This window comes from Juglans microcarpa x Juglans regia, chromosome 6D (genome assembly GCF_004785595.1).
Source record: "Juglans microcarpa x Juglans regia isolate MS1-56 chromosome 6D, Jm3101_v1.0, whole genome shotgun sequence".
Classification (NCBI taxonomy): domain Eukaryota; kingdom Viridiplantae; phylum Streptophyta; class Magnoliopsida; order Fagales; family Juglandaceae; genus Juglans; species Juglans microcarpa x Juglans regia.
The window spans coordinates 23,435,365-23,507,453 of NC_054604.1; the positions used below are offsets into that span (position 1 = coordinate 23,435,365).

At 38.6% G+C, this 72,089-nt stretch overlaps 3 protein-coding genes and 1 long non-coding RNA gene across 4 annotated transcripts; 2 read left to right on the forward strand and 2 right to left on the reverse strand.

The window, feature by feature from the left end:
• Positions 1-468: 468 nt before the first annotated feature.
• Positions 469-1,756, reverse strand: LOC121235464 (cytochrome c oxidase subunit 6b-3-like). The gene is made up of 4 exons (XM_041131814.1): positions 1,618-1,756; positions 869-977; positions 680-752; positions 469-522 (listed from the first exon to the last, which is right to left on the reverse strand). The coding sequence occupies exons 1-4, from the start codon at positions 1,754-1,756 to the stop codon at positions 469-471; spliced, it is 375 nt and encodes a 124-aa protein (XP_040987748.1).
• Positions 1,757-12,738: 10,982 nt separating this feature from the next.
• On the reverse strand, positions 12,739-29,608 carry LOC121234176 (rust resistance kinase Lr10-like). Its single transcript, XM_041130011.1, has 4 exons — positions 28,860-29,608; positions 28,466-28,492; positions 28,127-28,383; positions 12,739-13,877 (listed from the first exon to the last, which is right to left on the reverse strand). The coding sequence occupies exons 1-4, from the start codon at positions 29,569-29,571 to the stop codon at positions 13,011-13,013; spliced, it is 1,863 nt and encodes a 620-aa protein (XP_040985945.1). The 5' UTR covers positions 29,572-29,608; the 3' UTR covers positions 12,739-13,010.
• LOC121234177 lies at positions 28,248-28,535 on the forward strand. The gene is made up of 2 exons (XR_005934337.1): positions 28,248-28,389; positions 28,472-28,535. It is a non-coding gene; the product is annotated as an uncharacterized LOC121234177 (long non-coding RNA).
• An 11,979-nt stretch (positions 29,609-41,587) lies between the features above and the next one.
• LOC121234175 (pentatricopeptide repeat-containing protein At3g49170, chloroplastic) lies at positions 41,588-44,666 on the forward strand. Its single transcript, XM_041130010.1, has one exon. The coding sequence runs from the start codon at positions 41,690-41,692 to the stop codon at positions 44,255-44,257; it is 2,568 nt and encodes an 855-aa protein (XP_040985944.1). The 5' UTR covers positions 41,588-41,689; the 3' UTR covers positions 44,258-44,666.
• Positions 44,667-72,089: the final 27,423 nt, after the last annotated feature.

The following is a 72,089-nucleotide window of genomic DNA, read 5'->3' on the forward strand; positions in this document are numbered from 1 at the left end:
GACTCTACTGAGATGCTGTAATATATCCCCATGTTTGCTCGGTTACTGATTTGTGAACTCCCCATTAACTTGAGGGGATGTTAATGTATTACATGATCAATTGAAGATCTCTAAGTCATCATCACAAATACATGAAGATAATGCTCTGCCATAAAAAAATTCAAATCTTCAACAACCTTGATTCATATCCATATTTTAACTACTTGTATATTTTAAATATTTGAATTCAAACTTCTAATTGTAATTTCTAAGGATCTTGATAGATCTCATACCATAACAACAATTGTAACAAACTTATCTATATTAACAAACTTATTCTAATTTATGGGTTTATTTTTGTGTAATTATTTCGTGGCTAAAATATTTATCTATTAATAATACTTGTCATATTATAAGGGGCATTTATTTAGTTCATAATTGCACATAACGTATGGAATACCGGGAGTCCAAAAGCCATTTTGCGTCTTTCTAGAATGGACCTGGAAATGTTCCATTTGCCCTCTGTTCATTCCACCTCTCAATCTGCACGCATGCATGAAAAATTCATTGAACCGTACATACCCTCGATAAAGTACTCAAACAAACCAGTTTCAACATACATCGTTAGTTCCATATAAGAATAAAAAAGTATATTATATATGACGTCATAAGTAACTTTGAAGATTTCTTACCCATTCACAGGGCACAACGACCGATAATACTCTGCGAAATTCTCACACTCGGGTACGTTGTCACCCTTCACCTGAATGCACCTAAATAAGCAGTCTTATATATTAATGCTGAATTTGTCCATGGATTGATTGCACAAATTTATTAGTATAACTACATCCATAGAGAATGTCGGGATCAGAAAGAGGTATATACTAACTTGTGATATTCAAGGTAGCATACGTAGCAATGGTGTGTTTGGTTCGTGAAGGGAAACTTTACGTCATTTGGTGATGTCTTCAACTCCACCACTTTATTCACATGATTATCTCCATATAAACACAACAATATTCGAGTATTTTGAGGTTCATATTTGTTTTGCTGCTCACACGTCATGATATTATGTCTAGGATTTATATACTTAATGATAAATGGTAGTTGCAGTCGTGAGTTTGTAAATGTCACTCAATCACTTTGAAAAAAGTGAATAAATGTGGGATCTACATGAAAAGTAAATTAATTTTTTAATAGTGGACAAATTAATTTTTTAATTGTGGACCCCACTTTTTTTCAAAACGACTGTACGGCGCTTGCACATTTTACGATTCTATGTAGCATTACTCATATAACCTTTGAAATAATTTCAAGGTTAAATGAAAAGAATATAAAACCATAATATGATTGGAATTTCTTACAACTTTTAATCCAAACAATTTCTACAATTCAAAAAGAGTGGCATAGAATGTAAATTATGCAATATTAAATTGTGCGTGAGTGGATATATAATATAAACTCTAATATTAAATAGGATGAGGTTCGCATATTGTTATATATATTTTTTCGAATTATAAAATGTGTTAAAAGTCGGAACATTATACTCTTAATTAATCCTAAGAGTGTACCACATGATGAGTAAAGAAGCAACCTCGTACTCATCGTCTTTGCTGTCCTAGTTTTCTCTGTTGTTGCTGGCGGGGTGGGAAGGGGCTCTAGAGACCGTACTGCCATATTCATAGGCAGGCGTAGGAGCTTGTTCTCCCCGTGCCACCTTGTTCACATCTCTGGCTCTCATCTTCTCGTGCGGATCCACGACAGCTTCCACCGACATGGCTAGCTTGATCTCTTTCTGATCTCCCTTGATTTCCTTAATTCCCTCGATCTACCGCTCTATTTGCGTATATATATTCTTGTGTCTGTGCTCTAAAATTATTTTTGGAACTGATATATATTAATGCATGCATGAACTTAAACGGTTTCTGGCTGTTGCAATAATAAATTGCACCGCGTTATTTTAACTATCTTTAATTTACTTGTTCATAGTGTGAAGCCACATTGAGGTGGACAACACACACTTGTCCTTTGGTTGGGGTTGTGATGTGTCTGTAGCTAGCACAACATGCATGCATGCACACACATCTGGAATTGCTATACCTTGATTCATGAATGTCATATAATTTAGTTTTAGATTTGTTTACTTCGTTTTCTAAATAACTAAATAACAAAATATTATACTAGCCGCTAAAAATTATTTTGTCATGTTTTAATTTGATAACGGCTAAAGATATAAAGAGATTATACAAAAATAAATTCACAAATTGATGTGGCTTTACGAGATTCGTTAGATCTACTTTACAATAAAAATAACTTTACAATCTAATGTACCACATCAAACTACGTCAGTTTGTGTATTTATTTTTGTGTAATTCTTGTGTGGTTAAAGTATTTTTCAAAAGTAATAGTGTTTTTGTTTTGACATTTTGCTTTCCAATTTATCCTTCTATGTTTCTCATTTTATAGCTTCGTCCCTCAGCTTTCTTTCACTGCTACAATGACTTTCTGGAAGTTCCGCCATAGTATTTGTCTATATATACCTTGGTTAAATAAGTGCGAATTGAGGATGGAGAGTGTTTTTTCGTCCACTAATTTTTTTTTTCCAATTTTGACCCTAGTTTTATCATGAATTTCCCTTCTGTTTTGTCTTCTTTCTTATGCTGATTGTGTTTGTTGTACTCTTTTTACATTATTTTTGTTTACCTTATGATCTCTTTCATAGGTTTTTCGTTCACTATTTTTTTCAATTTTATCCCTGATTTTATCACAAATTTCCCTTTTGCCTTTGTCTTTTTTCTTACTTCTGCCAATTGTGTTTGGTATCTTTAATTTTACATTACTTTTGTTTGAACTTATCTCTTTCACATGTTTATTTATTTATTCTATCTCAGCTTCCTACAAACATCTTCTTTCCTATTTGTCATTTTTTCATGTCTTCTATTCTCCACTTTCTCACAAAAACTCCATGGTGGCATTGGAATTCTTCTTCTTGTGACTCTTGGCATCACGTGGGTATGATTCATCTTGGTTTCTCTTGTCACTCAAAGGAAGATGTTTGAGTCTTTACAGATTGACTAAAAAATCATATGCATATGCATAAAATCAAACCAAACCCAAAAACAATCTATAAGATGTTTGAATTTCTATAAATTAAGTAAATAAATCATACACATACACATGAAATCAAACCAAACTAAAAAACATTATGTAATATATGTCTAGATCTAAAAAGGAAAAAAAAAAATGCTCAGAGGATTCCAGAAACATAGGGTGGGATGTTACACCCTGCTCCCCACGATTAAGAAATAAAGTTACTTTTAAAAAATCTTTGGAGCCGGAGTTCTACTATTGATTCTGACTTAAAAATATATATATTTTTTCTAAAAGAAGCGCCAAGTATAAAGATTCCTCATAATAAATAGAGTCATTTTGTATTAAAATACTTAAACCATAAATGAGAGTGCACGAAAGCATTTATTAAAATTTATCAGAGTTCGAGCCATGAAAATCATAACTTAAAATCTTTGTATATGATTTAGGTCACTGCCATGCCTCCCCGGACTACATCATGTGCTCTATCTTCATAAATATTTTAACCTAGGGTGATTTAAAAACATCGAAACAAACTAAAATGAGTCGATGACTCAGTAAGAAACTCGTCATAACGTAAACATACTTAACATAAGGTTTTTCATAGAATATTTCATGCTGAGAACTTAAAATCATGATTGTTCATACATATGCTATGACATGCATGACTTATATTGGCTTATTTTACTTATCTTACTTATCATACTGGCCCCACACACTTAACCATGTGTGTAAGGTTGTGTACCAGCCCCACACCCACGACCATAAGGGGAGCCGCCAATAGTATTCTAGCATACTATGGTGGACCACGCTTAGTTTCTTGGCTTGCACATCCACCCATAAATCGCATTAGTACTATGCACCTGAATGACCATCTGATTAACTGTTTTGAGCTTATCTTACACTTAATCTTTTGAAAGTTTACGTGTCTTATGCACTGTGAGATGCATAATACATACATAACTATAATATGCAGAATGAAACGTGATTAATGATGTGCTTGCAAATATTATGACATGCGTGGTACGTAAACATTGGCTTCCAAAGAACTAGCTTTAATTATATATATATATATATATATTTATAACTAGCTAATGTATGCTAATCCTAATTTATGATCAAGCTACTTACTTTGCAGCGTTAATCAAATATTTCTGGCATGAAATCAATCACATGAACTAGAAAGAGAGAGAAAATGTAAGAGATGTTGTGAGAGGAATGAGATAGTCGGCTACTGGTGTGGTGAACGTGGGATACGCATGGTGTTGGACTGGATATCTTAGATTTATCCGCTGCATTTACGGAGGTTCATGGTTTTTTCAAATAATACACGAAAGAAAAGATATTTATAAAGAGATTTGGGAGAGGGTGCCGAAGAGTTTGAGTTCAAGTTGGACTCGATCATAGTCATTCAAGAAGAGAGTTTGAATTTAAAAATATGATTTAGTAGTTCATTCAATGTAGGATTGACAGTGATTGAGACTGCGTATGAGACTTCAATCAATAATGATTAAAATTGAAATAAATTTTTAATAACCGATCTTTAAATTCTAAAATGAGTCTAACTCATTCAATAAATAATAAATGAGAATTAACCTCGTTATTGAATCTAATTAAAACTCATAATCAATTTCAATAATTTATCGCTGTTGGACTTATCCAATATGGCCATTAAATATAATCTAAACCCAATAAAAATTATCAATATTTCAATCTTAAAATTATTGGGACGAGTTGTTATATGGGGAGATTTGAGAGATCCTTAGACCCAGACCCCATGGGCCACGATTGCCGTTTTCGTTATTTCTCTTTAGACCACAAATTACTTTGTGTGATTTTGTGGAGGGCGGCGGTTGTAGATGGCGAGGAGAGAAGAGAAAGCATAACCCAGTAACAGAGAGAGAAATAGAGAGAGACATGGAAGAGACGGTGTTAGGAGAGAGAGACATTTTTTAGAAGAGTAAATCTACTCTTAGGCTCCCAGCTCTTGCTTTTTATTTTATTTTTTTAATATTTTTTTACTTATTAATTAAGTAATTATTTTTTAATGATGTTGTAATTTTTTTAAAAAATATTTAAAATTGTTAAAATATATATATATATATATATATATATATATATAAAACACAACATTACGCTAATGATAGTTCCCGGTGAGAGCTGGAGCCGTGGCTGTAGAGCCACCCTTTTGAGAAAATGGTGAGGCTATCAGCATAGAGAGAGAGAGAGAGAGAGAGAGAGAGAGAGAGAGAGAGAGAGAGAAGGGGGTGGGGGAATAAGAAGAAGGAAAAAGCTTTTAGGATTTGGTGGGGTTGGATGAGATGGTGTCATGTGAAATTGGGGCAGAAGGTTGGGCTTGCCTTTTGAGTTTTTGGGCTTTACATGTGAAAAATAGACAATGTTAGAAATCAACCCATCTAAAAGAAATGATCACAATTGGCCTGTAGTCATTTTTCTCCCAATTGATACCAACTCTTCATAAAATACTAATGAAAAAAAAAACTCTTGAAAAATTAAACGTTGGGCAGCATTTTATTTGAATTTGAATTTTGTCAATATTGAATTGAATTGTTACATTTTAGTATGAATCTCTGCTTATATAATTTTTCCCCATTTCTGAATGATTTCTACTTATTGATTTATTAAGATATATAATTTTGATAGTTAAATATCTTTTTCATTTCTGGATAAATTGAATAGTTTATTTATTAACCTCAAATTAATAATTCTATTTGAAGTAGATTTACAGTTTCAAATATACTACAGTTTCTACTTATTGATTTATTAAGATATATAATTTTGATAGTTAAATATATATTTTTTTTCATTTCTGGATAAATTGAATAGTTTATTTATTAACCTCAAATTAATAATTCTATTTGAAGTAGATTTACCGTTTCAAATATACTATAGTTTGTTAATTTTTTTTTTAATGTAAGAGTAATGTTATACACACAACATATTGTACAATAATGTTACAAAATGTGGGTATTTTTGTAAAATGATATTACTTTTATAAATTATTTAACAAAAATACCCTTCATTTAAAACATAGTTGTGTAAAGTGTTGTAAAAAATGTTGTATATAAATCATTTTTCTTTTAAAATTGACACATTATATGTTTATTTTGCATTCGACTATAACTGTTAAGAGTAATAATAATAGGTCGGTTAGTATAATTATAAATTTTCATAAGGAAATAAATTATAACTTCTTAAGAATTTAAAAATATGAAATGTCATTATTTCTATTTTACTTTATCTACAATACCTCGTGCTCGACCGATGAAGTTCCTAGCACTTTTGTTGTTACATCCCACGGTGGAAGCGCGTCATCCATTCCCGACATGGCCAACGCTAACCTATGTACCTTCCATTTTTCTTCCCGCAATATTTGCCTAATAGAAAAGTTTTAGAAATGATGTAGCGCCCCGCCTAATTAACTCTTGATTAACCCTTAAGTACTCTAGATTAGGTTCTTAATTATGAGTTAATTACTTACATTAAGGTTGACAGTGGGATTAACATTAATGTTGATACTTAGTGTTAATGTGCTAAGGATTAGAGAGGCAAACCCACTAGGGATTCTTGGTGAGGCTTTTTAAGACCCCAGTGCATTCATGAGCCTAGCCCAAGAAAACCTTGAATCAATGCCTTAGAAAATCAATGCTAGTTTTGACCCAAGTATAGGAAGGCATAAGATCTTTGGTGTAGATTGGACTCTTGGCCCTTTTCAAGCCCATATGGCCCAAAGCTATGTTTGGACTTATTTCACCATTTAAAGACCAAAGGCCCAATACATCATACCATTGGTTTTCTTAAGTCCAAATCACACTCAAATTACCCAAATTAAGTTTTGAAAATTGGTTAAGGCCATTAACCATCATACTTGAGGTTAATGCACTTTAAGCCATGCTTTGAAGCTTAATCATGCTTAATTTTTTCTTAAACTTTTTAATTCAAATTTTCTTGAATTAATAAATCATGATTAGACCATGTTAATACCCTAACTAAACCATCGCACATGTCATTAAGAAAAATGACATAATAAGCCCAAACCATCCTTCAATTGGTTTTGTGCATTGCCCTTTGTAATGCTTGGACTATTTTGCCCTTGGGCCCAACATTTTTGTGGTTTGTCCTCAAGGGTAATATGGTCTTTAAACACCTCATAAGACCCTCCCAAACTCAGTTTGAGCTTTGGGCGAAATTGGTTGCATCAACCAACTCAAAGAGCCAAACCGGGTCCACCTTGGTCAAGTTTGTGCAGGAACTGTTTAGATTGAATTTGAACCAACCTCCTGCCATGGTTTGCACCACTAACCCATGCCACCTCCTTCTCCACCCAATCACAAAGAAGTCCCATGACCATCATGAAGGATTTTGACTCATTTTTACTGCCCAAAAACATCCAAAACCGAACTGATATTCTTCCACCACAAAACCACCTTCATCCACCAGTTTTCAAGGGTGGTTTGAGAGATCTTCTGCCACACAAATGATGCCCCATGACCTGGAATCATCTCCAAGACCCTTTCAGGTATTGTGGGGAGTAAATGGTGGTGGTTTAGGGCACGATTTCATTATGCACATGTGGCCTAACTTCATGCAAGCAAATCTGGAAAATTTTCAGATTTGAGCACCTCCCACTTCATCCAATCACCAAGCACCAAGGCCAATGCCCCTCACCCCTTGGCCACCTATAAATTCTTCCCTCCCCTTCTCATTTCACCCACACTACAGCTCCATGCATCCTCTTGAGCCTTGAGAGCATTTCCTCCTCTTAGAGATCAAAAGAGTGAAAACCTAGTGAGTTTTGGTAAGTTTTTGAGTGTTCTTGTGTAAGGCAGTCTAGAGTACTTGGAAGACCACGAAATTTGTAAGTTTTCTTCCTTTTGATCTTAGCTAGCATGTCAAGCTTTTTTTCCAAGTGTTGGTATGACATTTAGTTGAGTTTTGAGAAGGTTATGATGCTTAATGCAAAACTGGGTCAATTAAAGGAAAGCTTGAATGATTGAATGTTTTTTAATTGGAAATTTAGCTATGGCATGTTCTAAGCATGATTTGATATGATCTATCATTGTCCTAACATGATTATGGAAGGTTAAATTTGTAGTTAGAAGTATGCCATGATAGATTTTAAATCTATCTTGTTTTGATTATCAAGCATGAATCGATTTTAAGCATATTGGTGATTAATGATTTCTTAGCTTTGATTAAGTGTTGGGATGAATTTGATTACTCAAGGATTAGACTTCATAATATCTCTAAAGATGTTAGTGATCATTAGTGATTAAAGAAAATTTCATATGCATGCATTTATAGGGATCAATAGTTGAAGATACATATAGGCATGAACTAAGATGCATGCCACGAGTTGAGAATAATTGGACAAGTTCTACTTTGAATTTTGAAAATACAAGGGCATAGATGATTTTATAATGCCAAAAATATAAAGTCTATGAAATTTGGTTAAATTTAGAGTTTGTTTGTAATTAGTGAAAATTTAGGGCCTAAATGACAATTTTTGAAAGTCTAGGAGTATTTTTGTAAATACCTAATTTTTGAAACATTTGATTTTGAGCCTATCCATAACAGTATTAACCCTAACTTAGTATACACATGATTTACGCAGCTACGACGCTAATTTCAAATTTTTTGAAAGTTTGTAAGTTGGCCTCTAATTTACATATTGATAAATTATTTATGAATTATTGATAAATGTTCATTCATATTTCAATTATCATGTTATATGATACATTGAGTGCGTACTTACAGAACATGTGATATTTTTACCATTTTTAATATATTGCATATAAATGTCGTTTTTCATTAAACTTGTTACAAATGCATATGTCATGAAAAATATTTTCAAAACATTGCATGAAAATCATTTTATTATGACCCCAAAGGCTAGGATGAGGAATTATCCTGGTGGAACTCCTCTGTCCACTCTGGAGTGTTTAATAATGGAGTGGTAACCTCGAGTTGACGAAGAATAGTCAACAGGCTTCAAATGGGTTTTTTCTAAAGAATGCCGGAGCGAAATCAACATTTTAGGACACCTAACGCTAGTGGGTGTAAACGTTATGATTTTTATGATGTTATGTTATTTACCAATGCATTGAGAATGAGTCTATAGACAAGGTAATTTCAACGTAAGTTATACTACGGTCACCGGCAGGTATTCACAGTGCATATGAGGAACTGTGACATTACCACACATTTGTTATTAATTAAGATAATGATGTAAGTCTATAATTATAAAAGTTTAGGATGAAATTTTTATGAAGAAGTTACGTCTTTTTCAAAAATGTTGATGAAATTATTTACTGAATAAAACCTGTATCCCCATATTTTTAAAAGATGTTGAGGAATCTGGATGAGAGACATGCATACTGATTTTCTGTATCTCATGCATTGCATATTTATCATTTTTCATTATTGACTTATCTTTGTGTCAGTTAGTTGTTTAACTTACTGAGATTTCGAGTAAATCTCACCCTTTTATGAGACCACTATCATTTCACTCGGAATGATATAAGTTGTGTTAGGGATCGACTAGGACGAGATTGATGGAGCACTAGATCCGCATGATTGAGGAGGAGCCGGATCTGGAGGGAAAGCTGGACTTAATTTTGATGTTCATAACCCAAGTCCTTTATGCTTTAGATCGCATGAAGAGAATGATATGACTTTGTATATAAATCTATACTACTTTAGTATTTTGAACATGATGATTATCTAATGAAGTTTAGATATTTTAGTTATTCTGGCATATTTTTCACCTTAGCCTTTTATCTCTGCTGCGATTATTGTATATTGCTAGTTGCATACTAGGTTGCATTGCATTGCATATTAATTGTCATGAACGGGGGTATACAACCTTGTGTTGCATGTCTCGATGCTCTAAGTCTCCGCTCCACCTCAAGCGGATATTGAGGATGTCATAGCGGTGGTATCAGAGCAGTTCGTCTTTAGGTAAACCCACATGTCCTTAGGAACCTTATGCCAGAATATAGATTTGAATCATTAGTCTTGCATAGGCTTGAATCCTGCAGTTAGAGCTCGGTCTGATGTGCATATATCGTAGGAGTCGGAAGGATTAAGACGAGATGACACGGGGCAGACAAGAGAGGAATGCTGATGGATCTAACACCTACAGAGATTAGGATCGTTGCTTCGATGGAAGACGTGATTTGGCGGATGCGATTCATCAAATGACAGAGACCATGAAACAGTAGCAGGAAGTAATCCTAAGGTAGAACTAGCAACGCTCGCTGATTGAGAACCAGGAACTAGCAGTTCCTAAAATATAGATACCCCAATTTCATGGGAACTGAGGGACCCATGAAAGCTAACAAGTGGCTATTAGATTTCGACATAACCTTTGAGATCATCAGCTGTATTGAGGAACAGAAGATACAGCATGCGAGGCACCTGTTGCAGGGTGAAGCTGGAATTTGGTGGGACACCAAGAGGCAACTTCTGATTAGAGAATTGAGAAATATCACCATTTTGACATGTGAGAGGTTTAAGGAGGAATTTGACAATTGTTTCTTCCCAGAGTCAATGAAGATTCAGAAGGCCCATGAGTTTGCCACGTTTATGGAATTGGAAAGGTTTGCCCCACACTTGATTGCTACTGAGAAAATGCAAGCCTAGAAGTTTCAAGGAAGGCTGAATTCTAGACTTTGCAGTTATGTGGCTTGGGTCCGCATCCACAACTTCCAAGAATTGGTTAATGTGGCTGCAATAGCGGAGGCGGAACAACGAAGTGTGACAACTTAGATTAACCTCGAGAGAAAGAGGTTGGTGTAGTTTCTTTTCCTCTGGGTGGCCTAATAGCTCCCACCTTTGAGGAGGCATGTCGCAGCATTCAATGTGATAACCCTTCTGGATTTCTGGATTAGCATGGCTTGACACAAGCATGTTCCTTGAGATGGCAATTTACCACATTTAATGTGATAACCCCTCTGAGTTTGAGGTATGGTGGGCCATTTTGACATGACTATTATTGACCCAGCCAGCCAGATTATGTCAGCTAGTTTTGAAGGTGTCCCCTCCTCCTGCGGTGCCCAGCTAGGGCGCGATTGAATGACCATCTCTGTATGCTATTTCTTGATGGGCTGGTTCTCGCCTATGATAAAAGGGCCCTTTAGGTCTCGCCCCCCGCTCTCCCTTTTTGTGTATAGGGTATCTAATCTTACCGAGCCTCGTGCGAGTCAGTTGTCCTAATGGGGCTAGGCCCTTTCTTTGGGGGTAGGAATTGAGCCTAACAATATAGTTCGACATAAAAAGCTACGCCTATTGGTTATTTGAAGGAAAAATCCATTATATTTAATGATTGTACATTCTCTAATGGCTCCAATAGCTCTCAATACAATGGAGAAAATAAGATTAAATAGAGATTGAAGAATATGTTCTCCTTTTGGAAAGAGAGTCCCACGAGTTGTAGAGAAGTAGTAGAGAGCATTTTCTTGTAGAGTTGTTAGATCCTTGCAGATCTGTAGAGACTTCCTCTTTTTATAGAGGTTTCATTCCTTTTTTGCAGTAGCTAAGTCTTTTTTGGCTGATGTCATATTCACATTTTTATATGTCAATTAACTTCTTTGAATTTTACCTCTTCTTATCTTATACCATCTTTTTATTTTTGACAATAGATTGAACCCTAATTTATTTTGTATGCAACAATAGTCTTTGAGAAGAAATCATGGTTTATTTTACGACAAAGAAAAGGAGGTGTGGGCCGGGATTTGCGGATCCTTATCAGGTATTCGTATATTCTCATAGGTCCCATCCCTCTTTTTTAATTTTCTCGATAAGTTATCCTTATCGTTTTATAACGATTGAAAGTCATCAAATTAGAGCTTCACCTACCAAAAGAAAAATTCCAAGGCAACTGGATATTCGTTGAGCAACTTTATCAACGTGTGCATCAAACATTAATGCAGAAGCTCCCCTAATCCACCTCGAGAGATTTTATTCCTGAAAAGTACGACAGTTATAAAGCCATTCGATAAAATTGAAATTATAAATTGACATAATTTTATAAAATATATTAAATTTATTTTACAATAATAATAATTTTAAAATCTAATATGTCACATTAAATCGCATTCACATAAATTTATAGATTTATTTTTATAGAATTTTTTTATGACTAAAATATTTATTTTTAACCTTCTAAGCTTCTCACTTTCGCTTAGTTTATAGGTAACCATTTATAACGATTATATCAAAATTAAAACTTGGTCATTAAGATCAATATATTCAAAAGACAAATAAGAGTGGCTCATGACGTTAGCACAGTTAAGTATCTATTCAAGTTTTATATTTTTGTATATTAACTTTTATTTGGTTTCTTAAATGATTTTTAATTATTTTTAAACTATTTGTCATTTTAAGATCTTTTAGCAAATTTAACAAAGTTTATGGAAATGATTGATTGGGTCGAAATTGAAAGCACTTAAAATAAAAATTTCATATTTTATTACTTGAACCATTTTTCCCTTCGTATGATGGTATGAGTAGATAATTTTCGTCTGACTTGGTAGGTATGTTAATCTATTCCACAGTAACAAAGGTTGGTCCACACGGTTTGATCCATGTGAAACCATTTATTTACGTAGACCATTCATGTTCACCAATCATATCATTCTCCTTCGAAAAACAAAATACGACATGTTTTTATAAAATTCACGAAGAAAAAGTCCACACATGCAAGTCTTTACATTGACTGCTAGAGTAATGGTTCTAATAATTTCCACAATGACTTGACTTCTACTTATATCATGATGGTGCCAAACGCATGTGATTTGATTGGCATAACTCTACCTTTAAAATGGAGGTATAGAGTTTGAAATACCCTTCTTCCAAATAAAATTAAAAAAAAAAAAAAAAAAAAAACCTTATAGCATGATGGCAGTATACATATTTTTTTACTCCTCCAACTCTGGGATGGCTTCTAACTCTTGGTTTAGACGTCTTGGAGGCATAGCTGGATTCATCATTCTTGTAGAACCTGCAGAGGCAAAGGGATTAGGAGGCATGGTGAAGTTATTTCCTTCCCCTTCCACCAACATTTGAACAACGGTTTTCATAGAAGGGCGATCCGCTGGATGCCATTGAATACACCATAATCCCACAATTCCGAGTTTCTTTGCAATTTTAGCATCTTCATCATTTTCAATCAAGAGTCGTAGATCTTCTTTTTCCTCCAAAAGATTATAGATCCATTCTGGAAAGTAGATTTGGCCCGCGTTTTCCGGCGTGACATCAACATGTTTTCTCCCTCCAACTGCTTCAAGCAACAGCATTCCAAAACTATAAACATCTGCTTTATAGGAAACGTTCCCGAAATTCCTAGAGAACACTTCGGGTGCTATGTAACCCACTGTTCCCCTAGCTGTGGTCATAGATACTGCACTTTGATCCTTAGAACACAACTTTGCAAGACCAAAATCAGAAATTTTTGGATTGAAGTTCTCGTCTAGCAAAACATTATGAGGTTTGATGTCAAAATGGAGGATCCGTTGATCACACCCTTGGTGAAGATATTCAATTCCTCTCGCAATGCCCAGAGCAATATCTTGTAGTTTCTCCCAACCAAGGAAACGGTTCTTGGCATCTGCTGAAGATATAAACTTTTCTAGAGAATCATTTGGTAAGTACTCATAAACTAGAGCTCGTCTGAATCCATCAGCACAAAAGCCAACCATACGAACCACATTAACATGGTGGATTCTACCCATTGTCCCCACTTCGTTTATGAATTCTTCCCCATTTCCCTTCGAGCTATTCAGGATCTTCACAGCAACAAAGATTTCATTGGAAAGCTTTCCCTTGAACGCTGTTCCATAGGCTCCTTGACTCTAAAATATTTATTGACAAGTAATTCAAAGTTTTTATCAAGTGGTATGTTATAGTAGGTGTTAACGTCGTGTTTCGCATGTCCTTGGACCAGACTTCAACAACTCAGGTCTTCCACAATGAGCCTTGCACAGAAAAGAATGTAATGTGGCTTGGAGAGGGCGGCCTCAGGGCCGGGGAATCTCCGATACTGAAGTCAGTAAATGCACTTGGAATGTAGTAAATAAGTAAGAGAGTCTGAGGATCAGAGAGAGTTTTCTCGTACCTGGATCAAATATTTATACTACAGGTTTGAAGAGCTGATTATGCCTATTACTATGAGGTCCGGGTTCCTCATACTATTCATTTTGTCAGAACCTTTAAATGCGGCATGGCTCTGCGACAACCCCATTAATGTGGTGTGGCTCTCCACTAGCATTATTAAATGACGTGTTGTCTAGGTGGCAGAGCTATTAATGCAGCGTGGTTCTCCAACCTTCTCTTCTAGGTCAGCCTTTCTCCTGGTCCATTCATGCCTTCTCCGTTAGTAGATTGACGGTCCTTCGTATGTCACGTCTATTGTATGGACGAGCACTTGATGACTGGACACTATTTGATGGACCTCAAATCGACGAGTCTTATCCCTTGCTACACCATCCTTCCAACAAGTCACATACATGGGATTCTCCCAGTGGGCCGGATTTATGACTATTCATCCCAGGCCAGGCTTAGCTGGGCCTCCTGGGCTTTGAGGGGAAAATCCCCTCACAGTTATCCCGTTAATTCTTTCTGGACGAGTCCGGGAAGAATTCTTCTTACGAACTGCCAACTTCCCAACTTGTTCGGTAGCTTGATGGGTGATGGTTTGTATTTTACATACGTGGCGATACAGTGCCAGTTACATTTTCACATTAAATGACATCCATTCGATTTCTGTGTTATGGCTTCGTTCTTTACTAGCATTAACTCCACACGTTATATCAACATATATGTTCTACGGCAGTTGCGATAATCAAGAGATTCTAGCTCTCTGGGGAGGGGACATGTGGCGTCCGATGGTGATTCGTGGAGTTATGACGTTTAGGTAAGCCAAACGCTTATCTCGCCTATATAAGGACCCTTCTCCCAGTTAGAATTACCATCATACTCACTTCTACCTTTTTTTTTTTTTTGCTTTTGAAGTCCCTTTGTGTCATTTTTCTATCTTTCATAGTTCTGATGGGTTTTGCACATCCTAGTGGGCGATAGGTCCGCTGGTGGCGCTCAATCCACCGCTAGTTGTGGTGGTCTGTACGTTGGAGAGTGGAGCCATCCATCCTTTGTTGTTGGGGTCTCGTATCCTTTATTCTCATTCTTGCCATTTTGCTTATTATGCTTCCTCGTTCTCGCCATTTTGCTTACGGGGCTCAATTTCAAAAGCTTATCTGGATATTAGAATCTCTTCGGATGCCTGCACCTGAACTCGCTGCATGCTTGTTCACAGTGGAGAAGTGCTTTTGTTGCAGTGGCGAGTGGCTCGGTAGTCGTGGTGCTCTTATTCTCGGCACTATCTTCATCGCTGTCTAGAACACAGACGACTGCATTTTACCGTCTAATTTCCTTTCGTCCCAGAGCACCTTTCCACTAGATCACTTATCCTCCTTGTAGCCTGTGCGGTTGTATGCGCCCTTATGGTGTAACTTGTTCCTTGTGTTTCCTTTTGTCAAGTTTTCTTTTTGTTCCTTAGCGCTTTGCGGCCTTATGTTGTAGTAATTTCCTTCTGCGACTTCATGATATAATTTGTTCCTTGGCACTTTGTAGCCTTATGTTGTAATAATTTCCTTCTGGGACTTTATGATGTAATTTACCTTTGTATTCCGGCTTCATGATGTAATATGTCTTTTGTAATGCTGTGTGGTTAATAAAATGATTTTTTGTATCCGACTGTGTCCTTCCTGCATTTTCCATGTCGTATTGTTTCCGACTTTCCTTGTTGTATTGTTTTTGTGTTTTCCTTTCTACATTTCTTCTTGCACTTCTCGACCTCTTTTTTTTTTTTAATCCTGCATAAGTAATTTTGTGTATCCGGCTGTACCTTTTTCGTATTTTCCTTGCTTGCTGACGCTTTGTATGGTCTCTTTTTGTGGCAATATGCTTCTTTTCTGTAGAGTTTTCTTTCTTTGGGTAGTCGTAAGACTTAGACCTATACTCCATTGGGGAGGGTCAGGCTACCTCAAGTTAGCCTCCCCTTTTTTGTTTCCCCAAGGAGGTAACTTTTTCGGGCTGCCATTGGGGCAGTCCGCTTTTTCACCATGATAGGAGTCGGGGTAAGTTTTTCCGGTCATCTCGTAGGCGGCACCCGCTCACCTCTACAGGACAGGCATGGTCGCCCTTAGGCCGACCTTCCCCTTCTGGCCCCACAAGGAGGTCGGCTGTTCAGGCAATTTGTTACTGGATCTGCTCCCACTCGTTGACATTATAGGGAAAGGTAATGCTTTGAGCCAGGTTGGCGTTAGACTTACTCTTCATTCGCAGTGGAGGTTGGGATAAGTTTTCGAGTTGCTGCGAGGGCACAACTGGCTCTCCTCTGCGGGAAGGATAAGGTCACCCTTGGGCCGACCTTTCCCTATAGTATCCTGTAGTGAGGTAAGTTTTTAAGACAGTTTGTTACTAAATCTGCTCCCACCTATTGACACTCACGATGAAGGTAAATTTTTCTGATCTTGGGTAGCTGAGGACTAACCCGCACTCCGTTGTGAGAAGGACAAGGCAACCGCAACCTTAAGGCCTACCTTTCCCTATAGTATCTTGCGATGAGGCAAATTCAGACAACAATTGGCTGACCGCTTTTCACCGTGATAGGAGTAGGTGTAATTTATTCGGGAGGGCAATGTGCCGGTCCCACTCTCCTCCCACCCTTGGCCTGACCTTTCCTTATAGTATGTCGCAGGGAGATAAGATAAGTTTTCGGGCAGTTTGTTACTTGACTCGTTCCCGCTCGTTGATATCACAGGAAAGCTAAGTGTTGGGTCAAGCTGGTGCTAATCCCACTCTTTGTTGCGACAGAGGTCGGGATAATGCATTTGGGAGGGCCGTGGGCCGATCCCGCTCTCCTCTATGGGAGGGATAAGGCCATCCTTAGACCGATCTTTCCATATAGTGTCCCGTGAGGAGGTAAGTCTCCGGACAGTTTGTTATTAAACCTGCACTCACCTGTTGACGTCCATGAGGAAGGTAAGTTTTATCTTTGGGTTGCCATCGGCTGACCTGCTCTCCATCACGGGAGGGATTAGGCAACCCTTAAGCCTACCTTTCCCTATGGTGCCTGGCGAGGATGTAAGTTGTTGATGACCTTGTAGCCGTTTTTTTGTTGTTGTTGTTGGTGTCATACTGGTAATGAGAGCGTGTAACAGATGTTTTGTGTTGTCCTAAAAAGTTGCGTCTTATTAATTAAAAAGGAATGTACAAGCTTAGTGTAGAGACATTACAAAGTTCAAGGGGCCCATGTTCCCACTTTGGGGAGGTCGTCGCCCGTCCTCTTCTCCAGAGCTGCGCACCATCCCTTCCTTCCTAGAAACTTGGCAAGGCGAATCACAGATGGAAGCCTGCCGTTGTTTCTCTGGCGGTGTCCCGCCTATGCGTCCTCTTGGCATTGCCAAAGGCGGGTTCTTCATCTTTCTACCTCAGCTTCTACACGTAGCACTCCCTTGGGAATACCTGCTCCCCCGAACTTCCCCCACTCCTTGGGGAGTTGAGAATTTCATTTTGAGGAAGTAGGTCGATGTGACAGCCTTTAAGCAGTTGAGAGTGGGCCTCCTGATGATGGCGTTGTATGCCGACGAAGTTTTTACCACTATGAAGTCGACCATAGTTGGGGCTGTGTAAGGGCTACTTCCCACCTAGAGGTGGTCTCCACTGGCTAGACGATGCCTTCTGGAGAAGCCTTTTAAGGGCATGGGGGCGGGCAATAGCTGGGAGGTCTCAATACCCATCTTGATGAAAGCTTCACAGAACAGTATGTTCGCAGAGCTCTAGTTGTCAATGTGGATTCTGTAGGTGGTGAAGTTGGCAATGAGCATGGTAACCACTAAGGCGTCGTCGTGGGGGTACATAACCCCTTTTTCATCGGCCTCCGCAAATGAGATTACTAGAGTGGGGTTGCCCCTTTGTTGCTTGGCGAGGTGATACTCGATTGAGTACACCTCGTGGTATCGGGTCCACCTGACATGCGCTTTCTGTCCTGATGGGGTGATGCCCCCGCTTGTGAACCTTCCTACTATGGTTTGAATTTCCTCGAGAGGCGGTTGTTGCCTTGGTGGTGATTGGGGGGGATCCGACGATGGCCCCCTATTGCTAGCCTTTGAGGGTTGTTTTCTCATCGGTGCTAGTCACCCTGATCTTGGCTCCTTTCCCTCGATCTTCTCATTGGCTCTTGCACTTGTCTCCTAGCCAGGGAGTGGCGACGCCTCTGTTGTTCTGCATATTCCTTCCTTCCATCCGGGGAGCGACAATCCTCAGTGTTGTGTGAGGTGGACCGATGGTACGTGCAGTATCGGCGCATTGCTCCCTGTCGTCCTCCCCTTGAATGTTGAATATGGGCTGGTCATACCGCAGCCCGGGTCCCTTCGTCGGGGCTTCCTCTCATCATTTCTCCTGGGAGTCCATTTCCTCTTTCTTATGAGGTTTGGCCTTAGTTGGGGCCTTCCCCTTTCTTTCCGCGCACTCTATTTCCTTCCTTTGCGGCTCAGTCAACGCTCGAAAGGTGTCTTCCGCATTGATGAAGTTGTCGGCCTGGTCCATGAAATCTCGTAATGTCGCGGGAGTTTGCTTGGCCAATTCTGCCATAAACTAGGAGCGCGGCTAGAAGCCTCCTAAGAGTGCCGCCAAAGTGATCTTCTCATCTTGATCATCGGCGGTCATGCGCTCTTTATTGAATTGGACAAGGTAGGATTTCAGGCTCTCGTCCTCTGTTTATTTGATAGTGAAGAGGTACGTGGCCGGGCGCCGCCTCCTTTAACTAGACATGAATTGGGTTAGGAACAGCCTGGCTAGCTTGCTGAAGCTGTCCTCTGACTATTAACGTCATGTTTCACACTCCCTTGGGTTAGGCTCCAACAACTCAAGTCTTCCACAGTGAGCCTTGCACAAAGAAGAATGTAATGTGGCTTGGAGAGGGTGGCCTCTAGGCCGGGGAATCTCTGATGCCAAAGTCAGTAAATGCACTTGAAATATGGTAAATAAGTAAGGAAGTCTAGGGATCAGAGAGAGTTTTTTCGTACCTAAGATCGACTATTTATACTACAAGTTCAAAGAGCTGATTATGCTTGTTACTATGAGGTCTGGGTTCCTCGCACTATTCATTTTGTCAGAACTTTTAAATGCGGCGTGGCTTTGCGATGGCGTCCTTATTGTGGCGTGTTATCCGAGTGGCAGAGCCATTAATGCAGCGTGGTTCTCCAACCTTCTTCTTTGGGTCTGCCTTTCTCCTAGTGCGTTCCTGCTTTCTCTGTCAGTAGATCGACGGTCCTTCGTATGTCATGCCTGCTGTGTGGACGAGCACTTGATGATTGGACACTATTCGAGGGGCCTTAGATCGACGAGTCCCCTCCCCTGCTGCACCACCCCTCCAATAGGTCATGTACAGGGGATTCTTGGGCCTTGGGGTGAAAATCCCCTTACAGTAAGGTTGGGCAAAACCTCTGTCGGCTTCGACTCTGACCGACGCTTGCTCCAACTCCAATTCCAATGGAGTCGAAACATCGAAAATCGAAATTGAAGTTAAAATTTCTTCTAAAAATATTATTGGAGTTGGAGCGGAGATCGACTTCGACTTCGAACTCTAACTGCATCTCTGCTATTTGTTCACTGTCTACCTTCCTACTGCCTTAAACTTTACTGGTTCTTACAGCTTCTCTTGACAAAGACAGAAAATTCTATCTATTCTATTAGCCATTTATGGTAGGCTTGGGGCCTTAGATGAGATACAAAAGTCTCATCTGATATCATTTCATTTCATTTTATCTTATTTTCAAACACAGTTCAAAATACAAAATCTTCAAACTAATCATTACAATTTTTTCAAATTTTTAAATAAAAATAAAAAATAATTCTAACTTTTTTTAAATCCCCAAACAAAAATAATATTATAAAATTATATTATTACAATATTTTAACTTTATAATATTTTTTATTCAACTTTTTCTCTCTCCTTTCTCAAAACTCAAAAAATATCCATCGTAAACTATCTAATTATTATTCATAAACTTTCTTATTATTTTTCACAAGATTTTATCTCATCTCAGTTTTTAAACAAGCACTTAACATCTCATAAACAAGCACTTAACCTATCTTTCCTGATGGATTTACTTTCTCGAGCTTGGTAATTCCTGGCATAGGTTCAAAATTTCAAATCAAAAGTCTCAACTAACTTATTATTATTATGATTTTATCGCCAAAATTGTCTCTTTTTCTCAAGTAACCTTATTTTACGTGTTTTCACTCCCATGGGTTCAAATCAATAAGTCACTCTCCTAACTCGTTCATTTTCTCAATTTTCAAGTAACTTTGTTTTATAGCCCAGTGTTAGCTTCGACTTTCGAGTTACCAATCCCGCTAATTCCTTTTCATCCCTTTTCATCGACGGTTTAACTTTTTCCATTTTCGCTGATTGTTTGTTTTTGGGACCAAGTTTCTCACCATCCGAACTTGGAAGTCCTCTTCAATCATGACGGTTTATGAGAGGGTAATTCTGAATCTTCTTTTCCGTCTCAACCATTCCAACACCTTCCATTTTCTTTTCCTCTCATTTTCTTTTCTGCTTTTATCGGCTCGAGTTATCTTATAAGAATGACATACTCCTTCTCGAGACTCTATATCATCACGGTGGCTTTGCATCGTTGATGTCATCATAAACGAGGGCGACCGAGGCATCTCTCTCTCTCTTCGACGCTCCAACTTCGACAACTTTGATCGGAATTAGAGTCCGCTACTGATCGAAGTCGGAGTTGGAGTTGGAGTCCAACTTCGACTTCAACTTTGGTCGGAGTTTAGAGTTGGGCTTTCTAACTATGTTGGAGTCGTAGCCCAACCCTAGTTATGGGTAGCACTATAGCTATTGAGGATCCTCCAACAAGGCCATTTGAACTTTTTTTTCATACATTTTTTTATGTTCTTAAACATTTAAAAAATAAAATTCATAACATCATTAAAAAACACTTTCATAATCACTAAGTTAAAAGAAATTGAACCGGAAAAATGTCGAGGACCACCTCTAAGTGGTCCAAGCATCTATAAATAAATAATTTGTATAAGTTTCAAATGGATAATAGTCATACAAACCTTTGTAAAAAATGAGCACTCACCTAAAATAAAAGTAAAAATTTAAAACTTATACGTAATATTAATCTTTCCTATCTATGCGCAGTCTGCAGTATACACTTTACAAATTGCATATCATTTACCTTCAGTTTACGAGAGAGAGAAAAGAGGTACAAATCGTATCTTCAAACTTGGGGTGTTGGTTCTGTTTGAACTTTGAAGAAAATATGCTCGCCCTCTCTTTTCCTTCTCCCTCCAAACTCCCCTCAGCTTCTCCCAAGCCCTCGAACCCTTCTTCAGGCCATAACCTTCCATCGTCAAAACCATCATCCCCAACCCCAACCTTTGAAGTCCTTAACCACCGTCTGACCCATCACCACAATGTGGGCCACCTTCACGAAGCAATCTCCACCCTCGACATCATGGTCCGAAAGGGTGTCCATCCAGATCTCACCACGTTCGCCGTACTCCTCAATCATGCATCAGGTCCCGGAATTTCCAACTCGGAAAACTTGTCCACAATCGGTTCACGCAGTCCCAACTTGAACCCAACTCCGTCATTTTTAACTCTCTAATCAGCTTGTACTCAAAGTGTGGGGATTGGGCTAAAGCAAAAGCCATATTTGATAGCGTGGGAGATAAGAAAGACTTGGTTTCTTGGAGCGCAATGGTCTCATGTTTTGCAAATAATGATATGGAATTTGAAGCGATTGGGACATTTCTTGAAATGCTTGAAAATGGGTTTCATCCAAATGAGTATTGCTTCGCGGCAGCGATTCGGGCGTGTTCGACTGTGGATACTATCTTGACTGGTAAAATGATTTTTGGGTTTGTGATAAAAAGTGGATATTTTGAGTCCGATGTGTGTGTTGGGTGTGCATTGATTGATATGTTTGTGAAGGGCAGCGGTGATGTGGCATTAGCATATAAGGTCTTTGAGAAAATGCCTGAGAAGAATACAGTGACTTGGACTTTGATGATAACTAGGTTTATGCAATTGGGGTGCCCGAGAGAGGCAATACATTTGTTTTTGGATATGATTTTAAGTGGGAATGTACCGGATCAATTTACATTAAGTGGGGTTTTATCGGCTTGTGCAGAGTTGGAATTGTTGTCTCTTGGGCAGCAATTGCATTCTTGGGTTACAAGGGTGGGAATGCCATTAGATGCTTGTGTTGGTTGTTGTTTGGTGGACATGTATGCAAAGTGTGCATCAGTGGACGATTCAACCAAAGTGTTCAATCCGATTAAGTGTTTTGATTATCAAGCATGAATCGATTTTAAACATATTGGTGATTAATGATTTCTTAGCTTTGATTAAGTGTTGGGATGAATTTGATTACTCAAGGATTAGACTTCATAATATCTCTAAAGATGTTAGTGATCATTAGTGATTAAAGAAAATTTCATATGCATGCATTCATAGGGATCAATAGTTGAAGATACATATAGGCATCAACTAAGATGCATGCCACGAGTTGAGAATAATTGGACAAGTTCTACTTTGAATTTTGAAAATACAAGGGCATAGATGATTTTATAATGCCAAAAATATGAAGTCTATGAAATTTGGTTAAATTTAGAGTTTGTTTCTAATTAGTGAAAATTTAGGGCCTAAATGACAAATTTTGAAAGTCTAGGGGTATTTTTGTAAATATCTAATTTTTGAAGCATTTGATTTTGAGCCTATCCATAAGAGTATTAACCCTAACTTAGTATACACATGATTTACGCAGCTACGACGCTAATTTCGAATTTTTTGAAAGTTTGTAAGTTGGCCTCTAATTTACACATTGATAAATTATTTATGAATTATTGATAAATGTTCATTCATATTTCAATTATCATGTTATATGATACATTGAGTGCGTACTTACAAAACATGTGATATTTTTACCATTTTTAATATATTGCATATAAATGTCATTTTTCATGAAACTTGTTACATATGCATATGTCATGAAAAATATTTTTCAAAACATTGCATGAAAATCATTTTATTATGACCCCAAAGGCTAGGATAGAGAATTATCCTGGTGGAACTCCTCTGTCCACTCTGGAGTGTTTAATAATGGAGTGGTAACCTCTGGTTGACGAAGAATAGTCAACATGCTTCAAATGGATTTTTTCTAAAGAATGGAGGAGCGAAATCAACATTTTAGGACACCTAACGCTAGTGGGTGTAAACGTTATGATTTTTATGATGTTATGTTATTTACCAATACATTGAGAATGAGTCTATAGACAAGGTAATTTCAACGTAAGTTATACTACGGTCACCGGCAGGTATTCACAGTGCATATGAGGAACTGTGACATTACCACACATTTGTTATTAATTAAGATAATGATGTAAGTCTATAATTATAAAAGTTTAGGATGAAATTTTTATGAAGAAGTTACGTCTTTTTCAAAAATGTTGATGAAATTATTTACTGAATAAAACCTGTATCCCCATATTTTTAAAAGATGTTGAGGAATCTGGATGAGAGACATGCATACTGATTTTCTGTATCTCATGCATTGCATATTTATCATTTTTCATTATTGACTTATCTTTGCGTCAGTTAGTTGTTTAACTTACTGAGATTTCGAGTAAATCTCACCCTTTTATGAGACCACTATCATTTCACTCGGAATGATATAAGTTGTGTTAGGGATCGACTAGGACGAGATTGATGGAGCACTAGATCCGCATGATTGAGGAGGAGCCGGATCTGGAGAGAAAGCTGGACTTAATTTTGATGTCCATAACCCAAGTCCTTTATGCTTTAGATCTCATGAAGAGAATGATATGACTTTGTATATAAGTCTATACTACTTTAGTATTTTGAACATGATGATTATCTAATGAAGTTTAGATATTTTAGTTATTCTGGCATATTTTTCACCTTAACCTTTTATCTCTGCTGCGATTATTGTATATTGCTAGTTGCATACTAGGTTGTATTGCATTGCATATTAACTGTCATGAACGGGGGTATACAACCTTGTGTTGCATGTCTCGATGCTCTAAGTCTCCGCTCCATCCCAAGCGGAGATTAAGGGTATCACAGCGGTGGTATCAGAGCAGTTTGTCTTTAGGTAAACCCACATGTCCTTAGGAACCTTATGCCAGAATATAGATTTGAATCATTAGTCTTGCATAGGCTTGAATCCTGCAGTTAGAGCTCGGTCTAATGTGCATATATCGTAGGAGTCGGAAGGATTAAAACGAGATGACATGGGGCAGACAAGAGAGGAACGCTGATGGATCTAACACCCACAGAGATCAGGATCGTTGCTTCGATGGAGGACGTGATTTGGCGGATGCGATTCGTCAAATGACAGAGACCATGAAACAGTAGTAGGAAGTAATCCTAAGGTAGAACTAGCAACGCTCTGATTGAGAACCAGGAACTAGCAGTTCCTGGGTCCCTCAGTTCCTAAAATATAGATACCCCAATTTCATGGGAACTGAGGGACCCATGAAAGCTAACAAGTGGCTATTAGATTTCGACAGAACCTTTGAGATCATCGGCTATACTGAGGAACAGAAGATACAGTACGCGGGGCACCTGCTGCAGGGTGAAGCTGGAATTTGGTGGGACACCAAGAGGCAACTTCTGATTAGAGAATTAAGAAATATCACCATTTTGACCTGTGAAAGGTTTAAGGAGGAATTTGACAATTGTTTCTTCCTAAAGTCAATGAAGATTCAGAAGGCCCATGAGTTTGCCACGTTTATGGAATTGGAAAGGTTTGCCCCACACTTGATTGCTACTGAGAAAATGCAAGCCTAGAAGTTTCAAGGTAGGCTGAATTCTAGACTTTGCAGTTATGTGGCTGGGGTCTGCATCCACAACTTCCAAGATTTGGTTAATGTGGCTGCAATAGCGGAGGCGGAACAACGAAATGTGACAACTTAGATTAACCTCGAGAGAAAGAGGTTGGTGTAGTTTCTTTTCCTCTGGGTGGCCTAATAGCTCCCACCTTTGAGGAGGCATGTCGCAACATTCAATGTGATAACCCTTCTGAATTTTTGGATTAGCATGGCCTGACACAAGCACGTTCTCTGGGATGGCAATTTACCACATTTAATGTGATAACCCCTCTGAGTCTGAGGTATGGTGGGCCATTTTGACATGACTATTATTGACCCAGCCAGCCAGATTATGTTAGCTAGTTTTGAAGGTGTCCCCTCCTCTTGCGGTGCCCAGCTAGGGCGCGATTGAATGACCATCTCTGTATGCTATTTCTTGATTGGCTGGTTCTCACCTATGATAAAAGGGCCCTTTGGGTCTCGCCTCCCGCTCTCCCTTTTTGCGTATAGGGTATCTAATCTTACCGAGCCTCGTGCAAGTCAGTTGTCCTAATGGGGCTAGGCCCTTTCTTTGGGGGTAGGAATTGAGCCTAACAATATAGTTTGACATAAAAGGCTACGCCCATTGGTTATTTGAAGGAAAAATCCATTATGTTTAATGATGGTACAGTCTCTAATAGCTCCAATAGCTCTCAATATAATGAGGAAAATAAGATTAAATAAAGATTGAAGAATATGTTCTCCTTTTGGAAAGAGAGTCCCACGAGTTGTAGAGAAGTAGTAGAGAGCATTTTCTTGTAGAGTTGTTAGATCCTTGCAGATCTCTAGAGACTTCCTCTTTTTATAGAGGTTTCATTCCTTTTTTGCGGTAGCTAAGTCTCGTTTGGCTGATGTCATATTCACATTTTTATATGTCAATTAACTTCTTTTAATTTTACCTCTTCCTTATCTTATACCATCTTTTTATTTTTGACAATAGATTGAACCCTAATTTATTTTGTATGCAACAATAGTCTTTGAGAAGAAATCATGGTTTATTTTACGACAAAGAAAGGGAGGTGTGGGCCGGGATTTGCGGATCCTTATCAGGTATTCGTATATTCTCATTGGTCCTATCCCTCTTTTTTAATTTTCTCGATAAGTTATCCTTGTCGTTTTATGACGATTGAAAGTCATCAAATTAGAGCTTCACCTACCAAAAGAAAAATTCCAAGACAATTAGATATTCATTGAGCAACTTTATCAAGGTGTGCATCAAACATTAATGCAGAAGCTCCCCTAATCCACCTCGAGAGATTTTATTCATGAAAAGTACGACAGTTATAAAGCCATTCGATAAAATTGAACTTATAAATTGACATAATTTTATAAAATACATTAAATTTATTTTACAATAATAATAATTTTAAAATCTAACATGTCACATTAAATCGCATTCACATAAATTTATAGATTTATTTTTATAGACTAAAATATTTATTTTTAACCTTCTAAGCTTCTCACTTTCGCTTAGTTTATAGGTAACCATTTATAATGATTATATCAAAATTAAAACTTGGTCATTAAGATCAATATATTCAAAAGACAAATAAGAGTGGCTCATGACGTTAGCACAGTTAAGTATCTATTCAAGTTTTATATTTTTGTATATTAACTTTTATTTGGTTTCTTAAATGATTTTTAATTATTTTTAAACTATTTGTAATATTTTCAGATCTTTTAGCAAATTTAACAAAGTTTATTGAAATGATTGATTGGGTCGAAATTGAAAGCACTTAAAATAAAAATTTCATATTTTATTACTTGAACCATTTTTCCCTTCGTATGATGGTATGAGTAGATAATTTTCGTCTGACTTGGTAGGTATGTTAATCTATTCCACAGTAACACGGGTTGGTCCACACGGTTTGATCTATGTGAAACCATTTATTTACGTAGACCATTCATGTTCACCAATCATATCATTCTCCTTCGGAAAACAAAATACGACATGTTTTTATAAAATTCACAAAGAAAAAGTCCACACATGCAAGTCTTTACATTAACTGCTAGAGTAATGGTTCTAATAATTTCCACAATGACTTGACTTCAACTTATATCATGATGGTGCCAACCGCATGTGACTTGATTGGCATAACTCTGCCTTTAAAATGGAGGTATAGAGTTTGAAACACCCTTCTTCCAAAAAAAAAAAAAAAAAAAAAAAAAAACCTTATAGCATGATGGCAGTATACATATTTTTTTACTCCTCCAACTCTGGGATGGCTTCTAACTCTTGGTTTAGACGTCTTGGAGGCATAGCTGGATTCATCATTCTTGTAGAACCTGCAGAGGCAAAGGGATTAGGAGGCATGGTGAAGTTATTTCCTTCCCCTTCCACCAACATTTGAACAACGGTTTTCATAGAAGGGCGATCCGCTGGATGCCATTGAATACACCATAATCCCACAATTCCGAGTTTCTTTGCAATTTTAGCATCTTCATCATTTTCAATCAAGAGTCGTAGATCTTCTTTTTCCTCCAAAAGATTATAGATCCATTCTGGAAAGTAGATTTGGCCCGCGTTTTCCGGCGTGACATCAACATTTTTTCTCCCTCCAACTGCTTCAAGCAACAGCATTCCAAAACTATAAACATCTGCTTTATAGGAAACGTTGCCGAAATTCCTAGAGAACACTTCGGGTGCTATGTAACCCACTGTTCCCCTAGCTGTGGTCATAGATACTGCACTTTGATCCTTAGAACACAACTTTGCAAGACCAAAATCAGAAATTTTTGGATTGAAGTTCTCGTCTAGCAAAACATTATGAGGTTTGATGTCAAAATGGAGGATCCGTTGATCACACCCTTGGTGAAGATATTCAATTCCTCTCGCAATGCCCAGAGCAATATCTTGTAGTTTCTCCCAACAAAGGAAACGGTTCTTGGCATCTGCTGAAGATATAAACTTTTCTAGAGAATCATTTGGTAAGTACTCATAAACTAGAGCTCGTCTGAATCCATCAGCACAAAAGCCAACCATACGAACCACATTAACATGGTGGATTCTACCCATTGTCCCCACTTCGTTTATGAATTCTTCCCCATTTCCCTTCGAGCTATTCAGGATCTTCACAGCAACAAAGATTTCATTGGAAAGCTTTCCCTTGAACACTGTTCCATAGGCTCCTTGACCTAACTTCTCAGCAAATTGATTCGTAATCCTTTTTATGTCGGCATATGAGTATCTCGTGGGCTTCAAATTCCTGTAATCCTCCAAAAATCTTTGGATCCTGATTTGATTTTCTTTTTCAAGTTTATCATACCTGTAGAGACGGTAGAGTGCACAAACCGCTAGTGCTAAAAGAAAAGAACCTACGATGGAACCTGCATGTTAAGCACTAGTGATTATTAAGAAACTCCCATCTCCCCAATGCGAAAAATTTCAAATGGCCAACTGAGAACTTACCAGCAGTCACTAACGTTGATTTTTTATCTGTAAAAGATTTAACAATATTAGCATCTCATTAAGCCGAATAGAAAACCAAAAAAACACCTTGTTTGCATTGAATTTTTCTTTATAATAGTTAATTATTTTATTCAGACTTTGAGTCCAAATTCTAAGGCCTGTAAGAGCTCTGAACGAGCTATGCAAATGAATTTTTCTTTAGTTACCATATGTATCCTAATCTTTATAAGCAAAGTTACATCTGATGAACCGAATCAGCAGGGACATCATGAATACAGGAAACTTGCAGTCGCAGAGAGCAGTTACAAGCCAAACTTGACCAAATCAATAAATGTTTGCTGGAAAATTGTGAATAACTTGAGCACAAAGATGGAAATTTGACAGAAGAAGATACCTTTGTGGGTTTTGGGAAAGCACTCAGTCTCTGTTTCGGTACCATTTCTCTTCAATCTACAGGTCTGGTTCTTTGCACAGTCTCTGCAATTGGGAATGACCCACTCCAATTCAAGCATATCATCACCTCCGGGAGTTACAGGAAATGACCGAAGATTATACATCTTTGTACAAGATGCTAATGGCAAATTGGTGATGTCCTGTTCGGAAGGAAAGGCATAAACATTCTGGCCAGGTTTTGTCAGGCAAGGGATCAACTCTCCATAAGAATCTCTTTCTGGGGGATGACAACTGTACAAGGCAAAGTCACCAGCGCTTTTGTTTGTGTAATTGAAAGGGTCGTAAGATTTGACTTGCTGAAGTTGCTTTGGAAAGCATTTATCTGGGTCAGATACTTGAATCCTCTGAGACTGGTAGTCAATTTTTGCCACAATAAACTTTACTAGGTTTGGCAGCTGGAGCTGGATTTCGTTTCTGCCCGTGCAGGAAAGATTAAAGCGGGGATAACCACAGTGCTCTGGCTGGGTATTCAATCGGAAAGGAAACTTGATGGGAAGGCCAGAACTTCCACAGTGTTCTTCTACATCACACCCATGATTGATTTGGCCTTCTCCAAGGCCAGCCACGGATACCACAACCAAGAAGAAGAAGGAGATTGCCATTTTTGAGGAAACAATAGACATCTCTGTAGTCTGAAGGTTTCTCGGCCCCATGAACACTCTTATCTTAGAGAGTCCTAGATTTATGGCCCGGTTTTTCTACGATGATTACCTCTCACTTCTTCCAAGTGAGCAGGAAATTTCCGGGTCAAAAAGTCTTTCCATCGACTTGATCAGGGCCACTTATTTAAGAACATGCCAGACGTTTTCGTCAATGTGACAATGACAATGTAGGGGAGAGAGAATGGTGACCTGCTAAGTGTAAATATATATATAGTATATTTTAATTATTTTTTATAGATTGGTAAATATTTTTAAAAAATAAAAAATAAAAAATTTATTTAAATAGTTACTTCTTTAATCATTATATAAAAAAATTAAAGACAACAGAAATTCTTTATTCTTTATTACAATTTTATAATTTTTTTATTTATTTTTTTTTCATTTTTCAAACTTTTATAAAATATTTTAACTCAAATTGTTTATAATTTATTTCATCTCAATTCAAATATTTTATTATTATTTATAATCCTCTCAACTTATTATCTAAATATATTTATTGTTTTTATCAAGAAATATGAGATTAGAATGATTAGACTCCATTTATTGACTGTTTTTCTATTTCAGGTACAATGCCTTCCAAATTCACCTTAAGCTAAATCTTAAAAAAAAAAAAAAACTGGGTATGAATATATAAATCGATTTTAAAAAAAGTAATAAAATTAAAAAAAAAAAAAAAAAAAAAAAAAAAAAAAACCATGACCGAGACAGAGTCAAGGTCCAGGACCAACTTTAATTGGAGTCTTTGGACATAGTTGTGGAAATATTGGCAAAAAACAGAGTCATTCCCCACCAAACACGCTCGAGTGAAATCTCGTGGAAAGCCGGCACACCTTTCTCCGATAACAAATTTTATAATATATCTTATAAAAGAGAATATTTTACAAAATCATGTTATTTTTATAAAGTATTTTATAAAAATATTTTTTATTTTAAAAGTAATGTTTTTATTTATTTTTTTTATATTTAATAATAAGTTATTTTATTATCAAGTTGGCACGTAGAATCTATTATTTACATAATTTAAATAATAAAATTAATCTGTAAAATTTAAATTTTAAAATTAATATTCGAACAAAATTATGTTATATAATTTTGCTGCATGTACTGATCTACACATCGTCATGAAAGTAGAATTTTTGTTTAATTAGAGGTTCATGTATTTATGCTAAAAAAAAATTTGCAACTCGAGAAAGTAGTATCATTTAGTTTATTCAATTTGAATCGGTTAAAAATCAAATTTATTTCAATATTATTTGATTCGATCACAAGATTAGTTTGGGGCAACAAAAACCTTTTTGTCACTCCAAAATAACATAAAGATATAGAGAAAGTGTTAAGGAAGAAGGAGTGGTGATCATAGCACATCACCAATATATATCATCTTTAACTCAAGCCAACACAAGAAGCAAAATGCAGGCAAGTTATTGGAATCTGGTTATGGCTAATTAATATAGCTCATCACTCAATCAGTGATCCTAATCTAGTGCTGCCTCACCTTTAATTTCCTTTCCACATGCACTCTCAGACTAGTGCTATTCCTCTTACATTTTCTACATCCTCACCACCTGCTAGCGCCTCAAATCCTCTTCTTGCTGCCTCTACATCTTCCAGCATCCCTTTACTTTTACCTATAATTCCATATTTTCATCCTACGGTACTCGCTATGTCAAAAGCAGGTATTTCCCGATCAAAACATCTTTTTGACCGCCAAGCCTTGTACAATATCCGGCACCCCTTTGTTTCCTTCAACACTATCACCCTTCCACCTGAACCTAAAACCTTTGCTTAGGCCAACAAGTCCACAGCTTGGACTCATGCAATGGCTACCGAGTTTGCAGCTCTAAAGGACAATCAAACATGAGAGCTATGTCCATGACCATTGAATAAAAGTGTGATCAATTACAAGTGGCTATACAAATTAAAGCTCAAGGCTGATGGTAGTATTGATAGACACATAGTCAGATTGGTAGCCAAAAGCTTCCTATGGCAAGATGGAGTTGATTTTACTGAAACTTTCAATTCTGTGATAAAACCGACAACAATTTCTTTGGTTTTAGCTCTAGCAGCCCATTTTAAGCAGTCAATCCGTCAGTTAGATGTATTGAATGCCTTTCTACATGGCTATTTGAAAGAAAAAAGTTTTCATGGAGCAGCTAGCTGGTTTTCGAAACCCTCGTCACCCTGATTTTATTTTCAAAGTTGATGGTCTTCACCTCTGCTAGTCAAAGTACATCACTGACCTGTTTCACAAAGCTAAACTGCTTGGTGCAAGCCATATTCCAATCCCTTAGCTTCTAGTTCAAAGATCTCTAAATTCTTTGAAGAGCCCTTAGCTGATGCAACCGAGTATAGACAATCGGTAGGAACACTTCAATACTACACCATCACTAGGCCAAACATAGCTTTACTTGTCAACCAGCTATGTCAATTTATACACTCCTCGACAACTGAACATTGGTTTGCTCTCTAGCGAGTGTTAAGGTATCTCAAGTTTGCTGCTGATCATGGCCTACAATACACTGAAGGTCCTATCCAACTTCAGACTTTTTGTGACTCAGATTGGGTTGGCTATGTTGATGACCGCAAGTCCACCACTGGTTTTGCTATTTTTCTCAGACCTTGTCTTGTCTCATGGAGTGCTATGGCATTGATAAATACAAAATTATTTTGGTGTGATAATTTAGGAGACATTGCTCTTGCCTCCAACCCCATCTTCCATGCAAGGACAAATCATATAGAGATTGACTACCATTTTATCAGAGAGAAGCTCCTCAACAAGGATATTACATGAAATATATCTCCACTTCAGTTCAAATTGCAGGCATTTTTACTAAAGGCCTGCCCATAACTCGATTCTCATTTCTTCGTGATAGGCTCATAGTCTATAGCTCTCCCATAAGCTTGTGGATGGTTGTTAAGGAAGAATGAGTAGTCATATCTACATCAGCAATATTGTACTTAACTCAAGCCAAGACACAAGCTGAGGGCATTGGCAATAGTGACATAGCTGTACCATCCATGATTCAAACACAACATGCAGACAACTCATTCGAATCTAGTTATGGCTAATATGGCTTACTCAATCTATGATCCTTGTTTCCTTATCTGTAAAGCATTACTTAGTGAGAAAGATATACACTTTTCCTTTGACATATTATTTATTTCAAAAAGTATGTGGATGTGAATTTGTTAATATTGATTTGTGATTGCATTAATTTGCAATTGCAATGGTTGGGTGATTAGTTGTGTATGAGTTTGAAAATATGAGAATCTGAGTTTTATATTTAGAGAGAGAGACAGAGAGAGAGGAAGGGGGGGGGGGTTCCCATTTTGAGATTTTGGTTGCCTTTCTCCTTGAAGCACTACTTTCCATCCATGACAATTGGTATATGCTCTTTTATCCATCACAAGGGATATATTTATGTTAATGTGTGAATATGAACAATAACCAGAGGCTAATCCACCAAACAAAATAGTAGAGCCTCCCAAGTGGACTCCATGGCCAAGTGCTCTCTTCTCCAAGCTCAACACCATTGCTGCCCTCTTAGTTCTTTGGGCAATTCTATGTACTTGCATCATCAACAAAGCCTAGCCCATATCCCAAGTTAATCCTACATACCATTGGTGAATCCCAATGTTAAGGATGTGTTCCACAGTCCTCTAAAGCTCTCTACCTGCGATAAATAAAGATGGCTACCTAGGGTGCCTGATGCACTTCTGATACCCAAGTTAGTGATATGTAGAAAGAATTATCACTCAAAACTTTGAGAATGTCCCTTCTTACCTTCTTATAATGTATATATCGGCATGGTAGATTACCGATAAGTACTGGCGATAGGTTTGACCCTCTAGTTGTTCATATCAACTTGTATCTTCAATAGGATAGTCATCCCGAAGATATTGGGTTTATCCTAAATATTTGGTTTTATTGTCCTACCCATCCTACCTGGTGGTTACAAAATGGAGTCGTATTGGTCTCTAAGACCTAGACAACTACTTCGTTCTGCCTTTGGTCTAGTATCAGTTGGACCTCTCACTAGTTAGGCCTTTAGATTGGCCCATTTCCTACTGAGGATTATAAGGACTCTCCACCCAAAGTTGCCCTCCCAACCATCTCATGTGTGCTTAAATCAGGTTTGTATAACATTTTTTTCTAAAAGACAACTTCAATTAAAACTTCACCTGGTGAGAGAGGACAATGAGAGGTTGAATACATCCATAGAAATGTGGACATGGAAGCACTTTCAAATGAACGCATGAAAGTAGAAGTATAGAATTCAAATAGGATATAGAAGTTGGATCTCATTTTATTTTGAAATTTTGGAGTCCAATCATCTCACTTTTAGTTTAGAAGGCCAATCCTAGTGCATGGAGTCCATGCATCTATCAAATGTTTTTTTTTTTTGGTTAAATGCAATGAGTGCTTAGGTGGATTTAAATATTTTAAAATATTTATTCAAATTTTAGAATATAAAAAAATAAAATGAGTCTTATAATATTTACTAAATATTCATTTGTCTACAAGAAATTAACTCTGGATAGTTGTGAATGTCATGGAACGCATTTTGTATTCATCTCTCTATTTTATACTCTAAAATATTTATTGACAAGTAATTCAAAGTTTTTATCAAGTGGTATGTTATAGTAGGTGTTAACGTCGTTTTTCGCATGTCCTTGGACCAGACTTCAACAACTCAGGTCTTCCACAATGAGCCTTGCACAGAAAAGAATGTAATGTGGCTTGGAGAGGGCGGCCTCAGGGCCGGGGAATCTCCGATACTGAAGTCAGTAAATGCACTTGGAATGTAGTAAATAAGTAAGAGAGTCTGAGGATCAGAGAGAGTTTTCTCGTACCTGGATCAAATATTTATACTACAGGTTTGAAGAGCTGATTATGCCTATTACTATGAGGTCCGGGTTCCTCATACTATTCATTTTGTCAGAACCTTTAAATGCGGCATGGCTCTGCGACAACCCATTAATGTGGTGTGGCTCTCCACTGGCATTATTAATGTGACGTGTTGTCTAGGTGGCAGAGATATTAATGCATCGTGGTTCTCCAACCTTCTCTTCTAGGTCAGCCTTTCTCCTGGTCCATTCATGCTTTCTCCGTTAGTAGATTGACGGTCATTCGTATGTCACGTCTATTATATGGACGAGCACTTGATGACTGGATACTATTTGATGGACCTCAGATCGACGAGTCTTATCCCTTGCTGCACCATCCTTCCAACAAGTCACATACATGGGATTCTCCCAGTGGGCCGGATTTATGACTATTCATCCCAGGCCAAGCTTAGCTGTGCCTCCTGGGCTTTGAGGGGAAAATCCCCTCACAGTTATCTCGTTAATTCTTTCTGGACGAGTCCGGGAAGAATTCTTCTTACGAACTGCCAACTTCCCAACTTGTTCGGTAGCTTGATGGGTGATGGTTTGTATTTTACATATGTGGCGATACAGTGCCAGTTACATTTTCACATTAAATGACATCCATTCGATTTCTGTGTTATGGCTTCGTTCTTTACTAGCATTAACTCCACACGTTATATCAACATATATGTTCTATGGCAGTTGCGATAATCAAGAGATTCTAGCTCTCTGGGGAGGGGACATGTGGCGTCCGATGGTGATTCGTGGAGTTATGACGTTTAGGTAAGCCAAACGCTTATCTCGCCTATATAAGGACCCTTCTCCCAATTAGAATTACCATCATACTCACTTCTACCTTTTTTTTTTTTTTTTTTGCTTTTGAAGTCCCTTTGTGTCATTTGTCTATCTTTCATAGTTCTGATGGGTTCTGCACATCCTAGTGGGCGATAGGTCCGCTGGTGGCGCTCAATCCACCGCTAGTTGTGGTGGTCTGTACGTAGGAGAGTGGAGCCATCCATCCTTTGTTGTTGGGGTCTCGTATCCTTTATTCTCGTTCTTGCCATTTTGCTTATTATGCTTCCTCGTTCTCGCCATTTTGCTTACGGGGCTCAATTTCAAAAGCTTATCTGGATATTAAAATCTCTTCGGATGCCTGCACCTGAACTCGCTGCATGCTTGTTCACAGTGGAGAAGTGCTTTTGTTGCAGTGGCGAGTGGCTCGGTAGCCGTGGTGCTCTTATTCTCGGCACTATCTTCATCGCTGTCTAGAACACAGACGACTGCATTTTACCGTCTAATTTCCTTTCGTCCCAGAGCACCTTTCCACTAGATCACTTATCCTCCTTGTAGCCTGTGCGGTTGTATGCGGCCTTATGGTGTAACTTGTTCCTTGTGTTTCCTTTTGTCAAGTTTTCTTTTTGTTCCTTAGCACTTTGCGGCCTTATGTTGTAGTAATTTCCTTCTGCGACTTCATGATATAATTTGTTCCTTGGCACTTTGTAGCCTTATGTTGTAATAATTTCCTTCTGGGACTTTATGATATAATTTACCTTTGTATTCCGGCTTCATGATGTAATATGTCTTTTGTAATGCTGTGTGGTTAATAAAATGATTTTTTGTATCTGACTGTGTCCTTCCTGCATTTTCCTTGTCGTATTGTTTCCGACTTTCCTTGTTGTATTGTTTTTGTGTTTTCCTTTCTACATTTCTTCTCGCACTTCTCGACCTCTTTTTTTTTTTTTTAATCCTGCATAAGTAATTTTGTGTATCCGGCTGTACCTTTTTCGTATTTTCCTTGCTTGCTGACACTTTGTATGGTCTCTTTTTGTGGCAATATGCTTCTTTTCTGTAGAGTTTTCTTTCTTTGGGTAGTCGTAAGACTTAGACCTATACTCCATTGGGGAGGGTCAGGCTACCTCAAGTTAGCCTCCCCTTTTTTGTTTCCCCAAGGAGGTAACTTTTTCGGGCTGCCATTAGGGCAGTCCGCTTTTTCACCATGATAGGAGTTGGGGTAAGTTTTTCCGGTCATCTCGTAGGCGGCACCCGCTCACCTCTACGGGACAGGCAAGGTCGCCCTTAGGCCGACCTTCCCCTTCTGGCCCCACAGGGAGGTCGGCTGTTCAGGCAATTTGTTACTGGATCTGCTCCCACTCGTTGACATTATAGGGAAAGGTAATGCTTTGAGCCAGGTTGGCGTTAGACTTACTCTTCATTCGCAGTGGAGGTTGGGATAAGTTTTCGAGTTGCTGCGAGGGCACAACTGGCTCTCCTCTGCGGGAAGGATAAGGTCACCCTTGGGCCGACCTTTCCCTATAGTATCCTGCAGGGAGGTAAGTTTTTAAGACAGTTTGTTACTAAATCTGCTCCCACCTATTGACACTCACGATGAAGGTAAATTTTTCTGATCTTGGGTAGCTGAGGACTAACCCGCACTCCGTTGTGAGAAGGACAAGGCAACCGCAACCTTAAGGCCTACCTTTCCCTATAGTATCTTGCGATGAGGCAAATTTAGACAACAATTGGCTGACCGCTCTTCGCCGTGATAGGAGTAGGTGTAATTTATTCGGGAGGGCAATGTGCCGGTCCCACTCTCCTCTGGGTGAGGGATAAGGCCACCCTTGGGCTGACCTTTCCTTATAGTATGTCGCAGGGAGATAAGATAAGTTTTCGGGCAGTTTGTTACTTGACTCGTTCCCGCTCGTTGATATCACAGGAAAGCTAAGTGTTGGGTCAAGCTGGTGCTAATCCCACTCTTTGTTGCGAAAGAGGTCCGGATAATGCATTTGGGAGGGCCGTGGGCCGATCCCGCTCTCCTCTATGGGAGGGATAAGGCCATCCTTAGACCGATCTTTCCATATAGTGTCCCGTGAGGAGGTAAGTCTCCGGGCAGTTTGTTATTAAACCCGCACTCACCTGTTGACGTCCATGAGGAAGGTAAGTTTTATCTTTGGGTTGCCATCGGCTGACCTGCTCTCCATCGCGGGAGGGATTAGGCAACCCTTAAGCCTACCTTTCCCTATGGTGCCCGGCGAGGATGTAAGTTGTTGATGACCTTGTAGCCGTTTTTTTGTTGTTGTTGTTGGTGTCATACTGGTAATGAGAGCGTGTAACAGATGTTTTGTGTTGTCCTAAAAAGTTGCGTCTTATTAATTAAAAAGGAATGTACAAGCTTAGTGTAGAGACATTACAAAGTTCAAGGGGCCCAAGTTCCCACTTAGGGGAGGTCGTCGCTCGTCCTCTTCTCCAGAGCTGCGCACCATCCCTTCCTTCCTAGAAACTTGGCAAGGCGAATCACAGATGGAAGCCTGCCGTTGTTTCTCTGGCGGTGTCCCGCCTATGTCGTCCTCTTGGCATTGCCCAAGGCGGGTTCTTCATCTTTCTGCCTCAGCTTCTACACGTAGCACTCCCTTGGGAACACTTGCTCCCCCGAACTTCCCCCACTCCTTGGGGAGTTGAGAATTTCATTTTGAGGAAGTAGGTCGATGTGACAGCCTTTAAGCAGTTGAGAGTGGGCCTCCTGATGATGGCGTTGTATGCCGATGAAGTTTTTACCACTATGAAGTCGACCATAGTTAGGGCTGTGTAAGGCTACTTCCCACCTAGAGGTGGTCTCCACTGGCTAGACGATGCCTTCTGGAGAAGCCTTTTAAGGGCATGGGGGCGGGCAATAGCTGGGAGGTCTCAATACCCATCTTGATGAAAGCTTCACAGAACAGTATGTTCGCAGAGCTCTAGTTGTCAATGAGGATTCTGTAGGTGGTGAAGTTGGCGATGAGCATGGTAACCACTAAGGCGTCGTCGTGGGGGTACATAACCCCTTTTTCATCAGCCTCCGCAAATGAGATTACTAGAGTGGGGTTGCCCCTTTGTTGCTTGGCGAGGTGATACTCGATTGAGTACACCTCGTGGTATCGGGTCCACCTGACATGCGCTTTCTGTCCTGATGGGGTGATGCCCCCGCTTGTGAACCTTCCTACTATGGTTTGAATTTCCTCGAGAGGCGGTTGCTGCCTTGGTGGTGATTGGGGGGATCCGACGATGGCCCCCTATTGCTAGCCTTTGAGGGTTGTTTTCTCATCGGTGCTAGTCACCCTGATCTTGGCTCCTTTCCCTCGATCTTCTCATTGGCTCTTGCACTTGTCTCCTAGCCAGGGAGTGGCGACGCCTCTGTTGTTCTGCATATTCCTTCCTTCCATCCGGGGAGCGACAATCCTCAGTGTTGTGTGAGGTGGACCGATGGTACGTGCAGTATCGGCGCATTGCTCCCTGTCGTCCTCCCCTTGAATGGTGAATATGGGCTGGTCATACCGCAGCCCGGGTCCCTTCGTCGGGGCTTCCTCTCATCATTTCTCCTGGGAGTCCATTTCCTCTTTCTTATGAGGTTTGGCCTTAGTTGGGGCCTTCCCTTTCTTTCCGCGCACTCTATTTCCTTCCTTTGCGGCTCAGTCAACGCTCGAAAGGTGTCTTCCGCATTGATGAAGTTGTCGGCCTGGTCCATGAAATCTCGTAATGTCGCGGGAGTCTGCTTGGCAAATTCTGCCATAAACTAGGAGCGCGGCTAGAAGCCTCCTAAGAGTGCCGCCAAAGTGATCTTCTCATCTTGATCATCGGCGGTCATGCGCTCTTTATTGAATTGGACAAGGTAGGATTTCAGGCTCTCGTCCTCTGTTTGTTTGATAGTGAAGAGGTACGTGGCCGGGCGCCGCCTCCTTTAACTAGACATGAATTGGGTTAGGAACAGCCTGGCTAGCTTGCTGAAGCTGTCCTCTGACTATTAACGTCATGTTTCACACTCCCTTGGGTTAGGCTCCAACAACTCAAGTCTTCCACAGTGAGCCTTGCACAAAGAAGAATGTAATGTGGCTTGGAGAGGGTGGCTTCTAGGCCGGGGAATCTCTGATGCCAAAGTCAGTAAATGCACTTGAAATATAGTAAATAAGTAAGGAAGTCTAGGGATCAGAGAGAGTTTTTTCGTACCTAAGATCAACTATTTATACTACAAGTTCAAAGAGCTGATTATGCTTGTTACTATGAGGTCCGGGTTCCTCACACTATTCATTTTGTCAGAACTTTTAAATGCGGCGTGGCTTTGCGACGGCGTCCTTATTGTGGCGTGTTGTCCGAGTGGCAGAGCCATTAATGCAGCGTGGTTCTCCAACCTTCTTCTTTGGGTCTGCCTTTCTCCTAGTGCGTTCCTGCTTTCTCTGTCAGTAGATCGACGGTCCTTCGTATGTCATGCCTGCTGTGTGGACGAGCACTTGATGATTGGACACTATTCGAGGGGCCTTAGATCGACGAGTCCCATCCCCTGCTGCACCATCCCTCCAATAGGTCATGTACAGGGGATTCTTGGGCCTTGGGGTGAAAATCCCCTTACAGTAAGGTTGGGCAAAACCTCTGTCGGCTTCGACTCTGACCGACGCTTGCTCCAACTCCAATTCCAATGGAGTCGAAACATCGAAAATCGAAATTGAAGTTAAAATTTCTTCTAAAAATATTATTGGAGTTGGAGCGGAGATCGACTTGGACTTCGAACTCTAACTGCATCTCTGCTATTTGTTCACTGTCTACCTTCCTACTGCCTTAAACTTTACTGGTTCTTACAGCTTCTCTTGACAAAGACAGAAAATTCTATCTATTCTATTAGCCATTTATGGCAGGCTTGGGGCCTTAGATGAGATACAAAAGTCTCATCTGATATCATTTCATTTCATTTTATCTTATTTTCAAACATAATTCAAAATATAAAATCTTCAAACTAATCATTACAATTTTTTCAAACTTTTAAATAAAAATAAAAATAATTCTAACTTTTTTAAATCCCCAAACAAAAATAATATTATAAAATTATATTATTACAATATTTTAACTTTATAATATTTTTTATTCAACTTTTTCTCTCTCCTTTCTCAAAACTCAAAAAATATCCATCGTAAACTATCTAATTATTATTCATAAACTATCTTACTATTTTTCACAAGATTTTATCTCATCTCAGTTTTTAAACAAGCACTTAACATCTCATAAACAAGCACTTAACCTATCTTTCCTGATGGATTTACTTTCTCGAGCTTGGTAATTCCTGGCATAGGTTCAAAATTTCAAGTCAAAAGTCTCAACTAACTTATTATTATTATGATTTTATCGCCAAAATTGTCTCTTTTTCTCAAGTAACCTTATTTTACGTGTTTTCACTCCCATGGGTTCGAATCAATAAGTCACTCTCCTAACTCGTTCATTTTCTCAATTTTCAAGTAACTTTGTTTTATAGCCCAGTGTTAGCTTCGACTTTCGAGTTACCAATCCCGCTAATTCCTTTTCATCCCTTTTCATCGACGGTTTAACTTTTTCCATTTTTGCTGATTGTTTGTTTTTGGGACCAAGTTTCTCACCATCCGAACTTGGAAGTCCTCTTCAATCATGGCGGTTTATGAGAGGGTAATTCTGAATCTTCTTTTCCGTCTCAACCATTCCAACACCTTCCATTTTCTTTTCCTCTCATTTTCTTTTCCGCTTTTATCGGCTCGAGTTATCTTATAAGAATGACATACTCATTCTCGAGACTCTATATCATCACGGTGGCTTTGCACCGTTGATGTCATCATAAGCGAGGGCGACCGAGGCATCTCTCTCTCTCTTCGACGCTCCAACTTCGACAACTTTGATCGGAATTAGAGTCTGCTACTGATCGAAGTCGGAGTTGGAGTTGGAGTCCAACTTCGACTTCAACTTTGGTCGGAGTTTAGAGTTGGGCTTTCCGACTATGTTGGAGTCGTAGCCCAACCCTAGTTATGGGTAGCACTATAGCTATTGAGGATCCTCCAACAAGGCCATTTGAACTTTTTTTTCATACATTTTTTTATGTTCTTAAACATTTAAAAAATAAAATTCATAACATCATTAAAAAACACTTTCATAATCACTAAGTTAAAAGAAATTGAACCAGAAAAATGTCGAGGACCACCTCTAGATGGTCCAAGCATCTATAGATAAATAATTTGTATAAGTTTCAAATAGATAATAGTCATACAAACCTTTGTAAAAAATGAGCACTCACCTAAAATAAAAGTAAAAATTTAAAACTTATACGTAATATTAATCTTTCCTATCTATGCGCAGTCTGCAGTATACACTTTACAAATTGCATATCATTTACCTTCAGTTTACGAGAGAGAGAAAAGAGGTACAAATCGTATCTTCAAACTTGGGGTGTTGGTTCTGTTTGAACTTTGAAGAAAATATGCTCGCCCTCTCTTTTCCTTCTCCCTCCAAACTCCCCTCAGCTTCTCCCAAGCCCTCGAACCCTTCTTCAGGCCGTAACCTTCCATCGTCAAAACCATCATCCCCAACCCCAACCTTTGAAGTCCTTAACCACCGTCTGACCCATCACCACAATGTGGGCCACCTTCACGAAGCAATCTCCACCCTCGACGTCATGGTCCGAAAGGGTGTCCATCCAGATCTCACCACGTTCGCCGTACTCCTCAAATCATGCATCAGGTCCCGGAATTTCCAACTCGGAAAACTTGTCCACAATCGGTTCACGCAGTCCCAACTTGAACCCAACTCCGTCATTTTTAACTCTCTAATCAGCTTGTACTCAAAGTGTGGGGATTGGGCTAAAGCAAAAGCCATATTTGATAGCGTGGGAGATAAGAAAGACTTGGTTTCTTGGAGCGCAATGGTCTCATGTTTTGCAAATAATGATATGGAATTTGAAGCGATTGGGACATTTCTTGAAATGCTTGAAAATGGGTTTCATCCAAATGAGTATTGCTTCGCGGCAGCGATTCGGGCGTGTTCGACTGTGGATACTATCTTGACTGGTAAAATGATTTTTGGGTTTGTGATAAAAAGTGGATATTTTGAGTCCGATGTGTGCGTTGGGTGTGCATTGATTGATATGTTTGTGAAGGGCAGCGGTGATGTGGCATTAGCATATAAGGTCTTTGAGAAAATGCCTGAGAAGAATACAGTGACTTGGACTTTGATGATAACTAGGTTTATGCAATTGGGGTGCCCGAGAGAGGCAATACATTTGTTTTTGGATATGATTTTAAGTGGGAATGTACCGGATCAATTTACATTAAGTGGGGTTTTATCGGCTTGTGCAGAGTTGGAATTGTTGTCTCTTGGGCAGCAATTGCATTCTTGGGTTACGAGGGTGGGAATGCCATTAGATGCTTGTGTTGGTTGTTGTTTGGTGGACATGTATGCAAAGTGTGCATCAGTGGACGATTCAACCAAAGTGTTCAATCGAATGGTAGATCATAATGTCATGTCTTGGACGGCAATTATCACAGGGTATGTGCAAAGTGGAGAATGCGATAAGGAAGCTGTCGAGCTTTTCTGTGAAATGATCACGAGTCACGTGTTGCCAAATCACTTCACCTTTTCAAGTGTTCTCAAGGCATGTGCAAATCTTTCTGATCCGCGTATGGGTGAGCAAGTGTACACCCATGCGGTGAAACTAGGTCTTGCATCAGTTAATTGTGTGGGAAATTCTCTTATTAGCTTGTATGCACGGTCGGGCATGATGGAAGATGCTCGGAAAGCTTTTGATATGCTATTTGAGAAGAATATGATTTCTTACAACACGATTGTTGATGGGTATACCAAAAATTTAAATTCTGAAAAAGCCTTCGAGCTTTTCCATGAAATTGTGGATACAGGAATCGGGGCTAGTGCTTTCACATATGCTAGTCTCCTGAGTGGGGCTGCTAGTATCGTTGCAATTTCTAAGGGCGAGCAAATTCATGCCACTGTACTGAAATCGGGGTTTGAGTCGAACCAATGCATATGTAATGCTTTGATCTCCATGTATTCTAGGTGTGGAAACATAGAAGCTGCTTTCCAAGTTTTTAATCATATGGGAGATTGTAACGTTATATCTTGGACTTCCATGATCACTGGTTTTGCAAAACATGGATTTGCCTCTAGAGCTATGGACATGTTCCATAAAATGCTTGAGGTTGGCGTTAGGCCAAACGAGGTCACCTATATTGCTGTTCTATCTGCTTGTAGCCACGCTAGGCTGATTTCTGAGGGCTGGAAACTCTTCAACTCAATGCACAAAGAATATGGGATTGTTCCGAGAATGGGACACTATGCATGTATGGTTGATTTATTGGGCCGATCAGGATCCCTTTTAGAAGCCTTTGAATTTGTTAACTCAATGCCTTTCAAGGCTGATGCGCTAGTCTGGCGTACATTTCTTGGTGCCTGTCGAGTCCATGGTAATAAAGAGCTTGGAAAACATGCTGCAAAGATGATTCTTGAGCAAGACCCACATGATCCAGCAGCATATATCTTACTATCAAACTTGTATGCTTCCTCTGGTCAATGGGAAGATGTGGCGATAATTAGAAAGACTATGAAAGAGAGGAACTTGATCAAAGAAGCAGGTTGTAGCTGGATAGAGGTGGGAAATAAGGCGCACATGTTCCATGTTGGGGACACTTCACACCCCCTAGCACGTGAGATTTACAGTGAACTGAACCAATTAGCGTTGAAAATAAAGGAATTGGGATATGTACCTGATACGGATTTTGTTCTTCATGACGTGGAGGATGAACTAAAGGAGCAATATTTGTTTCAACACAGCGAGAAAATCGCCGTGGCATTTGGTCTTATAAGCATGTCCAAATCAAAACCCATTAGGGTATTTAAGAATCTTCGTGTTTGTGGAGACTGTCACGCTGCTATCAAGTTAATTTCATTGGCTACAGGAAGGGAAATAGTTGTAAGAGACTCAAACCGATTTCATCACTTCAAAGATGGGTCTTGTTCATGCAGTGATTACTGGTGAGGTTGTTAAAAAACGATGGAATTTTCTCTATGAGAGTTCTGTGCTTACCGGACAGCTACATAAGTTTGTTTTCAACTGATATGAGATTCTCAATCTTCTAGTCATTTCTTGTCAAAACCCTTCAAAGGCTGTTTCTAGTGTGCACGAACAGCAGCTTGCTTTCAGTACGGAGCCCACAAATGGAAAAAGAAAGATTCAGAACACATGATTGCCAGCTAAAAAATTAATCTTTTAAGTTTGATGTATATTTGCCAGTTTCAGTCTTTCAGCTTTAGATGCATCACTTATTCTAATAGCTGTAACCTGTACCATACATTTACCTTCTTTATGTCAACTGTATCTGTAAATTTCATATATGTCCCCTCATTTGATCATATAATTTACAACTATATGTACTTTTTCGCACTAATATTGCCTATTCTTCAGAGTTCCCTCGACTTCACAGTTCTTCAATTTTTCCATTTTTCTTTCTTCGGTAGCCAAGATCATTTTAGTACAAAGAATAAGTGCTCGATCTCACAAACATTTCACGCTGTTAGTGCCTTCAAATGTCTTTTTTTTTTTTAATGATAATGAATCAACGAATCGGGGATTGCTATGATATGAATGTAACAATTACAAATCATATGATGGGTAAAATAAGCCATATCCCCGAATGAGCATAGACTAAGGGATCTCGGGCTTCGGCTCTGTTGAATGCATTTTTCTAAAATAGTTGGAGCTTAACAATACGGTTGAATGGTTCACGATGATGAATTGGGTGTCGATACGGTGCGTAGATGCTCATTCATAAAATAAATAAAGCATATAAAATATAAATAAAGATATACAAAATTTTACGTGATTCGGCATAAAGGCCTACGTCTGCAGGTCATTTGGGTTCTCAATAGAATATAGGATATTAGGGTTCCTAAGAGGTTGAAGAAGATGCCTTGACTTAGAGGTATGGAGTGGAGCCAATCATTCGAGGGGTCTCTATATGAAGAGAAGTCTATAGAAAATTTGTAGATATGTCCATTTATCGATGTATCTCTTTTTCTTTAGAAGAGTTGAGTCATACTTGCCTTATGTCATTTCACATTGTGTATATGAATCCACTTCTTATGACTTTATCTCCCCTCGACTTATTTCTTCATGGCTTTATTACTGGTGACGAGTTTGAACTGGGTTGGGCCGAGTTCATTTTATATCCAATAGATGCCCGATTCTTATGGTCTATTTGTCCAACAAGAAGGTCTTAAAAATCTTCAAGTTAATCATGATAGAGATAGTCTATAGAAACTGTAGAATAATAAATTATGGAAAATTGTCTCTGGTTTTCTATTGTGTAATACAATGAAGATCTTCGAGGCCGAACCTCGAGGAGATTTATGAAATTCAAAATTCATGGTATGGGCCTTCGAGAGGGGGCTTCTGGGAAGTTTGTTTGTGCAAACATTTGCCTGATAATTGAAAGTATGACTGATAATGGCATATGATTATTTATTATTAGTAAAAGTTTTCTAGCTTGTTGACTTGTTCTCGAAGGTAACCTATGCTAGGCAGTTATGGAGCTCAGAGACTCATTCTTGGAGGTACCAACTAGCAACAGTTATGGCGAGAGGTAGCCTTGGTTGCATGCGCATACGCTGACACTTCTTGCATAGGTAGCAAGAGGTTCGCTCGTCCGCTGTTGTGGTAGGAGGCTTGCTTGACCAATTTGTTGTGGTGCAAGTATTAACCCCCATTGGATGTGTGTGCATTAATTTTGGTTGGTTGTTCTGTGGGGACCTGATTGCTTGCCTCTTGGGGCTGCCCAAATTTTTGTGTGAGTGCTAATCCCGGTCACATGCGCGTGCATTAACCTCGATTATTGATGCCACGAGTACTAACTCCAGTCACATGTGCGTGCTTCAGCCTTGGTCACCGGTTTCGTGGGGGGCCTGACTTTCTTATACGAATGTTAGCCCTGATTACATACGTGTACGATAACACTGCTCTGACGAAGGCGTAGGTGTGCCTTGTTTGCCATGATGGGAGGTTTGAGTTCTTGACTCTAGGATGGCTAGGCTATTATTGGTTAGTGTAAACAATTCAAACCACAAAAGTGAGACGTGCAAACCTAAGCCAATTGGCGTGACGTTTGGTAAGAACTCGATTATCGTAGTGCTCAAGTGAGGCTTGAAGGCGACATGATCCCTTTGTTGCTCAAAGCGAGCATTGTCACTAGGGAAGACTGTTGTAGGTCTGGGTGAGCATTGTTGCTGGGAAGACTAAGACATGTTTGGCAAATAAGATGAAATGAAAATTTTGTGAATAGTAGTAAGATGGTTTGTGAATAGTAGTGAGATGTTTTGAGTTAAGTATTTTTGGATTTTGGGAAAGGAAAGAGAGAAAGTTGAATAAAAAATATTATAAAATTAAATATTGTTAGAAATATAGTTTTTTAATATTATTTGTGTTTGGGGAATTGAAAAAATTGAATTATTTTTATTTTTTATTTGAAAGTTTGAGAAAGTTATAATAATTAGTTTGAAAGTATTTGTGTTTGAGTTTTGTTTGGGAAGAATATGAGATGAGATGAGAATTTTGGGATGAAAAGTTTTTCCAAACAAGCCCTAGGTTGCTCGGGAAGAGTGTTGGTGATTCGACTGAGCTATGTTGCTCGGCATGATCCTTTAGTCTGGTAAAGATAGGAAGCTAAGTTGCCCAAGCAGTGCTCTATGGCTATCCCGCAGCTAATACTCTAGGTTAGGTAGATGGTTTACAAGGGTTTTTTTTTTTTTTCTTGTGGGAGTTGATTGCCATGGTGCATCCCCTTTGTTCTGTTTATTTACCCTGGGGCTCTTGTTTGGGATGTGGATTGTTTCCATTTGCTTTTGGTTAAGATTAGCAAGCAAAGTACATTCATGCTTATTCATATCTTGGGATTCTCATGGAATTCTGGTTTTGTGGGAAAAACCTCCAAAAACCAAATTTATTAGTGAAAGTAAAATCCAGATAGCAATTCAAGGGAGGCAAGCCCAGGCCATTTAGTTGTTGCCTTCAACTTTTGCTTGATGGACATTGTTCGTCTTGGAATGATTTGTGTTGTGATTTGTCCTGTATGCGTATTCTGCTTCTTTTGCTTGTACGCTTTGGGACTCATGGTTGAGCCCAGGATGCCCAAGTTTTGTTATTAAGACTGATGAGTAAAGTGCGCCGTTTATCAACTTTTCTATCTACGTATTTCTGTTTGTCCATTCATTTAGAGTCTCGTAGAGATTTGAGGAGCTTAATAGGGAAAACATACAAGAACAAAAAATTTGTTAGCACAAGTAAATTTAAACAGTAAGGTCGAGAGAAACAAACTTGAGCCATTTAACTATTTCTTTTCCCTTTTTGTCTGGCCAAGAATGGCTGCCACTAAGTGGGGGTGTCAGGCTAGGTGTGTTCCTTATTTGTCCTCTTATTTCGTTTGTTCGCCTCTGCATCTTGCCTCAGAGGTTATAATGTTTAAGAGTAGAACCATTTTGCTCATTACAAGGCTTGTGGTCTGTATTTGAAGCACTTGGCATGCCTCATAGTTTCTCTTCACCATATGCGTGGTGATTTAAACATGTATGCTTGGTTGGTAAGTGGTTAACTTCTCCCGCCAACTTTGGCATTGAACCATCTTGCCATTGTGTTAGGCATAGTTGGTGGCCATGGCGAGCAAGCTTGTTGGTAGTGCGGTAGAGCAAGGTAGGCAAGGGTGAGCACTTACTCCTGCTTATGCGCTCCTTATGTCGTTGCTTTTGGGTTGCATTGGTTTGGAGAGCAAGGCGGTCTTGCTACTGTGAGAACGTCATGGTAATGAGGTGGCGGGCTAGAGCCTACTCGGCGCTATGTGTTGTGACTTGACGCTTTTAGTGAGAAGCACAATGTGTGGGTCCAGGTGAGGCAAGATGTTATGGGCACGTACACTTCGGTCCATGCACATAGGTTGTGAACCACTAGATGCGCTAAGCTTTGGATGCTCATGCAAATTGGTAGTCAAGTGAGAAGTGGTTGGCATGAGCCCGCTCACATTCTCCCGCTTACGGTAGTACTGGATTCATGCTTGCCCATTGTGGATGTAGCTCCAATGCATTCTTAAGCCTGTCATAGTGAGGGAGTTTTTCGTGGGTGGAGGTCAACTCGTATGCTTGTATGGTGATGAGGTACTGGAAGGAAAGGCCCCACCATTTTCGTTTGGGTACTCGATTGGGCAACCTAACTTAATGTGTGCTGTGTGAGGAGTGGATGGAGAGATGGGTTTGTTGAGGTCGTGTTTTGCGGGCCTGGACAACTCCACGCTGGCAGCACTCGGACTCTTCCCTGCAAGGAGGAAAGGGGGACCTTGGGGTCCATGGTACCTCCGACGCTCAAGGTAGTTTCAATATTAGAGATAAAGAGAGAAAGTAGTAGAAATGTATGCAGATCTTAACCTTTTTGTTGATCACGGGCGATGCCTATTTATACCCAATGGTATGACCTTCATGGTAGTGGGGTGTCGCTTGGTAGGAGATCGAGCTCTCATGTAACCCATCCGTCATGCTATAGGATGTTTAGGTCTAATGGTGACTGCTCCTGATGTAGGGCCTATCCCAGTGCGTTCTAAGTCCTGGCCACATTGAATGTGTTATGTCTTCTCCCTAAGTTTCTCCTATCTCATTAATGTGGCGTGCCTTCCTTTCTAAGCTTTATATCCTTCATTAATGCGGTGTGCCTTTCTTAGCTTCTCTTCTTTGTCTGTCATGTCTGGGTGGCGATATTTTTAGAGTCGGTGAGTGTACCTGTTTGTTGGCTAGTGGGTTTTCAGACTGTCTTCCCTGCCAACTATTTGCCATGTTTTCCTATCTATCCATCTTCGTTAGTTGGGCCTTTGAGGTACACACGGTTTAGCCTAGATCCCACATCTAGGCTAGGGCCTAGGCCTGGGCCTAGGTCTGGGTCTGACCTAGGGGATAACTCCTCTCACAGTACCTTGCGAATTTTTAACACCCTTTAGGGGCTGGAAATTATGAAGAAAATCTCTTTGACCCTTCGAATTCAAACTGATGGGCTTTTATGGAGGCAATGATATCTGCACATGCATATTCACTTGTTCCCCTTCTCTAGGCCATTAGGATGCGAAATGTTCCCTGGTTGTGTCACCTTCCTTTGCGTAGAGCTAATGATTGTTCCCACCCTTATTAATTGAAGTTGTCCCTTCAGATGGACTCCCATGCCTGCATGCATCGTTCGAGGTTGGTTCGTGTGAGGTACGCGTCCTATTGGTGATTGTTGATTCGATTTCCCACAACTGACTCATCCCTTCGGATTTCGTATTGCCATTTCAGAAGTCCAGCCGTCCTCTCACACTATTTAAGCCCATTACTTCCTTCTTTTTCTCCCCTCTACCATTTTTTTTATTCCAGACCTCCTTTTCTTCTTCTTCCTTGGACCTTCATCCTCTTACATTTTCGAAACTTCAAAGTTCTAACCTCATTCCTTCTGTCATGACTAACCGAGGTGATACTAAAGCCCGTTTCAACTATTTGCTTAGAAACGATGGCTGTCTACCGTGACAAGTGACGACCTTCGTGCATACCATATGTTATACAACATCCCTCCGGATACCATTCTGGAGGTTCCTGGTCCTCGCGCTACTATGGTTGATGCTGATGGATTGGCGATACGAGTTGCTCTTTACCCCTTTACGTTCTCCAACAGACTGCGGTAACCATTTTGCCGCCTTATTAGGGACATTGTGGACCTCCTGGTATTGGCCTTGGAGCAGCTCAATCCCAATGCCTAGCACTTGATGATGGCTAGTTGTATTGCCTTTCGGATAGCTCTTGGTGGTTCCTCGGAGGATTATCTCGATTTGACAGTCCGAGAGTTTTTGTCAGTGTATCGCATCAACCGGCTTGACGGGAATATCTGCACTTTCCAATCCCAATCTTCGGAGAAACGCTTCGTCTCCCTAGAGAAAGGTCACTCTTCGATAAAAGAGTGGAAACAACGTTTCTTTTTTGTTTCTAGTTAGGGGTGGGAGTTCCCTAAAGAGGAGTTGGAAGGTTAGGAGTTCTCAGTCCAAGCGGTCTGGGCCAAAGTGCTAAGTTCCAAATCTCTTTCCATCAAACTATCAGAGAGAGAAGAACTTAGGGTTGCCACTGTGATGTCCTGGGTGGCGGCTCACCCCACCTTTTATGAATCTGATATGTTGTTGACGAACACTAACATTCGGGGTTACAAAACGCTTCTTTACCATTCGCATGTGCTTGGTTGGGAGTTCTTGATGGTTCCTCCTTCTCCTCCTAAGGAAAAATGTCGAGCCACCTCTTCCCCGTAAGGTGGCCGGGAGAAACAGCCAAGAACAAATGAAAGCACCTCTAGGTCTGCTCGCCCTGGGGCTAGGGGCCCTCACCCTCATCCGTCCAGGCCATCCCAACCTGCCCCATTTGTCCTTAGTCATGACCAGCCTCCTGGTTCATCACTTTGCTCGCTAGCGGGGTCTCTTTTCAGCGAGTATGGTGGTGCTCCTCGCTTGGCATCTCGAACACAAGGTCACAGGGCCCCTGGGGGCTCCTGCCCGAGTTCCCAGGTTTTTGCCCAGAGGGCCTTTGAGAGTTCTATGCGTCCATTTTCATTGAGCGCCCCTCGCAAGGGGGAGAGCAGTTCTCACCAATCTGCTCTGAAGACAAGTTCCTTTTCTGCCACCCAAGTCCCACCGGAAGGCCTACCAATAGGTAACATATTTGAGATTTGGTAAACTATGGCACTCTTTTCTTCTTATTATGCTTTGTGAGTCAAAATTCTTTTTCTTCCAGGCCCCGTAAATGAAGACGAGGGGGATGACATTACCATTGCCTTCCTCTTCTCCTAAACTTTCAACAATCCTGCCGCTTGTGATTCCGGTTCGATGATGGGAGCTTTTTCTTTGTTCGAGGATACGCTTAACTAGGCGGAGGTTCCCCAACGTGAGCTGCCAGTTAGTGGGCCAACTCCGTTCGAGGAAAGGCTTGCCCTGGTGGAGGCTGCCTTTGGTGAATGCTTGACGACATCCCCTGTATCTCCTCCCAAGTCCTCAGGTCTTACTCCTCCGAGCTTCTCTGCAGTTCCTGAGTCGACAGGTCTTGGCACTACTCCTGGTATATCTTCTACAATGGCTGTGGAGGACACCTCTTTAGGAGCCGTGGAGCCAACCCCTTCGAAAATGGTGGAGCCGACCCCTAGGAGGTTGTGGAACCAACCTCCCAAGAGGTCCCGACCTCTTTAGAGATCTTGGAGCTGACCCCTCCCCATGTTTTTGAGTTGGGCACGCCGGTGGTTGTGGAGGTGATTCTTTCTTCAGTCTCCGAGCCAATCCTTCTGATTGCTCCAGATGTGATCCTTCCTCCTTCGACCTCTCAGGTAGTTGTTCTTGTATCCTTTGCTCGGACTCCTCATTCTCCTATCATTGCCTCATGCCTTGTTGGTTATTTGTCTCAAGAATCTATGGTTCTTCAAGTTAAGGAAAATTCTCCGAGCTGTGTAGACATCATCCTGGGGGAGGATAGCCCTTTGCCTGCATTCCCCCCGGTCGGGAATGGTTCTGACCATTCTGAGGCTCCCAAGGGTGAAACTTCTGCTCAAGGTGGGGAGGGGTCTAGCTTATCGACCGTGCCTCCTCAGGCTGTTTTGTCGTTGGTGTGTGCAGGATCCTCTCCCCCTCCCGAGGGAGCTAAGCCGCAGGAGACAGGGCCAAGCTTTGAGAAGGTTGGGCGGAATCAATTGTGGTGTAGGTTCGGAAGTTCATACCTTTATTTGTCAGCATAAGTGTGTTTCTTTTCCGTTGTTTAGCTTGTTTCTAACTTCTGCCTTTTTCTTATAACTTTATTTTTCGATCTTTAGGCCACCGATCAGCTTGCGAAGATGGCTGCTACGGTCTTAGAGGCTCTTAAGGAGGAGCTTAGGGCTCAGAAGGCACTAAACAACCTCATGCACCTGCAGGGGAAGAAGATGAGTGATGACCTACACGATCTATCCGTGGAGTGTAACTCTCTGGTGGAGGACAATGAGTTCTACAATTGAAAGATGCGGGCTCAAATGAAGGAGATTGAGGCGAAGGACCAGGAGATCAGGTTGAAGGATCACCAGATTCAAACGAAGGACCTAGAGATAACGTTGAAAGGTAAGGAGATCCAATTGAGGGATCTGGAGGTCGAGGAGAAGGATCTGGAGATCGCTTTGAAGGCCCAGGAGTTGCAATCCACTAGGAAGGAGCTCGACAACCTTTAGGAGAAGTTCGACCTCCTTCTTGCTGAAAATGGAAATGCCCGGGTGTTGGTTGGGAAGCTAGAGCGCGAGCTAGAGTCTGTTCGGGAAGAGCTGCAAGTACTAGGGGCAGTCGAGACGCTGGCGAGGAAGAAGAGGCGTTCCACTGAGGAGCACTCTTGTCTTTACAAATATTTCGGGATTACCATGTCGACCCAGAAACTAAGGGCTTTTGCTCGGCAACTCCGACTCGAAGCTACCCGGTTGGAGTCTTCTCTAATGGCTGCTTAGCAGATAGCGGATCTCATTGAGTCTCAACTCAAATTGGCTCCTGCCCTCCATGATGATGCTTGGTTCTATGGGTACAAGGAAGGTCTTGAGTCCTGAGACCAACTGAAGGAGGACCCCGAGATTGACCTTCAAAACTTCTATCTTCAAACACTGCCTCCAGATCGCAGGTCTTATCGCCATATGAAGATGCCTTTGACCTTCCGTGATGCTCCTTATGGAAACTGAGCCGGGCATACTATTGATGGGGATGAATCCCAATAGTTACTCTGCTCAATTCTTTATGGACATGTTAGGGAATAATTTATTCTTTCCTTTACTGACACCCCATCAAGTTTCTTGTTCGCCCAGCCACGTGCTGGGCGACCATTTGCATTTTACATAGTGGTAACATAGTGTCAGTTATGCTTATGCATTAAATGGTGTCTTTTCGATTTCTGTGCCATGACTCCATTCATCACTAGCATTTTGCCGATTTCGAAGTTACATTGAATGGCTCTCTTTTGATTTTCGTGCCATGACTCCGTCTTTTACTGTCATTAACCTGGTAGTTGTGCGTTAATTTTGCATTAACTTTGCATTAACTTCTTCATTAACTCTGCACGTTGTACTAGTAGATATGCGTCAACTCTGAATTAACTCTACACATGATAATCAAGGGATTCTAGTTTTCTGGAAGGGACACGTGGCTACTCAGGGTGATTTGTGGAGTTATGATGCCTCGACATGCCAAATGCCAACCCCGCGTATAAAAGGACCTTTCTCTTTGTTGAGGAATTCATCCTATTTGCTTCTGCCTTTTCTCCTGTGTCCTATGACTTTTGCCCCACTATTTGGGGTTCCAGTATCCTCCTTTTGCTTTGCTTTTCTTTTCCCTTTCATGGTTCCGATTGCATATTTACACCCTAGTGGGCGGCAAATCCTCTGGTGGTGTTCAAGCTGTCGATGGATATGGCGGTTTGAGCATCGGAGGGTGGAGCTGCCCATCCTTCGTTGTTGGGGCTTTGGGCCTCTTGTTCTTGTTTTTGTTCTTGCCCTTTTGGTTATTGTGCTTCACTTGTTCATTTTGTTTACGGGTCTCAACTTCGCAAGCTTCTCTGGATATCAGAATCTCTTTGGACACTTGCACCTGAATTCGCTGCCTGCTTGTTCACAGTAGAGAAGGGTAAGAACAATAGGGGGCGTGGTGGTAGTGGAGAAGGGATTTTCGCCCGGTAGATGGTTCTCAATGTAGAAATCAACTCCGAAATGCTCTGATTATCAGAGCTATTTTCATTGTTGCTTCAACAACCGCCTACCCTATCCAAACCGCCCACAGCTGCAGACCCCGAACTCATTTCATTCTCCTAGAAATGTGGGCGGGAATCCACTAGAACATTTCTCCTCTTTGCAAGGAAGAGCTCGAAAACTGCCAGCATCGAGTTGCCCAGACAGTCTTCCTTCTCCTCAAGCTTTCTTTTTGTTCCTTGTAGTTTTGGGACTTTACGATGTAATTTTCTCATTGTAATCCTGTATGAATAATAAAATGATTTCATGTACCTGGCTGTATGGTTTTTGCCTTCTCCATGTTGCATTTTATTTTTGCCCTTTTTCCTTCCTTTTTCTTTCATTTCCTTTGACTCTCTTGATGACTGACTTGTACTTCTCGAGGGCTCTAGTCCTTAACCGATACCTTGTGGCCAGTCAAGGGACTTGGCTTGTACCCCGCGAAGGTTGGCAAGTCCAGCATAGGGACTAACTTGTGTTCCGATTGGCTGTTGTCCGGGCAGAGCTCAAGGCTCTGCTCCTTAGCCAATGCATCACAGACAACAACCTGGCACGAAGGTCGGCAAATCAATAGACTTTGTATTCCGAGTGACTATTGTTCGGGTAGAGCTCAGGGCTCTGGTCATTAGCCAATACTTCTTGGCCAATCAAGAGACTAGGCCTGTACCCTGTGAAGGCCGGCAAGTCCAGTTTAGGGGCTGGCTTGTGTTTTGACTGGCTGTTGTTCAGTGCAGATCTCAGGGGCTCTGGTCCTTAGCCAATGCATCGTAGGTAGCAACCTAGCACAAAGGTCGGCAAGTCAAGGGACTTGCGTTTCGAGTGGCTAGTGGTCGGTCAGAGCTCAGGGCTCTAGTCCTTAGCCAATATCTTGTGGCCAATCAAGAGATTGGACTTGTACCTCGCAAAGGCCGACAAGTCCAGTCTAGGGACTGTCTTGTATTTCGACTAGCTGTTATTCAGGGCAGAGCCCGGGGACTCTAGTCTTTAGCCAATGCATTGCAAGCAACAACCTGGCACTAGGGTCGGCAAGTCAAGGGACTTGCATTTCGAGTGACTAGTTTTCAGGTAGAGCTCAGGGTTCTGGTCCTTAGCCAATACCCCGTGGCCAATCAAGAGACTGGGCTTGTACCCCGCGAATGCCGGCAAGTCCAGTCTAGGGATTGGCTTATGTTCCAACTGGCTGTTATTCAGGGCAGAGCCTATGGGCTCTGGTTCTCTGCTAATGCATAACAAGCAACAACCTGGCACGAGAGTCAGCAAGTCAAGGGACTTGTGTTCTGAGTGGCTAGTGTTCGAGCAGAGCTCAGAGCTCTGGTCCCTAGCCAATACCTCATGGCCAATCAAGAGACTGGACTTGTACCACGTGAAGGCCAGCAAGTCCAGTCTAGGGACTGGCTTGTGTTCCGATTGGCTGTTGTTCAGGGTAGAGTCCGAGGGCTCTGGTCCTTAGCCAATGCATCTTAGGCAGCGATTTGGCACGAGGGTTGGCAAGTCAAGGGACTAATGTTCCAGCCAGTTGTTGTTTAGGCAGAGATTAGGGTTCTGGTCCTTAGCCAATATCTCATGGTCAGTCAAGAGACTGAGCTTATCTGTTGGAGGTTTTTTAGCAAGGGACAGGAGAATGGAACATTGAAGTTAGTTCATAGAAATGTTATCTTAGACTGTGGGGCGGCATAGTGGCCTTTATACAAAATATTTCCTAAGTGCTTAGTGTTCCATGGGTGGGGTAATTCTCTACCTTCTTGATACTTAAGTCGATAAGAGCTAGGCCTCCCTGTTGCCATTACTAAGTAAGGCCCTTCCCATTAGGGGCCTAATTTTCCTTCGCCCTAGGTGGTGACTCCTGTCTGCTTCAAGACCATATCTCTTACTTTGAATGTTTGAGGCTGGACTCATTTTTGAAGTATCGTTCAACCTTTCATTTATTAGTCGTTGTTTGGCTTACTACTTCCTCTCGCATTTCTTCTAAGAAGTCGAAGTTTTCTTTCAAGCCTTTGTCATTGCACTCTTGGTTGAAGTGTTGTACGTGGTATGTGGGTATGGCCACCTCCTCTGGATTATGGCTTTGATCTCATAGATGGCGCGACTGTTGATGTCGTGTTTCATGGGCCTGGGCAACTTCACGCTAGTCGGACTTAGAGTCTTCACTGCAAGGAGAAGAGGGGGGACCTCGGGGTCCATGGTACCTCTGGTGCTCAAGTTAGTTTCAATATATGAGATGAAGAGAGAAAGTAATAGAAATGTATGTAAATGTTAACCTTTTTGTTGATCGTGGGCGATGCCTATTTATATCCAATGGTATGGCCTTCATGGTAGTAGCGTGTCACTCGGTAGGAGATCGGGCTCTCATGTAACCCATTTGTCATGATATAGGATGTTCAGGTCTGATGGTGACTACTCCTGATGCAAGGCTTCTCCTAGTGCGTTCCAAGTCCTAGCCGTATTGGGAGTAGCCGCACTGGGAGAGGCGTGCCTTCTTCTCTAAGTTTTATATCCTTTATTAATGTGGCATGCCTTTCTTAGCTTGTCTTCTCTGTCTATCATGTCTGGGTGGCAATATTTTTAGAGTTGGTGAGTGTACCTGTTCATCAGCTAGTGGGTTTCTAGACCGTCTTCCTTGCCAACTGTTCGCCGTGGTTTCCTATCTATCCATCTTCTTTAGTTGGGTCTTTGAGGTACACATGGTCCGACCCAGATCCCACATCTGGGCTAGGGCCTGGGCCTGGGGATAACTCCCCTCACAGGGTTCTCACTCGTTCTTACTTGCCAACTTTTGGTGGGTTCGATGACGTGAGACCAGCATGAATAGTCCTGTTGTCTTTATCTACGTGCTTCAATGTTGAAAGCATGAGCTCGCCTACTATGGACTACTGGCAGGGTCTCCCTGCCAACTTTTGTTGCATTTGGAGTGAGGGACAGAGAGTAAAGTCTCTCTATAGCTATTTGCATGGCCTAGTGCTGCAGACAGGAGGTTGCCGCTAGTGAGAAGATGGTGGGCACATGTGCCTGTCATTGTAATCCTGTGGGTGCATTGCGATGCATTATGCCATGCACCAACATCATGTGCATTGGTTCAATGCATGTCGTGCCCGCTTGTCCATCCACTTATAGAGGGCTCTGCGTTCATTCATTCCTTTCTACATGAATCGGTGAACCTATTGGTCACTTGCCCATAAGTGGGGATGACAAGGTTAATGCTTGTGAGCCTTGGGGTCGATGGTGCACATTGCATGACCCTATGCAACGTGCCATGCATGATTCTTTTTTTTTTTTTTTTACCAAGTAATAGTCCTAACAAAATAAAATATAAATGAATAATAAATACGGTGCACGGATGCTCATCCATGATATAAATAATAAATAATAAAAGATATAAATAAAGAAATAGATACAGAGATTTACGTGGTTCAACATAAAAGTCTACGTCCATGGGTGGTTTGGAGGCAACATCCATTATATTTGGTGATTTTACAATTAGGATTCCTGTGAAGTTGAAGAAGTTGCATTCACTTAGAGATTTGGATAGGAGCTAATAATATGAGGGATCTCTATCTGTATAGAAATTTGTAGATGTGTAGAGACTCCCTCATTTTATAGAGGTTTGTTTGCTTCTTTAGAGTAGTTGAGACATACTTACCTTTTGTCATTTTTACTTTTTCGTATTTAAGTTTATTTCATTTGACTTTATCTCTTCCTTATCTTATTTCTTTCTTTTATCTTTGATGATGAGTTTGAATTGGGCTCGGGACCCAACGTATTTGATATCCAACTGGGTTCATCACTCACAAAGAGCTTGAGACAATAGTCCAATTTGGCTTCCAACCAATTAGATATTTTAAACAATATCTGATATTTTAAATCTACATTTTATTAAAAATAGTCTGACATACTTAACATACACATTAATTTATAAAGAGAAGTATTACAATCACAAAAATATTTTATAAAAATAAATGCACAAATTGACATGGTTTTATATGATACGTTAGATCTACTTTACAATAAAAATAGTAAGATGAAATGAGATGAGTTGAGATGATTTGTGAATAGTAGTGAGATTATAAGTTGAAATTAGATGAGATAAGATGAGGTGAGATGATTTCATCTCATTTTTGTATCCAAATGGACCAAAGTCATATCAATTCATAAATTTACTTTTATGAAATTTTTTGGTGGCTAAAGCATTTATCATTTATAAATCTTTAAGAAATAAGAAAGAAAAAAGTTTGGATATCAAAACCATTTCAACCCATCTCATCTCATTTTATCATTATAATTTTCACAAATTCTTACATAAAATACAATAAACAATTCAACTTTTTCAAATCCTAAAACAATAATAATATTAAAAAAAATATTCTAATAATATTTTATTCAATTTTCAATATTTATCTAAACTATTTCATCTCATCTCACTATCCAAACCCCACATAAGTGCTCTAGTTTAGTTTCACAAACTTTTAAAACCATCTTATCTTATCTCAACATCCAAATACCAATTTCAAAATTTTAATTTTTTAACTTTTTCATCTAATCATTATCTAATTATCATAATTTTTCAAATTTTTAAAAAAATCACAAAAAAGAATTCAATTTTTTCAAATTTTAAAATAAAAATAATATTAAAAAATATTAAAAATATTAACCGAATAGATACCCTGGAGAGCTTAAAAATAAAAAGAAGATACCCTTGAGAATAAGAAACTAGGAAGTGACTAAAGGAGAGATTTTGCAATAAATCTGCTTACCACATCCTCATTAGTTAAAGTTAAAAGATATTTTTTATAAATGGAAGATAAATTTTTCTTTTAGTTATTTCATTCACATAAATTTAAAATTGGATTAATTATTTTTTTATTATATAATAATAAAATAATATAAGATGAATTTAATTTTGATTATTAACATCAAATCTCTATATTAAATTATTTATTTATTTATTATATAATAATAAATAATTAATATTTAAAAAAATATTTGATTTTTTTAATTATTAATTTATTTGATTTTATTATATTTTACTATTTTATCTATTTTATATGTTAATTATAATCGTATTCTAATTAAATTATGGATTAAAAAATTGTCATTTTTAAATCGTCTCAACGTTGACCTTTGAATTGTATTTTATTTTCCGTTCAACTCGACCTCTAGGGTTTCGTATTCGTTTAGAGAGAGAAAGGGAGAAGAACAAGAAGAAGATGCAGTTGGACTCTCCTTGGTGATGAGTTCCACTACTCGGGGCGTATTTTTCCAATCCATGTCCCCTCTCTGTTCCTTGTCCCTTGCTTTCTTTGCGTTTGCTATTTTTCTTTTCCGAGTTCGTACATCCTGAAGGGAATTTCTTGCTGGGGGACCTGTAATTGAACTTTGAGAATGTTTGTTGTTCGCCTTTTGTCATTATTTTTGGGGTTTCTTCTCGATTCTGTGGGATGGAGTCTTGTTGCAGATTTCAGGTTCATAATTTCGTATGACTCAAGTATCTGAGCTTGGGATTTGAGGAATTCCTGGGCATATAGACCGAAGCTGATTTAATCTGAGTTTTGGTGATTTAATCTGGGTTTTGCTGATTTAATCGAAGACGAAGCTCTCGGGCTTGGTTGGGGAAGAGCGTTCTGGTTTTTTGAGAGGGAAGGAAGAAGGCCGTTGATGAGAAAGAAATGGTAAGAGAAATAATTAATAAAAAATGTATTTGATATATTTATATGAACTTTTAAATTTGGAAATTTTTTTTGAATATAATTGTAGTTAAATTTTAATTATTTAGAAATTAATTAATATATTTTGTTGTCTAATAATTAAATATTCAATAAATTTAACTTTTAGTTAATTTGGAGATGCTATATAAATCACTTCACCAATAAAGGCGAGAGATTTCGCACATAACTTTTTTTTTTTAATTTTTATTCATCTCTAAATAAAATATTATCTTTAATAAAATGTTATTATTTTTTAAGTTTAAACCAGTGAAATTAAAAAATAAAACTAAATAAAATTAAAAAAAATTGATTAATAAAACTAGTATTTTCTAAATAATTATGGCATCCGAAACTCCTGCAAAAAGTTTAGAGTATCACTGGTACAGTCTCTACCCAATAAGCCATTTTTCTTGATTACGAAAGTTTTGATAATGAGTTGAAATGAGATAAGATTAAAGTTGAATAAAATATTAATTTTATTTTAAAATTTGAAAAGATTGAATTATTTATTATATTTTGTGTGAGATTTTATGAACGTTGTAATAATTAAATGAGATAAAATAAGATAAGAGGAGAAGATTCTTGTATCCAAACAATCCCTTGAGCATTCACTTCCGATTTCTTTCAAAATTTTCTATAATTTAACTAAAAACCACATTTACTAAAATTTTACTCATCTTTTAAAAATTTCCTATATCTCATTTCCTATCATTTTTTTATTCTATTAAAATAATATTTTTATATTTTTTCTTTATTACTTTTATTTTCTCTCACTTTCATTTATAAATTTAACTACTCAATATTTTTTTTTTATGTTTTGAACTATTACTCTAGTGAATATTTTAAATAAAAATTTAAATTTTTTTTGCAGATATAATAATATTTTTTTATATTTTAGTAATTATTTAAATTATTTTTAAAATTATTATTTAAAACTATAATAAATATGAGTATGAGAGAAAATATAGATGATTGAAAAAAAAAATTATTTTATTTATTAGAATAAACTATTAATAAAAAATGATATAAGGGATAAACAGAATAATAATTTTCTATATTTGAAAAACTACTGCTGATCTTTTAAATATTTTTTCTAAAATAGTGATTTGGATGTATGATAGATTTTAACCAAAACCCTTAAATTATCCTCAAATTATAGGAAAAAGTCCCCTTCAAAAAATCGGATGGAAATGCTCTTAGCTGTTAAGTATGACGTGATTTCGCATGCCCAGCTGACGCAACCCATACTTCCCATAGGTGCCTCTCTCTCTCTCTCTCTCCCCAAACTCTTCAATAAGTTCAATTGAAGGACTCGGAGAAGAGTACCTACTCTCAATGGATTAAATGGGATAATCTATATCTAATTTTAACCAAAACATTCAGAAATGATCTCAAATGGATAATTGCACTTTTAAACGCAGAACTTTATATATTTATGTTATTTTAGATGAGTTAATAATTAAATGAATTTATTAAAATTAATAAAAATAATGAAATGCCATTATTATTAATTAAGCTCACACATAACAGATAACTACATACAAACAAATGCCAGTCTTTCAAATATAAAATATTGTGATTAAAGAATAATTAATTCTATATATAGTTCCGTTGGAAGATCTTATTATTATTATTATTATTATTATTATTATTATTATTATGATTATTTTTTGATGAAACATCAAACTTCATTCAAACAACAACATTATGGCTATCAGCCATTACATCGTTAAGATTAGAAACAACCACTACATAACTATGGTTTACAACATTTACATGAGATTGATCTACAACTACTACACTGGAACAAAAACTTGAGCTATGTCCTTCAGCCATAACTTGAGCACTTATACTTGGGTTGATAAAATCAATGTCAATAATCTTACAATTTTGGTAAAGTGCTTGTTGTGCTAACTTGTGAGCCATCTGATTTGCACTCCTCTTTACATGTCTTATCTTACATCTTGTGTCTGCCAAGACAGAATGAACATCATGTATAAGACATTGAAGCATCCCATTTTTCTTCACATGTTGTTTTACTACATTTACCACCTGTAGTGAGTCTCCTTCAAAAACTACATTCTGCAAATTGAGTTTTTTACCAAGCTTTACAGCAGATATTAAGGCTCTAGCTTATGCTATAATAGGTTGTGAACAGAATTGTAAAGGTTGCATGCATGAAGCCAGTAAATCCCCCTTCGAGTCTCTAACAACAATCCCAACTCTAATTCTATGCCCTCTATCTTTAATTGCTGCATCCCAATTTATTTTAACCCAATCTGGCTCGGGAGGATGCCAACAAGTATACCCTATTTGATTCAATCTGCCTTGACTTCTAGAGTTGAGTTTTTGATGTTACACCTGTTGAAAGTCATGGTATGCCTATGTTGCTTTCTTCATCAGTATTGAAGGGGCTAGAAAACTATCTTCAAATAGCATCTTGTTTCTTCTTGTCCACAACATTTTGGCAATTTCTGCAAACAAACATATTTCAGTTGCACCAATTCTCTGAAGCATATGCATAAAAATATCTCCAAACTTGATGGAAATCAAGGTGGACCTACTCTTAAAGATCATTCCCGTGGGTTCATATCAAAACTCTTCATGAGTAATAGCAGCTTTCTGTAATTTTGTGTTTCCTAACATCCATACATCCTGTGCAGATGAACAAGTCCACAGAACATGACTTGGAGTTTCTTCTGCCTGTTGATAGATTGGACATAAAGGTTCCTCTACAATCTTCCTCTTGTATATATTTTGCTTTGTGGGTAAAGCATTGTTGCAAGCACACCAAATAAACACTTTGATAGCATTTGTAGTTTACATTTGCCATATGTGCTTCCATAATTCTTTATGTACCCCCTATGTTGAAGTTTCTCCTTTTTTCTGATCTTGCCTCTGCTTGCATAGATGATAGGCACTCTTGATTGTAAAACATCCATTGTTTGTATATTTCCACAAAATATTGTCCCTGAAATTGTTGGTCTGATCTATGGGAATTCTTGCAATTTGTTGTCTATCTTCTTCCCAGAAAATATATGTAAGCATCTGCAGATTCCACCACCTAGTATTAGGATCAATGAGCTCAGCTACCCTTGCATTTGGTAATAGTGTGTTTACAGGAGACATGATTTTGCTAGATTCATTTGTTGGAATCCTTATCTTGCCATATCTTGATCTCTTCTCCATTGGCAATTCTCCAAATCATACCCTTTTTAACAATGTTAATAGCTAAATGGATGATTTTCCATATATAAGAAGGTCTTAATCTAGCCTTTACATTCAAAATAGAGCTGTTTGGAAAGTAAACAACCTTGAGAATTTTTGCTGCTAAGGTTGAAGGATTATTGAGAATTCTCCAAACCTATTTGGCTAGTAGAGTAGAATTGAAAGCCACTAGATCTCTGAAATCAAGTCCCCCCAACTATTTTGTTTTTACACAAACTTTCCCACCCTTTCCAATGAATCTTGGCAACTTTGTCTTGAGTACCCCACCAGAAATTCGAAATCCGTGAGTTCAACTTATTGCATAAATTCTTAGGAAGTAGAAACACATTCATGCTATAAGTAGGTATAGCCTGGACCACAGCCTTAATGAGGATATCCTCACTAGCTTTTGAGAGAAACTTAACCTTCCAATTCTCAATTTTTTTACTCACTCTTTCAACGATTCCTTGAAAAGCTATGAATTTTGATCGTCCAATAACTAATGGCAACCCTAAATATTTCTCCATGTTTGATGAGGCTCTCAATCCAGCAACTTGCAAAATATAATTCTTGGTTGCTTGCCTTGTGTTGTTACTAAAGTCTTGTTTCTGTTGAGTCTTTGTTCTGAGGCCTACTCATAGCTATATAAAATCTTATTTAAATTGGCCCACTCTTGCATTGTAGCTCGACAAAAAAGCATACTATCATCAACAAAAAACAAATGGCTCAGTTTTAATTGACCCCTAGCAATAGGAACCCCTGAAATTTGCCCTTGTTGTGCTGCTTCCTTTAACTGGTCAGTGAGTACCTCAACACATATTATAAACAAGAAAGGAGATGAAGGACAACCTTGTCGAAGTCCCCTAGTGGGTTTAAAACATTCTTGAAGGACACTATTTAATAACACATAAAAAGATGAAGAAGAAATACACCTCAAAATAAGATCAATCCATCTAACATCAAACCCCATCTTCAACATAGCTTCTTTCAGAAATTTCCACTCGATTATATCATAGGCCTTACTCATGTCCAATTTCAAAGTCATGTAGCCCTTTTGTCCTTTCATTTTTGTTCTCATAGTATGCAAAATTTTTTAGGTAGCCAATATGTTGTCAGATATAAGCCTATCAGGTACAAAAGCACACTGATATTGAGAGATTATGGAAGGAAGAATCTGTTTGAGTCTATTTGCCAACAGTTTAGTGATTATTTTGTAGAGAACATTACATAAACTAATTGGTATAGAGTCAGTAATGTTCACTGGGTTGCTGCACTTTGGAATCATCACTAGATAGGTAAAATTGATATCTTCCATGCCATGATCTGAATTCAGAAAGTTAAGTATAGCCTCACTTACCTCATCCCCTATCACAGACCAGAATTTTTAATAAAAACAAGCCCCATACCCATCTGGTCCTGGTGCTTTATGTGGTCCCATTTGAAAAACAGCATCCTCAACTTCCTCTTTTCTAAAAGGTGCCAAGAGAGCTTCATTCATTTGAGGGGTGACCTTTCTTTTAACTGTCTTTATTGAGTCATCTATGTGGTTTGGATTGGAGGTTGCAAATAGCCCTTGAAAAAATTGAGTAAATGCCTTTCCAATTTGCTTTGAGTCTGAAATTGTCCTTCCATTATCATCAATAATCTTGGATATATTATTCCTCTTCTTTTTCTGAGTTGCACATAAGTGATAAAATCTTGTGTTTCTATCTCCTTTCTATAGCCAATTCTCTTTTGCCATTTGTTTCCATTTCACATGCTCTCTTTCCAGCTAGTTATCAATATCTTTTTGTAAATCTCTAAGTTGTTGAATTGAATCTGCTGTAATATTTTGTTGTAATTCTTGAAGAGATTTCATTTTCAGCTTTATACTGGCTCTAGATTCCCACTCTTTTTGATAACTCCACTGTCTCGGCACCTGCAAGCAGCCCTCAAGTTTATTGTTAATCTTGGTGAGGCCTTCCTTGTTTCTTCCATGCATGTGCCAAGCATTCTTGATAACCTCCTCACAGTTTGAGAAAAGAGACTAGCTATCTTCATATTTGCAAATGTGATCTGATTTTGTAGTCCAATCATGCTTTTGCCCCATAGTCATTAAGATAGGACAATGATCTGAAGTAGAAGATGCTAAAACTTGTGACTCTTCCCCACCAAAAACTGCACACCACTCCGAATTGGCTGTGGCTCTATCAAGCGTTTCTTTAGTGAAGTTATGATCCTGTCTAAAGTTAGACCAGGTATACTTACCTTGGATAAAACCCAAATCCCACAATTGGCATTCCTGTAAAACACCTATGAAATCATCTATCTGTTTATCATCCCTTCGAGCCCCTCCATACTTTTCACTATGATGTAAAATTTCATTAAAGTCTTCTATGCATAACCACCTTTTAGGCTTGAGAAGATTCAGATGCCTCAGAATACCCCACCATTCATGTCTCTTGTCTGTTTCAGGATTGCTGTAAAAACAGGTTAGCATCTACTCTACTTCTGGTTGAGTAACCCACATGTTTATGTGTCTTTGTGAGTAAGTGCTGATGTTAAGTTAAACCTCTTCTGCCCATAACAGAGCCATACCTCCACTTCTTCCAACACCTTCAACTGAAAATAAGCATTTGAAACCTAATTTCAGTTTTATAGCTTCTAAGTTCTTCTTGTGCATTTTTGTTTCCATGAGAAACAAAATGCTAGGCTTATGGACCTTAACCAATAGGCTAAGATCTCTAATTGTCCGAGGGTTGCCAAGTCCTCGGTAATTCCAACTTAGGAGTCTCATTTCTCCCGACGGGGTTGATTAACAACCTCCGCCGATATATCAAAATCAACTGGTAAAGCCTGTTTCTTACCCCTACCATCTTGCTTATTATCCATGTCAAACATAACAGATTCTTCAGCATTCTTTCTCTTCCTTGTAACATACTGAGAAAGTTGTAGTAGTTCATTGGTTTGTTGTCCCCTCTCCCTTCTCTTCCATCTGTTTACACATATCTCAGGAATTTTCTTACATTCACCCAAATATTCCTGATTCTGCATTATTCCTAGCTGAGCAGGTTGACTAGTCATCATCATTGCTAAAGAAGAATTTGCTTCTGGCTGATCCAGTAACTCCTTAGCATTGTCAAGAACTTTTTCTTTTGATTCAACCTCTCTATTAAGCATAGGAAGTTCAATAATTTGAAGAAAATTGCCTACAATACTTTCTTCTTGATCCTCTCATGTTATATTCTGCTTCATCAGTTCTCTACTTGGATCAACTTCGACAGACTCAATTTCTTTTTAAACCATTTTCTCCAACTTGTTAGAATTATCTTGCTTTGGTATGGTTGGAAACATTGGATGTGCTGCCATAACTTGAAAATGTAGTAGAGCTTGAAGCCCTTAGCCATGATCCATACTGTTGCACATGATAATGTTTATTGTCTTCCTGCTGTTTAGACATCCTCAAAGATCCTTGCTCTCCATGCTTGATAACCCCACATTTAAAACAAAATCTGGGAAGATGTTCATACTTGAATTGAATAAATTTTTTTTGACCAAGCAGTTCCACAATTTTCCCTCTTATTAAAGGCTTTAGTAAATCCATTTCAATCTGCACTCGAATCCACTTTCCCCAACAATTCCCATCATACTCAGCCTCCACCTCAAGTACTTGACGTATTGTGGATCCAATTCTACCTCCAATTTCCTTTGTCATGCATCCAAGAGGTAAATTATGCAATTGAACCCACAACATAGTCGAATTAAAATTCATTTAAGAAGGTGGAGTAACACCATCAAACCTTTTTAAACAAACCAAATTTGTGTCAAACAACCAGGGCTGGCCTCCCCAAATCTTGTTCAAATCTGCCTCAGACCGAAATTCAAACACATAAAGGTTTTCTCCTACTTCGATAATCTTTGTTCCAGCACAAGATTTCCACACTTTTAACATCGTGTTCTTAAAAACATCTTTATTAATCTTTTTATCAGCAATTACTTTCCCCACAAGACATAACTTCCCTCTCTCCATATTGGTCTTTATATCTTGGTCAGTTATGACTATCTCATACCTTTCCTCTGCAGTTAAAGAAAACTTGTTCCATAATTCTGAAAGTTCCTCATCCATTGGAAATTAGAATCCAATCTTGTATTAAATCAAAGTTTGAAACTTTTGTTGACAAAAGTGTTACAAATGCTTGTACTAACAAAACTTCATAAGGTAATTAGGGTTGGTATGAACTTGCCCTAGGCAAAAGTGCCTTTCATCGAAGGTGAAGGACAAAATTCATCCTCACCAGAAAGTTCTCAAGCTGATAGGAAACAGTTTTGACATCATTCGTTATTATGTTGGAAGATCTTATTATTGTTATTATTGGTTTTATTTTTATATTATTTTTTTTTTAATAGTATAGTTTATATTATAGTTAAATGATAATCCATCCTTTTAGTTAGTTTGAAATGGATTGTATTTATTTCATTTAAATAACAACGAATGTTTATTTATAAAATTTAGTGGGTTAAAAAGAGAATAATCAAAATAGAGTCATTCTACATACAGTCCCCAAATGGGGACTACTTATGTAAATCTATGCAATTATGTTTAAAAATATTTTTAAAATTACAATAATATCTTTTTTAAAATGATATTTTTTTTCCTTATACCCTCATTTATCAATGAAACTGCACACGCAATCTCTTACTTAGGACTGCAAATAAAATTTCTCATCAAAATAATACATGAGAAATGATATTTGTTGTCATAAAGTATGCAAATCCTGCACATTTTCATTAAAAAAGTGGGTAAATCTATGACCCACATAAATAAAAAAAAAAAAAAAAAAAAAAAAAAAAAAAAAAAAAAAAAAACTATTTTTTTAATAGTGAATCTAAGTTTTCTCTAAAATGAGTGCGTGAGATTTACAAACCTTAAAACTATATCTAATAAAAAAAAGTATTTTTTAATAGTAAGCCCAACTTTTTTTTTTTAAATAAGTATGCAGAACTTATATACCTTAAAACTACATTAACATTACTCGTAATCTATATGTGTTTTACTAAATGTCATGAGAAGATGTTTAACCGAATATAGGGCACAACAACACTGTAATGGAGTGGTTATTAAACATGAGATCTGGAAACATGGATGTTGTGGAAACGATAACTCAAGAATAGTGAAGAAAATTAAAGAAAACAATCGCACAATATAAAATTTACTTAGTTCTGCAATTCTGTAATGTGCCTATATCTACAGAGATGCAAGATATTTTATTCCGAAGAAAAAAATGAGAAAAAATGAGCCTTATTATTAATTTCTTCTCTTTGGATGCTGTTTAGTTATTTCTGTGTCTTCTCCGTAGAATCTGGATCAGGAACTAAAATGTGCATTATTACAAGTCTTCTGGGTCGTCTTTGCCTGAGGGGGCGGACACCTCAGCTAACAAAATTTTCAATAATAAAAATTATTAATCATATACTACTAAGTTGCAACTATTAACTAATAATAATAACTAAGTTATTAGCATATTACAATGATAATTAAGAGAAAATTACTACAAAATTAAATTACAAATTTATCTAAAAATATTACTAATTTTACTATTGTAGCAAAATTACAATTAATTATAACATTTTATTCTTCAATGGAATTTGGAGTGGCCATGGTGGTAGAAAAGTGAGTTTTGTTGACTGCTATGAGACCGTGAGAATCCAGAGCATAAATCCTAAAACATTAATAATTTAAAAGAAAAAGAAAATTAGATTCATAAACATGAAACAACAATAAAAACTAAAAACATATATTAAAAATGTAAAAATTACAAACATTAAAAGTACTAACAAAAATGAGATTGAGATCAATATGAGAGTAATCATTGGATCATTGGGAAGTTAGGATTAGGATTCGGCATATGACATTGAGATTATAAAAGCTAAAACAATACAAGTAAAATAATTAGATACAAAAAATTATATAAAATATAAATACAAAAAACAATTAAGGGACAAATTGTACAAACCAATAACGGATGGCAACAGTGGGTTCAATACACACAAAGTCATACTGCAGCGAAGTTATTCATAAACGTTATCTCATGTATCACTACAACAATTAAATTTGAAATTAATATTGATGAAATGAATATAAATAAATTAAAATAATAAAATAAAATGAAATTTATGATTACCAGATGGTCCAGATCTAGGCTGATCACCAGTCTCCTCATCGTCAACCTCTTGAAAGTCAAGAACATCCGAAATATGAATTGGGGTCCCCTTGATCCAATTCCTAGTGTAAATCAATGTCTCCACAGTGGTAGCAGATAATGAACACCGAAATGGATCCAATATGCGACCTCCGGTGTTAAAGGTCGACTTTGAAGCTATGGTGTTAATAGGGATGGCCAAAATACTGCGGACTATCTCTCCAAGGACGGGATACTTCACAGCATGACTCTTCCACAAAGCTAATATATCAAAGTCTCGTGCAAATAGTTGAAGCTCCACTGCCAAGTATCTGTCTACCTCCGACTGAGCCTCTGTAGAATGATGGACTATGAGGTTGTGCTCCAATCTCTCACCCCAGTCCAACTTATGCTTTTTTTCAGCCCCGACTTCTAGATGAGGTGGGGGTAGGTGTACGTGTCGGAATATCGGAATATTACCACCCCTATAAAGGGTAAACTCATCAAATAATCTAACAAGGGCTAACTTAACCCTTGCCGCAATAAGCTCCACCCATGCATTCTTGTGCGCAATTTCCAATTCATATACCTTGCCATCAATCTTAAATTGGGGGTTAAGTACAACAATCACATATAACAAAATATTACACCTACTGAAATCTCCATAATACTTGTCGTACTTCACCCTCATCATCAATGCAATCTCTTGCATCCTAATATGGTCACTCGGGCACATGTCATCCAATTTTTCTCTTATTTTATATATTTGCTGACAGAAATGAGAGGATATAGGGTACAAAGAACCTGATAGCTTCATTGTAATCTCATAGAAAAGTCTCAAAAAATCTACAAAAGTAGCAATCACCTCCCGATCATATTCAATAGGCTTCCCTAATCCCCCGTGCTTATCAAAATACCTGACTTATTGAATGTCTTCATCACCTAATAATGTAAAGGCTGACTAATATTCTTGGCTGCCTCCAACATCAAGAAAGTTGAGTTCTATCTTGTAGAAACATCAGTACATAGGTCATTCTTCGATGTTATGCCTACAGACTTCACATCAACCTTGAATTTATCCAATCTAGCATGAGAAGATGATATGAACCTATGCGAATGAAATCCTTTGAACCCACAATCAATTTGAAAACTCACCCAAGAAAGCCAAAATCAAGCCAATAGAAAATTTAGACATGTTGAGGAACTAGTTTTAAGATCCTAGATTATATGAAAATTTAGACCCGTTGAAGAACCTATCTCAAAAACCTAAATTATAAGGAAGAACATTACAAAGGTTGTGATTTGCCTTTGATAAGTTCAAAAATTCATTCAAGAACAATAGGAGATAAACTCAACTTACAATGAATAAATTCATCAAATTTCATAAACTAATAAAAATGAGACTACAAAGAGTATTTAAACTAAAACCTAATTAAAACCCTAACCAAAATAAATCCACATCTTCCAAAAATTCCCTTGAGTGAATAGTATCGTAGTTACAGTACTCGGCTACAGTAACTTACATGTCTCAATCTCCCAAAAAACCTAGGTTAATGTAAAATCATTTCACAAAATACCATTGGGTGAAATACAAGGCCTTCCCAAATGAAACCCTAGTTGCAAATTAAAACAACCTCTAAACTACCATTAAAAACTTTTCTTGAAACCTTAGTTCATAAAACATAAAACATATTGGGCCAAACATTCTCAAGCCCGATTATTCTGGACTAATTCCTATAACTAATAAAATAAACCCCTTTAATGAAATAAACAAGTCTAATGCCTTCAATCACATAAATATAATAATAGGCCCTAATTTATGTTGCACTCTTCCATAATTTGTATCACGTTGATGATCATTGGATCTCCTCCTCACAAGCCCATCTTGAATAATCAGCTCTTGCTAGACTCGTCCCAACTAGATTGCACAAATCCTTGCATTGCTTTCTTGCACTTCTTAGCTCTCAATCTTGTGATTGCCCCATCTAAAACTTGCAAATGATCTTTAAGACTTAGTCCACCTTGTGTCCATCATTCCCCCTCTCCTCAAAAGGATTCGACCTCTAATCTCCACTTGCATCAAAGGGAAAAAGATAAAAATTTAGTAAAGTGGGTTCATCACCCTTTAATTTAGTAAAGTGGGTCCATACTATAGAAACATGTTTCTTGCTTTGCGGGGGCAAGGGGGCAGGCCCAGCAGCCGCAAGGCAAAGGTCTATAGGGATAGGTGTTGGGGTAGGGGTAGGGATAGGGGTTGAAGAGTTAGCACTACAATCTGACGGATTTTCCATTCCCAAAAACTGACAAAAATCTGAAATAAAGCAACATCACACCTAGTTCAAACATTAAAACCATGCAACATGATGATGATGGAAGGCCAAAAGATAATCAAAGAAATTGATTCTTGCAATGAGAGAGCTAACATTAAACATGGATCAATGATTGGTTTGAAATAAGTTGAGGTGATCTTGACATCCAAACATATCCTAACATTAAACATAGATCAAAGTAAAAATATAATTCTTCCAGCATATATGTGTGCATATAGCTTTTTAATTAACTCAGTCTTTAAAAAAATCAACTTTTATGACATGTGGGGGTCATATATATATTATATAATTCTACACCAGCTGTACGTGTTTTGCTGAACAAAAACTGGAAAGGATCTGGACTTTCGGCTATTGTTATTTAGCTTGTTACACTTTATTTACCTATAATTTAATATTTTCTCCAAATAAGACCACATGCATTTCGATCATGCATGATCAATCTGCGATACAGTAAAAGATACCAACTACATTCATGAGTATATATATATATATATATATATATATATATATCTCTGTTTGCCAAGATCAATTAGTTGCAAACGCTGCCATCCATTTGTCGGAAAGGAATTCCTCACAAAAATATCCCTGGTGAATTCTAAAAAATCATGAATGATATTTTCAACTCATTTATCCATTTTACTATTGTCTATATTGATGATGTTCT

Excerpts from the sequence above, each read along its gene's own strand:
- LOC121234175 (XM_041130010.1), top strand. The coding sequence starts at position 41,690 with ATGCTCGCCCTCTCTTTTCCTTCTCCCTCCAAACTCCCCTCAGCTTCT.
- LOC121234176 (XM_041130011.1), bottom strand. The coding sequence starts at position 29,571 with ATGGGGCCGAGAAACCTTCAGACTACAGAGATGTCTATTGTTTCCTCA. Across the intron at positions 28,384-28,465 it reads ATCAACGTTAGTGACTGCTG|GTTCCATCGTAGGTTCTTTT; the intron begins GTAAGTTCTCAG and ends CTTAACATGCAG. Across the intron at positions 13,878-28,126 it reads AAATCTTTGTTGCTGTGAAG|ATCCTGAATAGCTCGAAGGG; the intron begins ATCCTGAATAGC and ends GTTGCTGTGAAG.
- LOC121235464 (XM_041131814.1), bottom strand. The coding sequence starts at position 1,756 with ATGTCGGTGGAAGCTGTCGTGGATCCGCACGAGAAGATGAGAGCCAGA. Across the intron at positions 978-1,617 it reads AGCCCCTTCCCACCCCGCCA|ATAATCATGTGAATAAAGTG; the intron begins GCAACAACAGAG and ends GTTTATATGGAG. Across the intron at positions 753-868 it reads TGCTACCTTGAATATCACAA|GTGCATTCAGGTGAAGGGTG; the intron begins GTTAGTATATAC and ends CTGCTTATTTAG.